The following is a 72,089-nucleotide window of genomic DNA, read 5'->3' on the forward strand; positions in this document are numbered from 1 at the left end:
AAACAATTGTATGTTTTTATTCTTTTTTCAATTAGTACATTTAATAGGATTGTAACCCAAAAGAGTATGGTCAGTAAACCATTTTCCTCCTGTCTAACTTTGCATTTAATGTTCCTTTCATTAAATCTCCTGCTCCAGATTCGGTTGCATTGTAGGGCTTTAAAAAAAAAAATAGATCTTGTAAAATTGTCCGTGATTTCAGCATTAGGATTACCAAGCAGCTACCCCTGCTGCAATGAAACGTACTTTAATCTCTATGCACTACTTTAGTCGCACACTAACAGACAGTGCAGGATTACAAAGGAAATCCTTAATCATTTACCTAGGTCAACAGAACACAAGATACTGTTAACTAGATCATTCTGTTATTAAAGGACACAGCTTACCAGTTCTTCCTAGATCAGATTAATATCGCCACCAACTGCACTAAAGACTTGACGAGATGATCTCGTCCACAGATTATACACTCAAATGAGGTGGTCTAATCAACCACCAACAATGGTTTCACTCTTTTGGATGTGGGGTGAAGGGGGGGGGGGGGGGGGGGAAAGAAGAGAACGAGAATGTGGCTTATTGTTGGACAATATTTTTCACCATTGTACTTCTCTAATCCAGAGCAACCTCTCGTTGGGAGATATTAAATTTGGCTTTTTAAAACTGCAGAAATCCCCCCCCCTACATAGGTCATTAAGATCTAGAGGGTGTCCGGACTGGGAGACCTTTAAATATTGACAGTAGCCCCAGAATTCCACAGCACAGAAGGCAGTTTGGCCCATCGTGCTTGTGCCGGCTCTTTGAAAGAGCTGTCCAATTAGTCCCACTCCCCTGCTCTTTCTCCATAGCCCTGCAAATTTTCCCCGTTCAAGTATTTATCTAATTCCCTTTTGAAAGTTGTTATTGAATCGGTTTTCACCAACCTTTCCAGGCAGTACATTCCAGATCCAGCTGCATAAAAAAAAATTCTCCCCATCTTGCCTCTGGTTCTTTTGCAAGGTACCTTAAATCCGCTTAAAATTGAGGTTATCAACCACCATGTTAATGCTGCTTGCTAATCCTGTGAGGTTTGAGGTGACCTTAATCTACTGGTCAGGTGGGCAGAGCAGTGGCAAATGGAATTCAATTCAGAGAAGTGTGAGGTGATGCACTTTGGGAGGGCTAATAAGGAAAGCGTATACACATTAAACAGTAGGCCATTGAGAAGTGTAGATTAACAAAGGAATCTTGGAGTGTTTGTCCACAGATCCCTGAAAGTAGCAGGCCTGGTGGATAAGGTGGTTCATGCGACATACGGAATGCTTGTGGTCCTATGCCTCAGCCAATAAAGGCAAGAGCAGGGAGGTTATGCTTAAATTGTATAATACTCTGATTAGGCCACAGCTGGAGTACTGCGTTCAGGTCTGGTTGCCGTATTATAGGAAGGATGTGATTGTACTAGAGAGAGTGCAGAGGAGATTTACTAGGATGCTGCTTGGAATGGAGAATCTTAGCTATGAGGACAGATTGGATAGGCTGGGTTTGTTCTCATTGGAACAGAGGAGGTTGAGAGAAGACCTCATTAAGATGTACAACATTTGAGGGGCCTGGATATAATGGATAGCAAGGGCCTATCTCTCCTTGGTGGAGGGGTCAATTATGAGGGGGCATTGTTTTAAGGTGGCTGGTGGAAGGTTCAGAGGGGATTTGAGGAGAGGGTTGTGGGGGTCTGGTACTCACTACCTGGAAGGGTGGTGGATGCAGAAACCCCCACCACATTTAAAAGGTGCTCGGATGTGCACTTGAAGTGCCGTAACCTGCAGGCAGATTTTTTCCCCCCTCCAATTAGCCTGGGTTTTTTAAAAGTCTGTTTTTTGCCTCTCCCAGGAGATCACATGGCTCCGGTTGGGGTGGATGTAGAAATGTTTCGGTGCAAGGGGTGTCACAGTTGTGTGGGGCGGACTGGTTGGGCTGGGTGCTCTTTACCTTTCCGCTATTGTTCATTGGTTTATATATAACCTTCAGGGCTGCTGACTGAGGGCCGTGTGGCTTTTTGTCGATCACGATGGGCCAAAATGGCCTCCTTCTGCCCTGTATGTTTCTATATGGAGCATAAACATAGACCAGTTGGGCCCAATGGCCTGTTTGTGCTGTGAATGCTATGTAATTTGCTTATAACTATGGCACCATCAACACAGTTTAAAAACTTCCCTCAATTCTTCAAACTCATCTTAAACACTCCCATTAAATCACCCTTCAGTTTTCTTTCATTAAAGATAAGTCTCAGAAGAACCAAGGTCTCCTCGCAGGTCTGCCCCGTGGCTCTGTCTTAATCCAATCGTCCTAATTTATACTCCCTCCAATAATTTAATATCCTGCTCATAGTAAGGAGACCAAAATGTTATCAGTTCCCTCACGATTCTCAGCCTGTCTCTCTAGATGTTCATATCCTGTTCTTTCATGAATATTTTAAGATCTTGTCTACTTTCTCCTTACCAATGTCATCGCATCTTTAGCTACTGATGCGGATTGTTCGCTTATTTCACCCAAGGCATCTGAACTACTTATATTCTTAGACAGTAAGCTTTCTTGTCCTCGCTTATTTCACCAAAGGCTTATTTCTAGGCTTCAGAACTACTTACAGATACATTCTTAGACAGCAAGCATTCTTCTCCCAACATGGAGAAAGCACTTTGCACAATATGCATTTAAAAAAAAAAACAACTTTTTAATCCGTTGGCACAGATGGCACATCTTCGCTTTCCAATTTCTCTCCACTTTCCTCAAAAACCTCTTCTGTTCAATTCATCACAAATGAGCCAGGTCAGATATTTGCTGGAAGCAGCAACTGTTAAGTACATTTTTAATTACATTCAGAAGCAAAATAAAGTACAACTTACCTTCAGTGCCAGAGAGAGCAACAAAGCTAAGAAATGAACCTTGGAGAAGCAGTAGTGCCACCTAACATTGGGAGGTCTGAAAGGCAAGTACAAATACCTGTAATATGCAGACATTACCCAGGCTGATAAAAATCGAGGCACAGGAGACACAAAATTGTGATACAGGAAAGGGGTATACAATACAAGACTTATAATATTGTATACATACAAGAAAACGTGAAATCAGTATTAGATCTTACCTATAATACCAGGTCTCCTAGTTCCAAATTAGGCATATCAGCATACAACAGTCACAAACACAGGATGTTTTGTTTCAGAAATCAGTCATGGCTTCTCCACTTTAGCACAAGTAAAAGCTGTCTGTATTTTTGGTAAACACATCAGGTCAAAATGCCTCAACATATCTCACAATAAAACGATCTTGGAGTGCAGAGACCAATGCAGGCAGGTATCAGTACTTACAACATCCAGAGACAGTCGGAATTTTTATTTTATTTTTTTATGAATGCTTCATCAAAAGCTCCAATAAAGCATACTTCATTGGATATTTTCAACTGATTATTAAAGAGGAGTTACCTACCTTATAGGGTCACTCTCGGTCTTCAAATAGAATCATACAGCACGGAAGGTAGCCATTTGGCCCATTGGGCTTGTGTTGGCTCTTTGAAAGAGCTGTCCAATTAGTCCCATTCCACTGCCATAGCCCTGAAATTTTTTATCCGATTCCCTTTTGAAATTGATTAAATCTTCAAAAATGCAAGTCTGTTTTTGCTTCCACCACCCTTTCAGGCAGATCATAAATTCCCATCATCTCCCTTCTGGAGTGTATAAAAGATGAAATCAAAGTCACCAATAGGGATGGTTACATTGTTAACATTCATTGATAACATTTCATGGTATAACTGGCATTGTGCCCATCCTCTTCAGCCACAGAGAGAGGAGGGAAGGAAAATAAACACTTGCATTTATATAGCACTTTTCACATCCTCTGGTTATCCCAAAGTGCTTCACAGTACTTTTGAAGTGTAGGCATTATTGTAGTGTAAGGAAATACGGCAGCTGATTTGCACAGTAAGGTCCCACAGAACAGCAATGAGAGAAGTGGCTAGATCATGTTTTCAGTGGTGTCGGTTGAGGGATAAATATTGGCCCCAGGACACCAGGTGAACTCGGCTCTTCATGATACAGAATCCTTTACGTTCACCCAAGGACAGACATGTTGAACGTATTATCTAAAAGGCAGCACTCCCTCAGTACTGGTGTGGAGAGCCAGTCTGGAGTATGTGCTAAAGAGAATACCTATATAAACTACAACAATCATTTTTAAAAAAAAACTATTTTTCAACAAAAATGGTGGTAGCACTCTCACCTACGAGTCAGAAGATTGTGGGTTCAAATCCCACGAGACTGGAGCGCGCAATCTAGCTTGACACTCCAGTGCAGTACTGAGGGAGTGCTGCACATCAGAAGTGCCGTCTTTGGGATGAGACATTAAACTGAGGCCGGGTCTGCCCCCTCAGGTGAACGTAAAAGATACCATGGCACTATTTCAAAAAGCAGGCGAGTTCTCCTTAGTGTCCTGGCCAATATGTATACCTCAACCAACATCACTAAAACAGATTACCTGGCCATTATCATATCATTTGAGGGACCTTCTGTGTGCAATTTGGCTGCCGCACTTCCTACACTTCAAAAGTGTTTAATTGACTGAAAAGCAGTATGGGAGGTCCTGAGATTGTGAAATGCACTATATCAATGCAAGTTCTTCCCCTCTGTAAAACATGGATTGAGAGAGAGACACCAAAAAGACAGACTTTTTTTAGAAACAGGATGCTGTACAGGCAATAAAAGGCAGCAAAAGACAGGAGTCTGAAGTAAGAGAAGGTTCTTCTTCGTGCTGCAAGACAGAATGCAAAGGAGTTAGCCTGTTTAAGTCAAGCAAGACTACCCACTTACATGTGTTCATTATTTTTATGTTAAGTGTAGATAAACTGCATCAATTGAGCCAAGTGAAACTGATTGAACAGAGCAATAGTTACATTCACATTACTGTGGAACATAGTAACTTAGCAATTTGAACCAAGTCTCACTTCAGCCAAAGGCATTGCAGAGATACACATTTCTGGTCAGATCACAAATTACTACATCCCCCCAGGTTCCACTAAATGTACAAGTAGATATTGGGCAGTGGGAGTCAACTCCCATAAAAGAAAGACATTCAGACCGCATACAGGAGTGACTGACGCCACTAAACTTGAGAAAGTACCTATGCCGGATTGGGTTGCCAACTCTGGTTGGGTGTATTCCTGGAATCTTTATCACATGACCTACCTCAAACTGCCCCACACTTTCACCATTGGTCCATCCTCCATGCACCACCTTCTCACGGCCAATTGGAAAGTGAACAGACTGTTACTCAATAGGGTTAATCATGACTGATGTGAAAGTCTTCTTTTCCCCCCAACCCCTCTCCTCCCCTCCACCCTAGTCATATCCAATATTTTTTATAACTAATACATGAAAGTGTTCAAAGAAAATGTAAAACCCCACAATTTCGTTTAATGCCCCTGATTATTTCTCCTGGGTTGCTTACAGCAGTGTCCTGGAGAATAATTGTCAATTCCTGGGGGCTTTGGCAACTCTAATGCCAGACCTGAATTCATAACTACATTATAATTATCTATGGCATGTTTCCAAAAGATACAGAGTTGGTCTGGTTGACAAGAGTACATGATACATGGAGGATGCTTCCATTTGGAGAACAAAGAAACCGTTACAAGGTAGGTCATCAATTTTTCAGATACTTAATTGTAGTAGCACTTCCAGCAGTGTTTTTTTCTCATTAACCTTCATAGGCAGGTCCAAGATGTTTGCGCAACCAGGTAGAATTAGCCTTTAGTTTTAGCCCTCGAAATGTGCCTCTTTGGTGATTTGGGCTTATGTGGTGGGTGCATGTGAAGGAACGTTTGGGGACGTGGAACATTTCAGCCTGTGGACTGGATTTTCGGTTCGTTTGCGACCGGGTTTGCGTTGTTTTGACCTTCCGCAGCAAAAAAAGGGAGCGGTCAGCTGTTTTTCGCCCGGGCGCGATCCTCAGGTCTGTATTTGCGGCAACGCTGAGCATCACCAGGGAGAGCTGCGCCGGGTGTGCGACACCTGCACAAGTTTAGTCAATCACCCCCCCCCCCCCCCCGATGACCACCAGGGAACACACAGCGGTGCAGCCCTACCAGCAATGGCGACGTGGATAAATCGTAAAAAAAAGTTAAAGTTTTTATTTTTTAAATATTTCTGCAGCGATTTGTGAGGCGAGCTTTTTGCAAGTTTGTGTTAATTTTTTTTAAATTTCCCCCTCTCTTGGACCGCTCCCAGCCCCGCACTAAAGTTGGCGAGGATCCCGTTTATGCGCTGTAAAACTAGTACAACGCCTCCCATTGCACTGCGCCCCCAGCACAAATGACGAAAGTTGCTCCACAAAGCGCAAACGTTAAATTGGGCGGTAAATTTCCTGCCCCACCTTAGTTTTTGCCATGAAAACGGAAAAGCCAAAAATCCAGCCCAAAGTCTTAGTTTAAAAAAAAAGGTGCAAGTATTAAAGAACTATAACAAAGAAATTGGAAATACACAGATCAGTCACGTCTGGAATGCACTGCCTGAAAGGGTGGTGGCTTCAGCTGCCTAGATGCCAAGCTCTGGAATTCCCTTCCTAAAACACTCCACCCCTCTAGCTCACTCTTCTCCTTAAGACACTCTTTAAAACTTACCTGACAAAACTGTCATCTGTCCTAATACCTCATGAGGCTCAGTGTCAAATTTTGTTTGATAATGCTCCTGTGAAACACCGTGGGACATTTTACTACATTAAAAGGTGTTATATAAAATGTTGTGCAAGCAGATTCAATAGCAACTTGACAAATGAAAATGGATGATATACTTGTAAAAGGAAAAATTTGCAAGGCTATGGGGAAAGAGCAGGGGAGTGGGACTAATTGAATAACTTTCATGAGCCGGCACAGGCATGATGGGCCGAATGGCCTCCTTCTATACTATTATAATTCCTGCTGTAAATGATTTTGCAAATACAACATCATTGGGGATTCCCTCTATGATCATGAGACAAGGAATGCTACTTCCTTGCTCCTTCTCAGGCTCACACTCTCAAATCTTACCTTCTTGCTAACTACCTCCCATGCCCTGGCATACTCAATCCCAGCCCCAGGCAGGTCAGGCACTTAATTCACTGATTTGGTCTCCCCTCTAGCTTCTGCACAGTCTGTAAGGGAGGAAGGCAAAAATGGGTTCTGTGAAGGGATGCAAGGTTTGGCAGGGGGTGGGGGGACGGGGGGGAAAGAGGAGCCACCAAATGCAGCAAAATGAGAAATGCTGCTTCTCTGCTCCAAAAGGAGAGATGAGATTTCTAAAGGCAGCCTTCAAGTTCATGTGGTAGGAGGAACAAACAAGAGTGTGGGAGGCATTCAAAAGAAAGACATTGAGTAAAAAGACAATGCTGGAAAGGCACAACAAAACAAAAACAAAAACAAAAACAGAGACAAGGAGATAGGGCAATAGAGGTGACCAAGAGATAAAACATACCAGAGAGAAAAGATAGGAAAGCAGAGAGTTAGAGAGATGGGCTTTTAGAATGAGATACACATGTCAAGAGACACAGATAGACTGGAATAAGAAATTATCCATAAGAGAGGCATACAGAGAAAGAGGAAGAAATAAAGAGAGAGTTGAAGACAAACAAAGGGAGATGAATACTTTCTATTTTTGAATTTGAGAGAAATCCATGGAAAAAAAAAATCAGGTTGATTGGCAGTGCAGGGAGGAAATTAACTGAACTTGGGAAGGCAACACCAAGTTCTTGGAATAACCCAGTCTAAAACCTCCAAAGAATGAAAGATGTTTTATAGATCTGCTGCAGCATTACAGGTCTAGGTCTGCTGCATGGTTATAATGTTCAGCAGCTAACCTGTGGTCTGTGCCATCAAGGCCACTGCTTCTGGGAAAGTGGTCAAAATGGGGGCATCCAAAGGTCAATTGGAGGCTAGTGATTTTTGCTGTTGAGTTTATGATTGGTAGTGGTATGGTTCCTCTTCTTGGAGCACAGCCATTGTCCCAAAGTGTCAGGTGGCACTAGTTTAGTTCCCACTAAACTGCCACCCACTTATCTTCCCTTCCTAGCTCCCATGTTAGCCGATATAAACGGTTCTCATTCCTCAGGTACTGTCCCCTCTCCTTCAAATCTGCCATCACTCCACTCCTCAAAAAGCCTAACTTTGACCCCCTCCATCCCTGCAAACTACTGCGGCATCTCCAACCTCCATTTCCTCACCAAAGTCGTTGAACGTGTTGGTGCCTCCCAAATTTGTACCCATCTTTCCTGGAATGCCAGGTTTGTATCCCTCCAAACAGGTTTCCACCCCTACAACAGCACTGAAAGAGCTCAGTCACAAATGGCATCTTGTGTGACTGTGACAAAGGTAAACTATCCCTCCTCATCCTGCTCAACCCGTTTGCAGCTTTTGACATGGTTGACCACATTATCCCCCTCCAACGCCTCGCTGTCATCCAGCTGGGTGGGACTGTGCACTTACCTGGTTCCATTATTAGTTAATCGTAGTCAGAGAATCACCTGCAATGGCTTCTCTTCCTGCTCCCGCATATTATCTCTGGTGTCCAAGGATCTATCCTTGGCCCCCTATTTCTCATCTACATGCTGCCCCTCAAAAACACAGCATCAGTTTTCACGTGTATACTGATGACACCCAGCTCTAATTCACCACCTCTCTTGACCCCCCTCCACTGTCTAAATTGCCAAACTGCTTGTCTAATCGATATCCAGTATTGGACAAGCAGAAATTTCCTCCAACTAAATCAAGACCAAAGCCATTGTGGCGGGGACCAAAGACAAACTCCATTCCCTAGCCACCGACTCCAACCTGCTCCCTGGCCACTGCCTGAGGCTGAAATAGACAGGTCGCAACCTTGGTGCTGTATTTGAGCATGAGACGCGCTTCCGACCGCATATCCGCTCCATTGGCCAAGACTGCCCATTTCCAGAACATCGCCGGACTCTGCCCCTGCCTCAGCTCATCTGCTGCTGAAACGATCTATGGCTTTGCTACCTCTAGACTCGACAATTCCAATGCACTCCTGGCTGGCCTCCAATCTTTCACCCTCCGTAACCTTGAGGTCTTCCAAACCTCTGCTGCTTGTGTCCTAACTCGCACCAAGTCCCATCACCCCTACATTGGCTCCCGATTAAATAACGGCTCTATTTTAAAAGGCACATCCTTGTTTTCAAATACCTCCATGGCCTCGCCCCTCTCTATCTCAAATCTCCTCCAGCCCACAATCCTCATATTTACACTCCTCCATAGGTGGCAGTGCTTTCAGCTGCCTCAGCCCCAAGCTCTGGAATTTCCTCCCTAAACCTCTCCGCTTCTCTACCTCTTACCTCCTTTAAGATGCTCTTTAAAACCCACCTCTTTAACCAAATTTTTGGTCACATGTCCCACTATCTCATGTGGCTTGGTGTAAAATTTTGTTTAACACTTCTGTGAACCACCTTGGGATGTTTTACTATGTTAAAAAGGTGCGATATAAATGCAACTTCCTGAGGTTTAGAAAGAGCTACTCTGAATAACACTGCCTCATTGTTAGATAAAACTTAAAATCACCAAGTTCTGTTAGCAGCAGCTTGAGATAGATGCAGATTAATGCAGTGTTGATCAATACATTCGACACTATTCACATGCAGCTAATTGGGAATCCAGATGTGAAATTGCATTTTTGATCAACTAAAGATGAGTAATAGCCACTGTCGTTAGGGATGTGATCTCAATACTCATTCACAGTGTATTCATGTGTACTTTACATGGCCTGTATTATGCGCAGGGAATTTTCTAAGCATGTGGCTAGTCAGCAATTTCTATTGGACAACAGTGGATTAGTGGGAACATCATTTAAACTTTGTGGTCAGAGGACCATGGCACACAGACAAAAGCTTGGCCACCCACAAATATAAGATTGCCTTAGATCAAAGGTTAAAATTCTGAACAAGAGGTGCAATATCTAAAGTTCCAAAAAACATAACTGATGGGTGAGATTTTATACATCAATTTTCATTAATAGAAACAAATATTCTATTGATACGGTTTGTTAAAATCAAACTGAAGCATTACTTTAATAAGGTAAATCAGGTTGTGCAAAATACATCAAGTATTTTCTGCACATAAATTCTCAATACCATGTTTAAGCTTCTATGAATGTCACCTTGTCTCAGGCTACATAACAGCTCTGCTGACACAAACACAAATTCAGGAACTGCAGAGACCAAAAAGGTCACAACTCAGCTAGTATTCTAGGATGACCTGATCAGGATATGTATCAATTATGTATGACCACTTCAAAAGCTTGAAAATTCTCCTGCATCATTATACCACATGAACAATGAGAAACAGGAACACAAGCCAGCAAGAATGGCTTAAAACACACTCGTATTGATGTTCATGTTTTTCCAATGCCCCGACCACAGTTGAGTATCCTTGTAGATTTACATCGGAGTTGGGGTGGGCGGGGGATGGGGATAAAGACAGATTGGAAAATTCCGCATGTCACTGCACCTTTTAAGAATGGCGAGGGGGGAAAATCTGGGAATTGTAGACCAGTTAGCCTAAGTTGTTGGGAAAGTGGTAGAGTTTATAATTAAGGATAGGGTGACTGAACACCTCGAAAATTCAGTTGATCAGAAATGTAAAAGGTAGTTCATGCCCGACAAACTTTTAAAAAAAAGTGACTAAAGTAGTGGACAGGGGAATATTATTTATATGTACTTCCAGAAAGCATTTGATAAAGTCCCACATAAGAGACTGTTATCCAAGGTAGAAGCCCACAGAATATTGACCTGGTTAGGAAATTGGCTAAGCGACAGGAGACAGAGAGTAGACATAATGGGTAGTTACTCAAATTGACAGGATGTGACTAGTGGTGCCCTGCAGGGGCCTCAACTATTCACAATATTTATTAACAACTTAGATGATGGCATAGATTGCTGATGACACAAAAATAGCCACCATTGTAGTCAGTGTAGATGAAAGCATAAAATTACAAAGGGATATGGATAAAGATTAAATGAATGGGCAAAAGGATTTCAATGTAAGCAAATGTGAGGTTGTCCATTTTGGACCTAAAAAAAAGGATAGAACAGGGTACTTTCTAAATGGTGAAAAGCTAAAAACAGTGGATGTTCAAAGAGACCTGGGGTGGGGGGGGGGGGGTCAGGTACAGAGATCTTTAAAATGTCACGAACAGGTACAGAAAATAATCAAAAAGGCTAATGAGATGCTGGCCTATATATCTAGAGGACTAGAGTACAAGGGGGCAGCAGTTATACTGCAGCTGTACAAAATTCTGGTCAGACCACACCTGGAGTAGTGCGAGCAGTCCTGGGCACTACACTTTAGGAAGGATATATTGGCCTTGGAGAGAATGCAACATAGGTTTACCAAAATACTCAGACATCAGGGGTTAAATCACAAATTAGGGTTGTATTTCCTAGAATTGAGAAGGTCAAGGGGTGATCTGATCGAAGTTTTCAGGCTATTAAGGGGAACAGATAAGGTAGAGAGAGAGAAACTATTTACATTGGTTGGACAGGGGGCATAGTCTAAAAATTAGAGTCAGACCTTTCAGGAATGAAATTATGAAACAGTTCTACACACAAAGGGTGATAGAAGTTTGGAACTCTTCCGAAAACGACAATTGTTAATTTTATATTGGGAGATTGATAGCTTTTTGTTAACCAAATGTATTAAGGGATTATGGGCCAAAGGCAGATATATGGAGTTAGATCGCAGATCAGCCATGATCTCATTACTGAATGGTCTACTCGTGTTCCTATGTTCCTAGAAGAAATCAGGAAACTCTATTCACCACCATCAGCTATTTATTTCATCTTCTCCCCTCCTCTCCTGGAGGCATGGATGCTGGACAGATACAGGACCAAATAGTCTTTTTACATCTTTCCTCCAACACCTCCCCCCACCAGCATTTTCTTTTTGTAAAAACGATGGAGTTTGTAGAAGGGGCCAAAGACAGTGGCTTTGGTCTTCCCGGTGTTCTTTGGGCCCCACCAGGTACCACACTCTCAGCTTCAACTCCCATTCTCTTTAGCTGCCGCCTCAAGGGAAGTCAGGAGGTACAGACTGTGGCACACTGATCATCCCCAAGCAGAGCTTCCTCCCTCGCATCCATTCGGTTATCCTTTGTTCTTGCTTCTATTCAAGGTTTTTTTTTGCTTGAATGGGAAGCAGTAGCTGGTGTTTTTTTTTAAAAAGTCACTGGAGCATTTTAGTCAACTCGTTTGATTGGCAATTCATTGTTTATTTTAATACTGAGTCAATCAAGAACTTCTTTTGCCATACAAAAACTTGAGTTGAACACCCAACATGGTGTCATATGCACATAAGATTATGTAGATAAGAGTAAAAATGTAGCAGCTTTTCCATCTAAACCATGAACTTACCCAACTGAGTTTTACAATTCCCAATTTCTCCAGGACACCACCTTTTTATTTACAATTGGTCCCAAGTTACACACATCCATTAACCTTCCAGGAATTACTGCTATGCAACATCACAAATGACACCATACTCATGTAAAACATAGGTGCACAAACACTTCAGAAGGCACCCAATGCAAATTGTGTCCCAAGTATTAAAACTGTATCAGTAGCAAGGGGGAATGAAAGTGCAATTAAAATGAAAAAAATGAGTTTTCCAGAAAGTTAGGTTGTCTTTCAGTCTACCTTGTTCCAAAGTAATTAGGCTGGGGGTGGGGGGGGGGTGGAGGGGAAATAAAAAAGAAAACAAAAAGGGGGGGGGGGGGGGGAAAACGCAAAAAACATTGTTTATGCAAAACTTTGCACGTCAATTTTCCACCTCCACACTAAAAGTACCATGGCTTTAGCTACACTTTCATTAAAAAAAAAATACCGTGATAGATTATTTGGGATAAATCATCCCAATAAGGAGGGGGGCTGTGAGGGGAATTTCATTCCTGGAATCAAAAATTCATAGCAATTGCCCCCACCTGATCACTCCATACTGTTCGCGATGCAGAGGCCATGGAGGGGCAGTTACAATCCTCATGAAAAATGTGCAGAACAGAAATTATCACTTCTATAACCCACAATTACAGTTCCACTGAAATTTTATAGCCATTTATCAGATTGGGCAACTCTGCCCCAAAATAGTTCAATGGCACAACAATACTAGGACCAAGCATCCATGGGGGAAATAGGGCTTTCAAAGCCTGTTTTTAAAACTTTCTTCTGGTCGAAGAGACAGACACGAGCCAATTATCCAAACGGGAAGATATGAAGCTTCTGCATTCAAAGAAGGAACATTGCGATCAAGCTTATTCACCACATGCTCACAAGCAAGGTCACAGGATAAGCCTCCAATGCATGATGCTCTTCCATCAAGAATAAAAAGTGCCTTGTATTTGTACAAGGGACACTATGGATATGTGAAATTCAAGTAGCAATACATTTCCCAAAATCTTCATATTTGATCCTCAAGTACATCTGCATGAGCACCATCTGAATCTTTGTTGTGCATATTCAGGACAGATATAATGGAAAATATCAGACATCTGAAGCACACACGGTGTAGTCAAATATAACGAACGTTTGCTCAGTGTCAGAAAATGGGTCTGAGTGGGTAATAGCAACTGGCTACAAAAGATTCTCCTGGCATGGAGTTGCCAAAATTACCTCGCCAGCAGTCAACAGCACGAGGCTAATTCCAGAGCTTCAAGAGTTGGTGGAGTACTACTGTGTCAAGAGAAGAGTTCAATATATTTATCATTCTTGATCATTTCCAAGATCTACTAGGGTACTTTACTCAGGTGGACGCTCTTATTTCACGAGATGATTCATCCTAGTACGCAGAGAATGAGAGTTCAGCAATTCAGGAATGTGAAACAATCACAGTGTGCCCTCTTAAAAAAAAAAAGCCAAATTTTAAATTGAGAAACCAAAATGAAGAGCTAGTGTCCATAGTGTAGACTACAAAGCTTCAAAATATTATGGTTGCTTCTGGTCAGAAAAAGACCAAAGATAAGGCTTCTGCTGTCAAAGTCCATGAAGGGTACAAACAGAATTAGAAACATGGCAAGGGCAAGATAAAATAGTTCCATAGGCAAGACAAAATAGGCCAAAAACAGAAGTTGCAATACAACTACAGTAAAAAATACTTGCATTTATATAGCACCTTTCACGATCACCAAACATCTCAAAGCATTTTACAGCCAATGAAGTATTGTTGTAATGTGGGAAACGCAACGTAGCATACTATAGAACATATTCTGCAAGTACCAAACAGCTTTGCTCAAAGATGATGGAATAACATGGTTAAAAAATCCTTCACAGGACTGCAATTATATTTGCTTTCCTATAAAATCAAAAAAAGGGACATGGAAGGTACCCTAGGGGTTTTGACTTAGGGAGGGATTAAACATCACAGTTAAACTCAATTATGCTCACTGCAAAACACAAACACACTGGGGGTCATTGAACTATGGATCAGGCATAAGAAATCTAACAGGTTTTTCCAGAGACACCAACATCCACCACACCCTTACAAGGCATCAGCTAATTCAGGGATCAGACCAGGGATTGAACCTAGTACTTCCTGATTTACATGCTCCAGCTACTTGTCTTGGCAACTAAGGTGGGGTAAAGAAAGCTCCAAACAGCAATTTTATATGTAAATTTAATTAAGTGCAATTGCTCTAGCACCTAAGAATTTACTTATACCCTGCTCCACCAAATGCACAGAGCTATCGCTTATTTAACAATTTTCAGCTCCTTGTCAGAATAATAAATAGTGTGAAAAATTGTAACAAGGAACTTTACCATCTGGGTTTAGTTCCAATTACACTTTAAGATACTAAATTGGGGGGAAAAAATTACAGCAACTCATTTCTAAAGAGGTGAAAATGGCAAACCCTTATAATTTAAAGTACTTGAAATTAACCCCATGTATTTTTACATCCATCCTCCTGATTTTTTGTATACATAAAAGATAATCCGTGCATTTATTGGATCTCCTCAGAGTCGGTTTCCGATCACGAACAATCGTGGATTTTCTGCATAAACTGACTAAACACAAGCATTGTTTTAGAAAAAGAACGCCCACTAAAACTATACTCAGCCCAAAAAAGTCCCTTAATCAACCTGTACATTTTGATTAGCGAAAGTCACCATTAAATACAGAATTAGGTTTTCATATAATTTTATTTATACTTATTACATTTAGAATAAATTACAATCTTACAAATTTCACAGTAAACTTTACATATAGTTTAATACATTTTCATGTTTTCAGTAGAACGGTAACCCACTTAACAAGGGAGTGCCTTGAATTTTTAAAAAACTAGTTTCCCTACATTTTGTAGCCTAATGTAATATTGTATTACATCACCATCACTTCCATCTTTTCTTTTGTAAATAGCTTCCATTTGACCTGATGGATTCTAGATGTGCAGTGCTCTTAATACAGCAACATGACGACAACAGCAATCAAAAAGGTATTAACCGTGTAGTCAGACACTCTACGAAACACCCTTATTACCTTCATCCTCTCAATCCATTCTAAATTTCATTTTAAAAAAAGGATACAAATATGGGGATTACCCATCTGTATACTTTTTTTTCCCTCCCCCATGTTAAGTTAATTCAATTAGTCAAACAAGTCAAGGCAAAGAAAAGACTCCAATTGAAAATATAGCCAAAGTAAAGCCAATCTACCAAAAATTCACCTTCAAACTGCCTCTTCTCAGTGGACCAAGAAATGTTATTGCTACTTTCTCAGTGTTCAGACAGGTGAAACTTACTTCCAAGTTATTTCCCATTACTAATTCCCTCTTTAAAAAAAACTGAAACATCATCAGGGCAGACATTGGAGTCATTTGTCCAAAAAGGCAGGCATTACTACTGGTTTCTACACCAAAGAATTAGAATGCCATCCTCAATAACCACAGGAAAGCAACATTTAAAGTTTTTCCAAAAGGGGAGGGGGAGAAAGAGAAATTATATCATTTAACAAAAATAAAGTCACTCATCTAAGGGTCATACACAAACTTTAGGCATCACCTTGATGGTTTACATGTTTTGCTGTTAAACAACACCCAATTCCAAATTTACATTTGTTTTAAATAACAGTGTCAGAACACAGCTCAATACAAGATGAAATTTGGTGACTTCTTAATCAGAGTCAGTTATTAACTTACCACCAGTCTGCTCATTGCCAAAGCATGGCTCATGTTGACATACAATGGCAATCAATTGTGGAAAAGTTCATTGCCTGGCATTTCCAACAAAAGGAAGCTGTGGTGAATCAGTTGGCGTCAACAGTTTCCAAAGTAAAATCAATAAATATAGAGGAAGGAGTAAGGTTTGACTGAAAAGTAAACCTTAAGGGCCATCAGAAGCCAGTTAAGAGTAGAGTACCGCTGGAGAATTCATTTAAAACGCATTGTTTGTTTGGTCAAGAGTTTTGTTTTGCAGAGGTTGAGGAGGGGGAGCCTCTTGCGAAAAGGTAATTAATAGATGACCAAGAGATATTGCAGGTATGCTGCATAAGAGAGCATTGTTCATTTATCAGCTAAAGCCCCAGAGAAACGCAACAAATGGCATCCCATACAACTGATTACACCCTTCAGCACCAAATAAAATATTTAACTGCAGTCACACATCCAATAAGTAAATTTGCAAGGCTAAGGGACAAATAGAGGTTCAAAAATTTGTCAACCGGGATCTGGCAAAGTAACAGTAGTGGAGTCAGTTTCGGAGTTAGGATGTGGGTACCAATGAACAGCAGCACTCTGGAACTGTAGGTTAAATTTCGAGATAGCTACTTTTGAATTTCTACTTTGGGAGACAGGGGTGGCAAAAAAAAAGACTTGCCTGCAACTTAAAACTTTGGCAAGCCTGAAAATTGGTCAGAGCCAGCCCTGCATAACATCTCTTATTTTCACACGCACTCTTAGACTTACGCAGTCCGGCTGCACTCTCTGCATGTGATTTTACATATCCTCAGTTCTAGTTCAAAAGCATCAGGCCTGTCCTGTGGATTTGCTGCTAGCATTTCCTTAATTAGCTGCCTCATTCCTGCATTCATAGACTTTTTCTTAACAGGAATGTTAAGCTCCATCTTGGGGTTTTCCAATAGTGCCTCGCCAAGAGGTACAATCATCGTCCCCTGGCGCACGTAGCTTCCCAATAGTTCTTTCTTGGTCTCCGAATCTATGAAAGTGATCCTTTCCAACATGGCCCAAATGATGACTCCCAGTGCAAAGATGTCTGCTTTAGCTGTATAATGACCTTCCCAAACCTCGGGTGCCATATAAAAATCTGACCCACAAGCTGTAGAAAGCCAACATCTGTTCACATTAACTGGTTCCTTTTGGTCTGCTCCCAGTCCTGAGCAGACTTTACTCAGACCAAAGTCCGCCACTTTTAGAACGGGACCTCCTCCTCCAGCTTCCGATCCGGTCTCAGTAATCAATATATTATCTGGCTTCAGGTCCCTGTGCACAATTTGGTTTTTGTGTAAAAAAGCCAAGGCACTGCTGAGCTGCAGCATGAAACTAGTGTTGGTCCGACGGTTGGGTTTTCTCGATAGCAGATATTCATTCATGTCCCCACCATCACAGAAATCCATTACAAGCCAGAGATAGTAGGAGCTTCTAGTATCAAAGCTGAGTTCCCCTTTCAGTGACGTTTCCACCAGCTTTAAAAGTAAATACAAATAAAAGTTTGTTACTGTGAAACTTATATACTTTTAGCAGAAAATACAGCTTTCCAGCTAATGAGCCTCCATTCTTGTTCAGATCTAGACATTACTACCGTGGAATGCTGAAGCATCTGATGGTCAAAATTATATATGTAATTAAATTTATTGAAGTTTGTACTCATCCAAAACAGTAATCAGCTAATTCAAAGACAAAGCTTTTGATAAGGGTTTACATTAATATATTTTTCAGGAGGAAATTAGTAACTATAGGTAGAGTGTCCAAAATCCGGAAACCTTGGGACAGAGGCCGCTCCGGATTTCAGGTATTTCCAGATCTCGGAACGTCTTTCCGACGTCCCGAATCCGGAAACGCCTGGGCTGAGGGAAGGGAGCCTGGTGGCGGAGCGGTTCCGGGTCAGCGACCAGGAAAAACCTGCATTGAAGATTTGCAAAAAAAAAAAAGTTAAGTTAAAGTTTTTATTTTTTAATTCTTTTTCAGCAATTTAGTAGGCAAGGGTTTTGTGAATGTTTAAGTTTTTATTTTGTTTTTTTGAATTTTTTTTCAGTGATTTTTCCCCCTCCCCAGGCCCAACTCGGTTTAAAAAAATACATCCGGATTCCGGAACATTTTCTGGATTCCAGACGACCCTGTCACGGATCGGCCTGATGTCCGGATTCCAGAACATTCCAAATTTCAGAACGCCAGATTTCGGATGCTCAACCTGTAGCAGAAACTTTGTCTGAATGGATACCTGTAAAACACAAAATCATCTTCAAACCCGCACAGAATGTCAGCCTTCAGATTCCCATATTATAACAAGTCAAAGAGAAATTGAAGTCACTGGTACTCATGGGGCACTCTTTGGAGGTTGGGGCTAAACAAACATTATAGAAGCACAAGGAGCTTTATTCTACATCCCATGCTTGACCTGGGACAGCCAATACTGGGTATCCAAATTGATTTTATTACCAGGTCACATTTTCCAGGGGCACAAAACTTTTTTTTTAAAGTTAACAGCAATATTTGGCCTCTCATTCAGGAGGAAGCATGTATGAAAATTGTGCACGGGAAGCTACATTAACTGGGCACCACCTAGCTGCTACCTCAAAAGCAAAGCAGAGTGGAGCAGAATACCTGTACTGTCCAAATCAACAACTACAAAAGAGATTTGGCTCTCAATGATAATCTTACTGCTTATGCATTTCTTTTTCAGTATATAGTGCAATGTTCTGAGCTACACAAAACATTATGGAGAAAGACAGCTTGTAAAGAATGCTTTCGTTCCCACCCCTACATTGGCCCATTAACTGAGTGTTTATTATCGACAGGTTTTCCAAGATTAGTCGAACGCGTGCAGAAAAAAAACTTGCTAACAGGGTTACAAGATACGGTTGCAATCGAGTAATACATCGTATTTTGTATGAATGAAGTGAAGAGTGAAAAAAATCCATCCCAGACCAATGGGACAACAGTCTCATCCAGTTTCAAATGAGCATGAATCCACATCACAAAGCTGCCCATCGCTTGTCTCTGAATAAGCAATCTCTCTTTAGAAGGATAAATGACTGGACTAATAAAAGAAAATATCTATGCCAGTTGAGCTGAAAGTACATTGCTGGCGCTGAATAAAGAGGACATAATCTGCATCTTATACATGGCCTGGAAGTTCTTAATGCTAACACAAGATGCCCAAAATGAAAAAAGTGTTCCATTCTGCAGTATTAACATGCTTCACCATAATAAGTGCCAAATACAAAAATAAGTTGTGGTATCTTGATTTCCTCACAACAGACAATATAGTGATCATTAAACTATATTAATTAGGAATTTAAGGGACCTCCTGCCATTTAACATGGTTTGGTGACCTTATCCTCATTACAGCAATATCATATGCACAATATTATATTTAATAGATCTAAAAAAGACATTTCCCCCTTGCCCATTTACACTCAAAACCTTGCATCTACATTATGGGGGTTTTGCTGTCTTTGAAGTAGAGATACACAATCAGCCATATTCAAAAATTAGCCAAATATGAAAAACTAGGGTTATTATTTCCAACCATTTATTTGACCTTTATTACCCATTCTCGTTCAAGAGGTACTATCAGCAGCCTTTTGGAACAAAAGAGGTTACCTTTAAGTAATGGGAAGAGGATGATCCATGAGTCATCTTTTGCAGCATCCCATCTTTCTGCAGGATGCACTCCTCCAGGTGGATCACATTAGGATGAAGGCTCTTGATACTGCTTAATGCCCAAAACTCTCGCAAGGCCAGTTCCACATTCTCAGGTGCGTGGCACCGAATTTTCTTGACTGCTACCCGTGCTCCAGTCTTTCTTACCATTGCTTCATATACTACACCATAACTGCCACGTCCCAACTCACGCACCAAGTTGTACTTCGGCTCTCTACTACTCGCCATGGACAAAAAATTTTTTTAAACTGGAAAGAAAAAAAAGTAATAAATTCTGCTTCATAGAACACAACAGGAAATATAGCTGTGCTTCAAACACCTGGCAAAAAAAGTAATGCTAATGAAATGTTGGACATTCAAGCCGCGAGTGTTTGAGGCAGCAGTTTTTAAAGACAGTAAATCATTATTTTTATTTAAAACAGAATTTATAGTATTAAGGCTACAGGCTTCAGAATTTCTTCAGAGGCAAAACAACCTTGCATTAGTAATATTGCGTAGACATACAGCAATAAATTACTTATTTTCCCTCAGGATGTTAGTAAATCTCATGCCTTTGTGATTACTCTGCTATCATTAAATGTTAACATTCTAGTATACATTGTCAGCAGTATAGCTGCTCTAACTTACTGGGCTTTGTTGCCGAGCAAAATTAATAATGCTGAGCACTAGCTATCTGCAGCTGGTCAATAGAAATTGAATCAGCATTGTTGCACAAAGTATACAATGAACAGTAATCATATTTAAACCCATTATTATGAATGTATTAAAAAGCTAGTTTGGGAATTTTAAGTTACACAAGAGGCATTATCACAGATATATTTACATTACTTCGGAACAAGTTTTTCAAAAATATAAAGCAGTAGTGAGAAAATAATCAAGATTTTCAAATCAGGCGTACACTATACCTTTTGCTACAATAGGTTTATGGACCAGCTTCAATGTTTATATTGTAAATCACAACTAAAACCCACACTTCACATAAGCTTTAGGATACAATACCATTGTGTATTCTCCCTCTAGCCCGCCCCCCACCACCCCCCATCACTCCACACTCCAAGCCCAAAAAGCACAGTGCCTTTGTCCAAGTAAAAGAACCGTACATATCTGCAGCATAGAAGCCATCGGCTCATCGCATCTGCATGGCTCTTTGCTAGAGCAATCTCAAACTAGTCCAATCGCTCTTTCATTGCTTCAAAATATTTAATAGAACCATAGTTTGTTGGAAGAATAAGTCTGCAAGTAAATTTTCTGTTTCTTTACTTGTGCTTTTACCATCTCTTTTTGCTTTGTACTCATATCTTGTGTTATTTATTCACTCCTGCCATCCACCCAATCACAATTCGTCCCTTTTGTACTTTCCGCTCCTCCCATCTGCTGTCCCTGTGTTTGCTTAAATTCTATTACATCTCTAACTTTTCCCAGTTCTGACGAAAGATCATCGACCTGAAACGTTAACTGTTTCTCTCGCCACAGATGCTGCTTGAATTGCTGAGTATTTCCAACATTTTGTTTTTATTTCAGATTTCCAGCATCCGCAGTATTTTGCTTTTGCTTTGCTGTTTTGTAGGATTTTGCATAGAGATTAAAACTGCAAGTATAGTCACTAGAGATATTCAAAAAGGAATATACTCAATAAATCAAAACAATGGTTCACAAGAATCAGAAGAAATGCCAAGATCACATTCTCAGTTTGAGCCAATAGTGGGATACTACTGACGGATGCTGCAATATTTCCAGGAGAATGTACTAAGGACATTTTTAAATTAGAAAACAGCACTAAAACTAAAAAAGTGAATCCAGAGCATAGTATATTGCACAATATTACCCAACACAATATCCAATTCTGTAGAGTACAGATTTCACAATACTGTCAAAGCAGTGTAAAGTTAATCCATTGTTTTCATGCAAGTAGCAAACACTGCTTACACCTGTTCTGAAGATCTGTCCGCCTCCAGATATGCTGGTTGCAACAATCTGAATTTGCCAATAACACCCTTTATGGGATCCAAATTTGGCCCACCCACTTCCTACGATCCAAACAGCTGCAAAAAGATGTCCCCGGATTCTGGCCCCTCTGCCGACTCTCCTGGGGCTTGGCGTAGCATGGAGAGTCCATTGGGGGACGGAGCTAGGGCCCTGCGCCTAAAAGAATGCAGGCAACTGTCCGCATGCGCAGTAGCTCCTCTCATGATGATGATGCGTGCCTGCAACATGGGACCCAACGCATCCCGCCCCATCCCGGGCAGAGTGGCCTGCCGCACAGGCTGGCCCGCTGCCTTCCCGCGCCGAGGGCTACAAGAAACAGATTGGTGCGGGAAGGCTTTTGATCGGGAGGGGGGGGGGGGAAAGAGGGAGAGGGGCCGGGGGGGGGAAGGAGAGAAAAGAGAGAGGAGTTTTGATTTGGGGGAGGGGTGATAACTGTGTAGCCAGTTTATGAGCTTACTCAAGACTTTCCTTAAGCCTGTTGATGAAAATACTTTTCTACGAGCAGGAGATACTTCTATTTTTAATTTGGATATTTTGAAAAAATTATCTAAATATGTTTTGTCTCTACTTTTATTTTTGTAGTTTAAGCTTCCATGAATGCTTCTGTTGTATAGTAAATTAACTTTGCGAAGTTTGACAGTCCTGTATAGCTGTTTGATCCTATTCACATTCTTTAGTAAAATCATTAAGTACCTACCTGCGCTGATTTCTTAACTCTCTGCAAGGGTTTTCTGTGCGGCCACAAGTGGCCACATACGCTGGCCTACGTTAGTTTGGAGCAACTATTAGCTGTCCAAACTGGCGTAGGTGGCTCGTAATGTCCCTTCTTGAACAAAAACTAAAAAAATCCTAACTAACTCACTTATACTGGGGCAAATTGAATGTGCAAAATGGGGATTTTTTTTTAAAAAGATACTCCAGAAAAATCAAGTTGCTCCAAAAAAAAAACTGAGCAACTCCTGGGCAATTTTGGGCCCAAGTATTGTAAAAACTTGTCACATTTTTGTGCACAGAATCACCTTAACCATAAAGCCCTATAATGCACACATTTCTATAATGGATTTAATGTAGTACAGTAGTCCAGAAATGCAAGGGTTTCAAGGTTTCCGAATTAAAATTGTGAAATTGTCAATGTACAGAACACAAAAACAACAATTTAATGTTTCAACTATTCAGGACACAAACCTACAGCTGTAAAAATGAAAGTAGTATAAACATTCCATATTCAAGGTAGACTCGTGCTATCAGAACTAGAATTGGCCACTAGATCAAAACAAAGTTTAAATATCATGTTGACTAATGGACAAAATAGTTACACAAATCAGGCCTCACTGAAATAATTAAGATTAATTGCAACACCAAGCTTTAGAATCCAAGCTATTACATTTCCTTTACTTGATCCAAACACCTGGTACATGGGGGAATAAAGAAAAAGCCCCTTTTGTATAAAAACTTTGTGGCAATATTTTTAAATTCACATTTGCATAAGCATAATAGCTGTTCAATTTACCACCAGTCTCATCACATTCTAACTTGGATTAGGACTACGGCAGGCGATGAGAGAACAAACACAAGGGAAAAACCTACTTGACCTCGTCCTCACCAATCTACCAGTTGCTGATGCATCTGTCCATGACATGATTGGCAGCTGTGACCACTGCACAGTTCTTGTGGAGACAAAATCCCGTCTTCACACTGAGCACACCCCTCCATCGTGTTGTGTGGCACCATGTCAAATGGGATAGATTCAGAACAGATCCAGCAGCTCAAAACTGGGCATCCATGAGGCGCTCTGGGCCATCAGCAGAATTGTATTCTGCCATTCAATAAGATCATGCCTGATCTGATCTTGGCTGCAACCCCACTTCCTTGCCCACACCCCATAACCCTTAATTCCCTCATTATTCAAAAATCTGTCGCTCTCCACCTTAAATATATTCAATGACCCAGCCTCCACACCTCTCTAGGGCAGAGAATGCCAAAGATTCACGACCCAGTGAGGAGAAATTCCTCATTTCCATTTTAAATGGGCGACCCCTTATTCTGAAACTACGCCCACTAGATCTAGATTCCCCCACTGCATCTACCTTGTCAAGCCCTCTCAGAATCTTATAAATTTCAATAAGATCACCCCTCATTCTTCTCAACTCCATTGATTATAGGCCCAACCTGCTCAATCTTTCCACTAGACAATCCCTTAATCTCAGAAATCAACCTGGTGAACCTTCTCTGAACTGCCTCCAATGAAAGTAGATCCCTCCTTAAATAAGGAGACCAAAATTGTATGCATGGCCCGGCATATCCCTCACTCTACTATCACGCCAGGGGAACAATCCTGGTTCAATGAGGAGTGCAGAAGAGCATTCCAGGAGCAGCACCAGGCATACCTAAAAATGAGGTGCCAACCCAGGGAAGCTGTAACACATGACTACATGCACGCTAAAGAGCAGAAGCAGCATGCTATAGACAGAGCTAAGCAATCCCACAATTAACAGATCAGATCAAAGCTCTGCAGTCCTTCCACATCCAATTGTGAATGGTGGAGGACAATAAAACAACTAACAGGAAAAGGAGGCTCCATGAATATCCCCATCCTCAATGATGACAGAGCCCAGCACATAAGTGCAAAAGACAAGACTGAAGCGTTTGCAACCATCTTCAGCCAGATGTGCTGAGTGGCTGATCCATATCGGCCTCCTTCCGAGGTACCCACCATCACAGAAGCCGGTCTTCAGCCATTTTGATTCACTCCACGTGATAAAGAAATGGCTGAGCACACTGGATACAGCAAAGGCTATGGGCCCCGACAACATCCCGGCTGTCATGCTGAAGACTTGCGCTCCAGAACTAGCTGCACCTCTAGCCAAGTGATTCCAACAACACTGGCATCTACCAGACAATGCAAAACTGCCCAAGGTAGGTCCTGTGCACAAAAAGCAGGACAAATATAATCCAACCAATTACCACTCCATCATTCAACTCTCAATCAGCAGCAAAGGTGATGGAAGATGTCATCAACAGTGCTATCAAGCAGCATTTACTCACCAATGCCCTGTTTGGGTTCTGCCAGGACTGCTCGATTCCAGACCTCATTACAGTCTCGATCCAAACATGGACAAAAGAGCTGAATTCCAGAGGCGAGGAGAGAGTGACTATCCTTGACATCAAGGCAGCATTTAACAGTGTGGCATCAAGGAGCCCTAGTAACATTTAGGTCAATGGGAATCCGGGGAAAAACTCTTCACTGGCTGGAGTCATACCTAGCACAAAGGAAAATGTTTGTAGTTGTTGAAGGCCAATCATCTCAGCCCCAGGAGTTCCCCCATAGCAATGTCCTAGGTACAACCATCTTCAGCTGCTTCATCAATGACCGTCCCTCCATCATAAAAGGTCAGAAGTTTGGATGTTCACTGATGATTAAAACTGAACTCTGTGCAAACACAACTCCTCAGATAATGAAGCAGTCCATGCCCGAATGCAGCAAGACCTGGACAACATTCAGGCTTGGGCTGATAAGTGACAAGTAACATTCATGCCACACAAGTGCCAGGCAATGACTATCACCAACAAGCAAGTCTAACCACTGCCCCATGACATTCAACGGCATTACCATCGCTAAACCCTCCAACATCAACATCCTAGGGGGGTACCATTGACCAGAAACTTAACCAGCCACATAAATACTGTGGCTACACGAGCAGATCAGAGACGGTGTTCTGCGGTGTGTCTCACACCTCCTGACTCCACAAAGCCTTTCTACCATCTACAAGGCACAAGTCAAGAGTGTGATGAGTGCAGCTCCAACAACACTAAGAAGCTGAACACCATCCAGGACAAAGCAGCCTGCTTGATATAGACACCCCATTCACCACCTTAAATATTCACTCCATGCACCACCACCGCGTCATGGCTGCAGTGTGTACCATCTACAAGATGCACTGCAGCAACTCGCCAAGACTTCTTCAGCAGCACCTCCCAAACCTGCGACCTCTACCACCTCGAAGGACAAGGGCAGCATATTCCCCTCCAAGTCACACACATTCTGACTTGGAAAAATATAATGTGCCTTCATAGTCGCTGGGTCTTGAAACTCCCAACCCAACAACACTGTGGGAGTACCTTCACTAATAGGACTGCAGCGGTTCAAGGCAGCGGCTCACCACCACCTTCTCAAGACCAATTAGGCATGGGCAACAAATGCTGGCCTTGCTAGCGACACCCACGTCCCAGGAATGAAGAAAGAAAACAAAATAATTGTTTTGTAAATTGGAACTAATGAATCTACTCATGTCCTAAAATGAGAAAACCATTATATGTTAAGACATGACTGCTGCCAACAAAATATAGTTGCACATGCACAGTTCCAGTGTTTTTTTGGATGTTCTCACCAGACTTCCACAGATTGGAAAGAGAGAAAGGAGGGAAGTGGGTGGAGAAAAGAGATGGCTGCTGCCAAACAGAGCTGAGAGAGAAAGTTAACATGCATGCGCTGCCATACTAAGCCAAAAAGAAAATTAAAATTAAAAGTTGAATTGATGTTTCTATCAGCTTACGAAAGTTAACATTTATGCACAACTTCCGGTTCGTTGGCAGTAGTCACTCCGTTATAAGTTTCTATTCTCCATCTGCAGTCTTAGGATCATCATTGTTCATCCAGAAAGTGACTGCATGCAATCGAAATGGTTGCATGCAATGGTTACACCAAAATATGGCATTGCCACTTAAAAATTATTTACTGGATATTTATAATTAGTTGCATTCACATAGTTCACATTTTTCTAAGGAATAAGATCAGGATTTTCAGTTCAAATTTGGCAGTTGCTGTACACAAATTTTAAATGGCAAATACATGCCTATACTGAAGTACCACTAAAGCAGTACAGTTGTACTGCTTCTGAAATCACCAGAGAACCTCCCGCAACACCAGTTACGTAATTTGTTAGCAAGCTGCTAAAATAGGGAGCTACGCAAATCTGTATCTTCTGGCCCTGCATGGCAATCAGCAGCATCCAAATAAGATCACTTCAGCACCAGATGAAAAATGGCACCATCACCAGAGAGAGAAGCAATAAGCTTAGATTTAGATTCAAGTGGGGAGTATTACTGTACAACAAAACATCTTGCCAAAGGATGGCAAGAGCTTTGATCCTCTACTCTGCTGACTTCACACATTCACTGCAGATTTCCAATGGTTACATATATATTCTCTTTTTAAAAAAAAAGTGATGTTCCACACAAACAAATGCAATGCACTGGAATGATGGGCTATTCCCCACAGTGAATTTCTGATTTTAGCCATGGCTACCATGGTGAGGTACCTAATGGTGTAGTCATCAGAGGATGGCAATATGTTGCATGATAAATTCTCCACAGCAACATTACAGACCTTCATTACTTTTATCGATATCATTGTGAACATCTTCCCCACATCACTTCAATACTATCAACTTTAAATAGTAAAGTTACAATACACAATCATTTCCCTTGAAATAGCATAATAAAACCACAAATCGGAAACACTAGAAAACAGAGGTCAATTACCGCCCCCCCCCCCCCGCCCCCCCCGCCACCCGCCAAAAAAAAAGATCTTGCAGATAGGACCAATAATTTCCAATCTTTCCCTTCTGATGTGATCAATCATTTGTGCATTCCAATTTTGACTGCAGATTTCAAAATGGTTATTTTTCTCATCAAAGAAGTGGTAATGTCAGGTGTTAACCACAAAAGAGAGTTTGGAAACCTTCCCAGCCTAAATATTTAATAGTGTGGAGAATACAGAAGCTGGGCACAGGGGTTGTCCTCATCCATATCATTTGCATCTTATTCTACCTGTAACATATGAATTATCCTACATGTACTCCAATTGCATCAATAAAACAAGTGTTAGAAACATGCAACATTGTGCATAAACTTTACCTTTTAGTATCCACCAAAGTAAAAAGGCAAAATAATGGATTATAGGTTTTACTGCTACAATGGTGTTATATTCTTCTTGACATTGAATTCCTTATAGCAGTCTTTCTTCATCACCTTTAAATAATGTACAGGTTATCACATTACTGCAGCAAAATTTGCAATACCAAAAGTTACCCTGGACAGCCACTGGCTATATTTCAGTCCAGTATGACATCACATCATTATGACCATCAACCTAGCTCAAATTTAGTTAAGCTTATCCAGCAAAATGCTAGTGGATTTTTACCAGTGAATACACTACAACCACTAGTAATATTTCATTGACAATACTAAGATTCTCAGGTTCTACTGGCCCAAAATTCTAGAAGCTTTCAGCCAGATTACTACAGATATCACTAAAATGACTTGCAAGTTAGCACTACATTTTTACAAGTTGTTTTGCCGAATTACTAGTGTTGTGGGGATTTCATCATCCTTTTGTCAAAGCTCCTGTTACTGTCCTCCACACCTTCATTCATCATGCATTCGGACAATCCATGGTTATTCTTGCATTGACTTATGTACTGCTGCATCATAGCTTGTGGATGGTTTTGGCGAATTGAAGGATTAGCCTTTTGGTTGCATTTGCACCATCAAGATTCCCATTACCCTCCTTCAGGCATTCATCTGCCTGAAGCCATTAGCCCATTGAGGTATTTTCAGGATTTCAATAAAGTGCATCTCCGTCCCTCCCTTCCCTCCACACCCCGTAAAAGTCACAGTGTCGAAGCTCCGAGTAGAGCGCTTATTTTGGGAGTCTTGTGTCAGGCATGCAGTCAATGTGGCTCATTCAACGGAGCTGATCAAGTGCAGTCAATGCTTCGATGCTGGGGATGTTGGCCTGAGCGAGAACACAGACATCGGTGCGCCTATCCTGCCAATGGATTTGCAGGATCTTGCGGAAGCAGCACTGATAGCATTTCAAGGTGCCTGCTGTACATAGTCCATGTTTCTGAGCCATATAGGAGGGCGGGTATCACTACTGCTCTGTAGACCATGAGCTTGGTACCAGGTTTGAGGTCCTGATCTTCAAAAACACTCTTCCTCAGGCGACTGAAGGCCGCACTGGCACACTGAAGGGAGTGTTGGACCTCGTTGTCGAATACCCATCCTATGCAACATTGATACCCCCACCATTCCCTCAGTACAACAACCATCACCACAGCCTCAATAATCATGGGCGACTTTAATCTTCATATAGATAGATTGGACAAATCAAATAGGCAAAGGTAGCCTTGAGGACCATAGAAACATAGAAAATAGGTGCAGGAGTAGGCCATTCGGCCCTTCGAGCCTGCACCGCCATTCAATAAGATCATTTCCTCAGTACCCCTTTCCTGCTTTCTTTCCATACCCCTTGATCCCCTTAGCCGTATGAGCCATATCTAACTCCCTCTTGAATATATCCAATGAACTGGCATCAACAACTCTCTGCGGCAGGGAATTCCACAGGTTAACAACTCTGAGTGAAGAAGTTTTTCCTCATCTCAGTCCTAAATGGCCTACCCCTTATCCTAAGGCTATGTCACCTGGTTCTGGACTTCCCCAACAGAGTGTATTCAGGAAAGTTTCTTCAAACAATATGTTGTAGAACCAACCAAGAAACATTTTAGATCTGGTAATGTGTAATAAGGCAAGATTAATTTATGATCCCATCGTTAAGGATCCTCTAGGGAAGAGTGATTATAACCATGATAGAATTTCACATTGAGTTTGAGGGTGAAAAACTTGGGTCTGAAACTAGTATGTTAAACCTAAATAAAGACAAATTACAAAAGGTATGAAGATAGAGTTGGCTAAAGTGAACTGGGAAAATAGATTCAAATGTCAGATGGTAGATAAGCAGCGGCATACATTTAAGGAGATATTTCATAATTCTCAACAAAGATATATTTCCATTGAGAGAGAGTCTACGAGAAGGTGTCAAATTGAAAAAGGCATACAAAGTTGCGAAGATTAGGAAAATTTTTAGAAACCAACAAAGGCGGACTAAAAAGAGAGAAAATAGATTGAGTGTAAACTAACAAAAATTATAAAAAATGACTTGCAGTAAGAGCTTCTACAAGTAGATAAAAAGGAAGAGAGTAGCAAAAGTAAATGTTGGTCCCTTAGGAGGATGAAACTGGGGAATTAATAATGGGAAGCAAGGAAATGGCAGAGACTTTGTACAAGTATTTTGTATCGGTCTTCACGGTAGAAGACACTAAAAGCATCCCAATAATAGTTTAAAATCACAGGGCAAACGGGAGGGAGGAATTTAAAACAATTATCACTAGAGAATGGGACTAAAGGCTGAAAAGCCCCCTGAACATGACAGCCTGCATCCTAGGGCCTTAAAAGAAGTGGCTGTAGAGATAGTGGATGCATTGGTTGTAATCTTCCAAAATTCCCTAGATTCTGGAAAGGTCCCAGCAGACTGGAAAACCGCAAATTTAACGCTCCTATTCAAGAAAGGAGGGAGACAGAAAGCAGGAAACTATAGGCCAGTTAGCCGAACATCTGTCATTGGGAACATGCTGGAATCTAGTATTAAGGTAGTAGTAGCAGGACATTTAAAAGAAAGACTTGAAAGAAAGATTTGCATTTATATAGCATCCTTCACAACCACCGAACATCTCAAAGCCCTTTACAGCCAATGAAGTTCTTTGAGTAGAGTCATTGTTGTAATGTGGGAAACACGGCATCCAAGTTGCACACAGCAAACTCCCACAAACAGCAATATGATAATGACCAGATAATCTGTTTTGTTATGTTGATTGAAGGATGAATATTGGCAAGGACACAGAGGATAACTCCCCTGCTCTTCTTCAAAATAGTGCCGTGGGATCTTTTACATCCACCTGAGAGCAGATGGGACTTTGATTTAACGCATCATCTGAAAGACAGCACCTCCACCAGTACAGCACTCCCTCAGCACTGTGCTGGAGTGTCAGCTTAGATTTATTTATGTGCTCAAGTCTCTGGAGTGGGACTTCAACCCACAAACTTTTGACTCTCAGGCACGTGTGCTGCCCACTGAGCCACAGCTGACACTTTTAGAAAATCATAATAAAACCATGTTGACTCTACTGGATTGTATGAAAGGGAAATAGTGTTTGACAAATGTATTAGATTTCTTTGAGCATGTAATGAGCAGGGTGGATAAGCGAGGAACCAGTAGATTCCCAAAAGACATTCAATAAGGTGCCACATAAAAGGTTACTACACAAGGTCAAAGCTCATGGTGTTGGGGTAATATATTAGCATGGAGAGAGAATTGGCTAACTAACACAAAACAGAGAGTCGGAATAAATGGGTCATTTTCAGGTTGGCAAGCTGTAACTAGTGGGGTGCCACAGGGATCAGTGTTGGGGCCTCAACTATTTACAATCTATATTAATAACTTGGATGAAGGGACTGAGTGTATTGTAGCCAAATTTGCTGACGATACAAAAGATAGGTGGGAAAGAAAGTTGTGAGGAGGACACAGAGTCTGCAAAGGGACATAGACAGGTTAATTACGTAGTCAAAAATTTGGCAGATGGAGCATAGGGTTATACACTTTGGTAGAAAGAATAGAAAAGCAAAATATTATTTAAATGGAGAGACTCTGCAGAATGCTGCGGTACAGAGGGATCTGGGTGTCCTCATACATGAAACAAAATGTTAGCATGCAGGTACAAGTAATTAGGAAGGCAAATGTAATGTTGGCCTTTATTACAAGGGGGATGGAGTATAAAAGTAGGAAAGTCTTGCTACAACTGTTGGTGAGACCACACCTAGAGTACTGGATACAGTTTTGGTCTCATTTAAGGAGGGATATACTCGCATTGGAGGCAGTTCAGAAAAGGTTCACTAGGTTGATTCCTCATGATGTCTTATGAGGAAAGGTTGAACAGATTGGGCCTATACTCATTGGAGTTTAGAAGAATGAGGTGTGATCTTACTGAAACATACAAGATTCTGAGGGGGCTTGAACAGGGTAAATGCTGAGAGGATGTTTTCCCTCATGAGGGAATCTAAAACTAGGGGGCATAGTTTCAGAGTAAGGGGTCGACCATTTAAGATGGAGATGAGGAGGAATGTCTTCCCTCAGAGGGCCTAAATCTTTGGAATTCTCTACCCAAGAGCTGTGGAAGCCGAGTCATTGAATATATTCAAGACTGAGATAGACAGATTTTTGAACTATAGGGGAGTCAAGGGTTATGGGGAACAGGTGGGAAAGTGGAGCTAAGGCCAAGATCAAATCAGCCATGATCTTATTGAATGGCGGAGCAGGCTCATGGGGCTGTTTGGCCTGCTAATCCTATTTCTTAAGTTCTCCTGCCTGCAATGCCTTTGCTCATCTTGAGACAAATTAGAGCTTGCCAAATTTCACTGTCAAAACTACTTTTGCTGCAGATATCAAGAACCGTCAGAAAACTGCACAAATGATTCAAGATAATTTTGACACCATTGAATCCTGCACTCTATGCCCATCTGAACGCTCATATAAAAATAGCACAAAGAGTAGGAGAGAATGCTTTACCTCTGAAATTCCTAGGGCTGATACACTGATCCAGCAGGACCAGGAATCCTATTAAAGATCCCTTCAGATAACTAGTCACCAATAGGTTATAATACTAGGCGATAAAAAAATAAGGGCATAGAATTACACTATTCTGATTTTATATTAGCCATGCAAGTATACATTACATATCATCTTATTGGTCAAATTGTATGTATGCTACATACCTCTTGCAGCATTGCACAGAATATGATAAACGGAAAGCAAATAAAAACAAATGCTTTAAAATATGAAACAAAACAGAAAATGCTGGATACACTCGGATCAGTCTACATCTGTACAGAACAGAGAAGTTAACATTTCAGTGTAAACCCTCGTCACTGACATCTGCTCTCTCTCCACAGACGCTGACTGACCCAAGCATTTCCAGTTTTGCTAAATAAGATACAAAAATCACTAAAGTAGTGATACAGGTTAATAAGGCCATTAAAAAAAAGCAAACAAAGCACTGGCTTCATTTGAGGGATAAAATTGAAATGCAGAAAAGTTATGTTAAACTTGGATAGACCACACTTACTGTGAACAGTTATGGTCTCCATATTATAAAAAAGGACAGAGGCACTGGAGAAGATGCTAGAATGATACCAGAACTGACAGGTTATACTTATCAGGAAAGATTGAACAGGCAGGAGCTCTTTTCTCTCGAAAAAGGAGGAGGCTGAGGAGTGACTAAAGAGGTCTTTAAGATTATGAAAGGGATCAATAGAGTAGAGATGTTTCCACTTGCGGACGAGACCAGAACTAGGGGCCATAAATAAAAGATAGTCACCAATAAATCCAATGGGGAATTCAGAAGGAACTTCTTTACCCAGAGCTTGCTTAAAATTTGGAACTTACTATCACAAAGAGTAGTTGAGACAAATAGCATGGATGCATTTAAGGGGAAGCTAGATAAGTACATGTGGGAGAAAGGAAGCAAAGGTTATTTTGATGGGGTTAGATGATGAAGAAGGGTGAGAGGAGGCTCATGTGGAGCATAAACACCGGCATAGATCTATTGGGCCAAATGGCCTGTTTCTATGCTGTAAATACAATGCAAGATGACATGCTGTTACAAATTTGGGGTCTGAACTAGATATCCTCTTGGGTCTAGTGACACTAGTCCCTTCTATTGGCAGACTAGATACCCCTTACAAAAACAGGAGTTTGCTCTACCGCTTGTTACCAAGTCTCACAAAAGCATGCTGCAAGGGCTGCAACAATGAAAGTCCCTTACAAACTATATGCTGCCATCCTGCATGTGCCCCTAAATATGTTTATCATTTTTTGAAAGGCAGATAGGTGAACACTCATGAGACAAGGCCAATTCTAAGTTATTAAACTTGTTTACTAAATTTTAAATTAATTAGTTTGTAATGCTCCTTGTGACATTGAAAATGAAGTACACCACACTAACCCCCATTAGCAGGCTTTACAGATTGGCAATCTTCCCAAATCTACTCAGCACTAAAGGATACAGCTAGACTCTGAGTCCAACTTTCTTGCATGCTTGCAATGTCTGGGAATTGGCCATATGAGCTACCAATCAAAACACCTGCTGCCCGCCATAGTAAAGCATGGGTTCCTGTCAGCTAACCCTCAGAGCTCACATGAATGCCATCATTTCAACACATCGTGTGTGAAAGTTTACTGGAATAATTTTAACAAACCACCACTGTCTCAAACTGATGTATGTTGGAAACACTATTTGTCAACCAGTTCATCCAGCTTGAATCACTTTTGTGCTAAATTCTAATCTACATACCCAATAGCTGTTGTGTTGTAGACCCACCCTCTGGAGCCAAACTTAACTGAATAACATTGCATTATTGTGACTTCATCCAAAATTCCTCTTAAGACATAGTCAAAAATTCTAAATAAAACTGGCAGTAACACTATACCACATAACATACTGTGAATTATTCAAATCACAATCGTTGTCACATACAGTATAATCAGGCCAAGCGTTTAATACTCGGATCATTGCTCATATCTGCACAGAGCAATAGTCAATCCTCTGCCAAATCTTGATTTCATATTACAATATACTTAGCAATTAGATACATTTACAAAAACTCTTGCATCACATGAACATCCGTATTCCTCAGTGTTACTCCAATGCATCCAATATTCTACATTCCTCCAAGTTTGGCAATTATCTCAATCTTTTCCCATTCTTGAATTTCTCCTAAAAAATAGTTGATAAGGTGGCACCATAGTGGTTCACTAAAGTATGGGGCTTCTTCAGCAATACAAATCTTCTTTACATTCTCATTGCAGTCCCCTTTTATTCACAAAGCAAATGAATAACTGAAAAAATGCAATCTCCAGATCTAAAATAAAAAATGTCAATGTCAAAGAAAAAGTTAACAGAAATTTCCATTATTATTAAATTTAAACTAAACTACTTTAATTGCACCCCCCCCCACCCACCCCACCCCTTCCGTCATGCAGCAGTGTTCAATTTTCCTTCTCAAAAAGCAGTGAAGAAATTTTGCATCAGGAAGGTGAAACTGTCAAAACAACCACAAACCTTTTTTTTTAAAAAAGTGCCATAGCATTTCTGCACTAGAAATTTAACAAGGATTTTTCTCCCTGCCCATACAACCACAGCAAGACATTACATCGTAATATCTAAAGTGGTATATTGGGCTTCAAAAGAAAATCACTTTAAAATGTCACTAGGGTCAAAAATCAAATATAAACTGGGAAGAGAAGGATCAATTCAAACATTCCTCTCAAAATTAACCAATTGCATTTTTCTGAGAGTCAAAGAATATTATCTTAAAACAACCAAAATTTTATATATCCACTGTAGAGCAACATAGCCTTTCCTTTGATATCTGCCTATGAAAGGAAATATTTTTGTTTTCCTTAAAACTTGGGTGTGCAGATGGTGGTGAGAGTTGGAGAAATGTAAAACAGTAAAATAAAATGTTCGCTGTCCATCTTGCACAGCACAACGAGCAGCAAGAACTGGAGCAAAATGGGTCAATTTACAAACCCCCTCCCCATCCCACCAAATGATTGCAAACATACCTAAAGTGCTAAAAGAAAAAAAAGATTTAGCTAATAAATTACCCATGGCCAGTTGATAAATATATATATATTTAAAAGCTGGCAACAGATTTGGGAGGGGGGCTTCAGAAACTCATTTCAGAAAGCCACCTGGAACTTTATCATCATAGGCAGTCCCTTGAAGCGAGGATGATTTGCTTCCACGCCAAAAAGGAATGAATTCACAGGTGTTTCATCTGGACCTAATATTCCAGATCCCGAACGACATCTTGGAGGGTGGAAGATGCCTGTGCTTGGATTTTTTTTTAAAAAACGTGTGGTGGCCATTGCACACCAGCCACCACACGGGCTTGACAGAGCTAGGTCTTGGTCCAGTGGCAAGGATTACCCAAGACAACTGGAGACCAGCTCTGCTGCACGGATGGAGCGTACACACATATCACAGTGTGGGCTCGCCCATGCTGCCCCTGGGCCTCTCCTGGGTCCCGGTCACTTCCTTCTACAAACTCTTGTCGCTCCTTCGCCCCTCCTGCTATGCCTGCCCGCACTGCAATCAGCGACCTGACTTCGCAGCCGTCGCCCTCCTGCAGTGGTATGCCGAGCAGCGTGCAGCGGCCTGGCCCGGACCGGAAATCAGCACGGTCCCGGCCTGCAAAACCATCAGCAGGCCAGGGCCATCAGAGGGGAACTATATACTGTAGTGGCAACTGACATAGCATTGGGAAATATTGACATAGCAACTTACAATGGTAAACAATGGCAAGATCAAAAATCACGACAACAGGGAGTAAGATTTAGAGTCAGGAAGTATATGCCTTCTTTGCACAAGATTTTTAATGTACAGACATAGGTTTTAATAAAAATAGGATTTCGATAGAGTGAATAGGTAACGATTATTTACTCTGGTTGACTAATCAGTGATGAAGAGCCATCAATTTAATAGTCACCAAGAGTGAAGAGAGGGGTTAAGAGAAATTTATTTATGCAGAATTGCCATGAGTGAATAGATACATTCAGATTATTTTGTCCTCCCATATTGCAACAGGATTTCAAAGTTTAAAATAACCTTTAAAACAAGGAATGTATTAAATAATTTTAGCCATTTAATCTACTACATAGCTTGATGTGTTCAAATCGGTATTTACCACTGTTCATTTCTCCATAAATCAGAAAAAAAAACTGTTTAGTGCATAGAATATAGGTTCAGCTGCTTTTTGAGGATACAGTATGTTTCAGGGATCTAATAACACTAATAAATTATATGAGCTTTGTAATTACACCTTGTGATGCTTTTTAACTTATAACAATGTGCTTTGGGATTCTGAGATTGGATAAGGCGTTTTAAAATGCAAGTCTTGCTTCTTCATATTTGCTTCCACAATACTTTCCCCCAGAGGCACATACATGACATACATATATATCAAAGATTCACCAAGTGCTGTGGAAAAATTCTGTCCGTTGAGCCGTTAAAGGTAAAAAAACATGGAAACAATCATGTTTACATGAAAGAATACATAGAGTGATTGCAAAAGTAGTAACTTTGAGATATATTATATTACTCATTTCCGTGGTTTATGATGTAATTCAGCCCAATAAAAAAGTTATTTTCCTTAATGCATTATAATATAATTCACCCGCAGGCATTAGATTACTATTTTGTAATCCCATCTTCATAATCCACTTATGGAATATAACAAATACTCGATGGGAAGCTATTAAGTACAGAACATAATCACTTCATTTGATACCCAAAAAAATCCAAATCCAATACTGGAAAGTCAATTAACCCATATTTTATTTGGAACACTAACAGACATAGTACAGAACTAACATTAAGAAAATCTTAGAGCTAGACTTGCATTAAAAAAGAAAGTGAAACTAATCAACTCCAAACCCATCTAAAACTGAATAGTGGCTGCTGTTGAGCGCAAAATGAATTAAAATCTGATCAAGCATATTTCACTGAAAGCAACACATATTGGATCAGGGACTTCAGTTACGTGGATAGACTGGAGAAGTTGGGGTTGTTCTCCTTAAAGTCGAGAAAATTTGAGAGGAGATTTGATAGAGGTGTTCAATATCACGAGGGGTCTGGACAGAGTACATAGAGAGAAGCTGTTCCCATTGGCAGAAGAGTCAAGAACCAGAGATTTAAAGTGATTGGCAGAAGAACCAAAGGCGACATGAGCAAAAAAAAACATTTTACGCAGCGATGGTCAAGATCTGGAATGCACTGCCTGAAAGGGTGGTAGAGGCAGACTCATTTATGGTTTTTAAGAGGGAGTTGGATAAGTACCTGAAAGAAAACAATTTGCACGACCTTGGGGAAAGGGCGGGGAAGTGGGACTTACTGAGGTGCTCTTGCAGAGAACCGGCACGGGCTTGACGGGCCGAATGGCTTAATTAGTATATTGACAGGAACTGCAGTTCTTGTATTGGACCGTTCAGCCACCTAAGGACTCATTTTAAGAGTGGAAGCAAGTCTTCCTCGAGACTGCCTATGATGATAATGATGATGACGGCGACTATGGCTTTGGGGGGTGGACGGAAGGGTGAAAATCAGATGAATACGTGGCTTGAGCAGTGGTGCAGCAAGGAGGGATTCAAATTCCTGGGGCATTGGAACCGGTTCTGGGGGAGGTGGGACCAGTACAAACCGGACGGTCTGCACCTGGGCAGGACCGGAACCAATGTCCTAGGGGGAGTGTTTGCTAGTGCTGTTGGGGAGGAGTTAAACTAATATGGCAGAGGGATGGGAACCAATGCAAGGAGACAGAGGGAAACAAAATGGAGACAAAAGCAAAAGACAGAAAGGAGATGAGTAAAAGTGGAGGGCAGAGCAACCCAAGGCAAAAAACAAAAAGGGCCACTGTACAGCAAAATTGTAAAGGGTCAAAGTGTAATAAAAAGGCAAGCATGAAAGCTCGGTGCCTCAATGCGAGGAGTATTCGGAACCCAGGAGAGGGTTCTGAGCGAGTTAGAGTGGGTGAGAGCTCAGATGAACAGGACCCCAAGAAAGAATGCAAAAGGCAGGAGGCAACAGAGCAGAGTAGCACTGGGGCAAGTGTAAACCACAAGGTGATAGAAAGGGACAATATGTATGAATATAAAAGGGCTGCAGGAGGGGTCAAAACTAAAAATCATGGTTTAAAAACTAGTATTAAAACACTTTACCTAAACGCATGCAGCATTCGAAATAAAGTAAATGAGTTGACGGCACAAATCATTACAAATGGGTATGACTTGGTGGCCATTACAGAAACGTGGTTGCAGGGGGGCCAAAACTGGGAATTAAACATACAGGGGTATCTGACAATTCGGAAAGATGACAAGGGGGGAAAGGAGGTGGGGTAGCTCTGTTAATAAAGGATGATATCAGGGCAGTTGTGAGAGACGATATTGGCTCTAATGAACAAAATGTTGAATCATTGTGGGTGGAGGTTAGAGATAGTAAGGGGAAAAAGTCACTGGTGGGCATAGTTTATAGGCCCCCAAATAATAACTGCATGGTGGGGCGGACAATAATCAAGGGAATAATGGAGGCATGTGAAAAAGGAACGGCAGTAATCATGGGGGATTTTAACCTACATATCGATTGGTCAAATCAAATCGCACGGGGTAGCCTGGAGGAGTAATCCAAAGAATGCATACGGGATTGTTTCTTAGAACAGTATGTTACAGAACCTGCAAGGGAGCAAGCTATCTTAGATCTGGTCTTGTGTAATGAGACAGGAATAATAAACGATCTCCGAGTAAAAGATCCTCTCGGAATGAGTCATCACCATATGGTTGAATTTGTAATACAGATTGAGGCTGAGGAAGTAGTGTCTCAAACGAGCGTACTATGCTTAAACAAAAGGGGACTACAGTGGGATGAGGGCAGAGTTGGCTAAAGTAGACTGGAAACACAGACTAAACGGTGGCACAATTGAGGAACAGTGGAGGACTTTTAAGGAGCTCTTTCATAGTGCTCAACAAAAATATATTCCAGTGGAAAAAGAAGGGCGGTAAGAGAAGGGATAACCAGCCGTGGATAACCAAGGAAATAAAGGAGTGTATCAAATTAAAAACCAATGCGTATAAGGTGGCCAAGGTTAGTGGGAAACTAGAAGATTGGGAAAATTTTAAATGACAGCAAAGAATGACTAAGAAAGCGATAAAGAAAGGAAAGATTGATTACGAAAGTAAACTTGCGCAAAACATAAAAACAGATAGTAAAAGCTTTTACCGATATATAAAATGGAAAAAGAGTGACTAAAGTAAATGTTGGTCCCTTAGAAGATGAGAAGGGGGATTTAATAATGGGAAATGTGGAAATGGCCGAGACCTTAAACAATTATTTTGCTTCGGTCTTCACAGTGGAAGACACAAAAACCATGCCAAAAATTGCTGGTCACGGGAATGTGGGAAGGGAGGACCTTGAGATAATCACTATCACTAGGGGGGTAGTGCTGGATAGGCTAATGGGACTCAAGGTAGACAAGTCCAATGGTCCGGATGAAATGCATCCCAGGGTATTAAGAGAGATGGCGGAAGTTATAGCAGATGCATTCGTTATAATCTACTAAAATTCTCTGGATTCTTGGAAGGTACCAGCGGATTGGAAAACAGCTAATGTAACGCCTCAGTTTAAAAAAGGGGAGACAAACAAAAGGCAGGTAACTATAGGCCGGTTAGTCTAACATCTGTCGTAGGGAAAATGCTTGAAGCTATCATAAAGGAAGAAATAGCAGGCTATCTAGTTAGGAATAGTGCAATCAAGCAGACGCAACATGGATTCATGAAGGGGAAATCATGTTTAACTAATTTACTGGAATTCTCTGAGGATATAATGAGCATGGTGGATAGAGGTGTACCGATGGATGTGGTGTATTTAGATTTCCAAAAGGCATTCGATAAGGTGCCACACAAAAGGTTACTGCAGAAGATAAAGGTACGCGGAGTCAGAGGAAATGTATTAGCATGGATCGAGAATTGGCTGGCTAACAGAAAGCAGAGAGTCGGGATAAATGGGTCCTTTTCGGGTTGGAAATCGGTGGTTAGTGGTGTGCCACAGGGATCGGTGCTGGGACCACAACTGTTTACAATATACATAGATGACCTGAAAGAGGGGACAGAGTGTAGTGTAACAAAATTTGCAGATGACACAAAGATTAGTGGGAAAGCGGGCTGTGTAGAGGACACACAGAGGCTGCAAAGAGATTTAGTTAGGTTAAGCGAATGGGCTAAGGTTTGGCAGATGGAATACAATGTTGGAAAATGTGACATTTTCATTTCCTTGGGAAAAACGAAACAGTAAAAAGGGAATATTATTTGAATGGGGAGAAATTACAACATGCTGCGGTGCAGAGGGACCTGGGAGTCCTTGTGCATGAATCCCAAAAAGTTAGTTTGCAGGTGCAGCAGGTAATCAGGAAGGCAAATGGAATGTTGGCCTTCATTGCAAGAGGGATGGAGTACAAAAGCAGGGCGGTCCTGCTGCAACTGTATAGGGTATTAGTGAGGCTGCACCTGGAGTACTGCGTGCAGTTTTGGTCACCTTACTTAAGGAAGGATATACTAGCTTTGGAGGGGGTACAGAGACGATTCACTAGGCTGATTCCGGAGATGAGAGGGTTACCTTATGATGATGGATCGAGTAAAGACCCAGTCTACTCACTGGAGTTCAGAAGGATGAGGGGTGATCTTATTAGAAACATTTAAAATAATGAAAAGGATAGACAAGATAGAGGCAGAGAGGTTGTTTCCACTGGTCGGGGAGACTAGGGGCACAGCCTCAAAATACCGGGGAGCCAATTTAAAACCGAGTTGAGAAGGAATTTCTTCTCCCAGAGGGTTGTGAATCTGTGGAATTCTCTGCCCAAGGAAGCAGTTGAGGCTAGCTCATTGAATGTATTCAAATCACAGATAGATAGATTTTTAACCAACAAGGGAATTAAGGGTTACGGGGAGCGGGCGGGTAAGTGGAGCTGAGTCCACGGCCAGATCAGCCATGATCTTGTTGAATGGCGGAGCAGGCTCGAGGGGCTAGATGGCCTACTCCTGTTCCTAATTCTTCTGTACTTGTGTTTATTCTTAAATCTCAGCAAGTCAGGCAGCATCTGTGGAGAGGAAGCAAGATAACGTTTCGGGTCGATGACCCTTCATCAGAATTGGTGTGTGTTCAGAAAGAACAGATTCTTAACAAGCATTGAAAGGGGGAGGGGAAGAAAGAACAAAAGGGAAGGTCTGTGATAGGTTGGAAGACAGGAGAGATTAGAGAGACAAAAGGGATGATATTACCATTTGCATTTGGGCTCTCAGGAGTTAGAAAAACGTTAGTCAAGATAGGGTGTGAATGGCAGGATAATGACCAACTGCTATTAGAGACAAGGAGAAAAAAATAAACAGGCTCTGAGGGGGGAGGGGGGAAATTGAGCCAAAGATTGGCAGTGGTTACGCTCTAAAATTTTTGAACTCTTATGTTGAGTCCAGCAGGCTACAAAGTGCCTAAATGAAAGAAATGGTGCTGTTCCTCGAGCTGAAATTCCACCCTTCATGTTTTGGATCCACCCAGGATTACAGATATCTCCGAGATATTCAGTGTTCCTCCAACCACTGCTCTCGCCGCATCCTGGGATCCAACTCAATGCTATGTGTTGCCACATGCTCACTCTCGACCTCTCTCTTCACCAGCACCGACTCTCCATCTCTAAGCTGTCCTGGTCCGCAGTTCCATTTCATCTTTCGCCTCATCCGGCACTTGAACCAAAAACCCTTTTCCTTCCTTTCAGGGGTTAAGGATCGTAAACTTCAACAACTCTTGGACACCAATGCCCCTCTGGAACCTTCTTCCCCCACACTTCCCCCTGATCCCATCCCTTCTTCCAATCTCAGCCACTGCCGTATTTTCACTATCCCTTCTGACCTTCCCCTCTCTTACCCTGAACGATCAGTCCTCAACAAAGGCCTGAACTTCATCCCCTTATGCCCCCAACTCAATGAATTGCGAGGTCGGTACGATGCTGTGCTCTTTTTCCACCGCCTTCATGCCCACTTCTTCGGCCAAGAGTCTCCCCACTGCACTGCTGACCCTTTCTCACGTTTTCAGAATTCCATCTTTACCTGGACTGCTACCCTCCGGCCTCTTACCCTCTCTAGACCTCTTCATTGCAAACTGTCGATGGGACATCAGCCCTCAATTTCTCTGCTCCCCTAACTCACTCCAACCTATCCCCCGCTGAACTTTCAGCACTCCGCTCGCTCAGATCCAACCCCAACCTTATCAAACCTGCTGACAAGGGTGGCAAACTTCTACCTTACAGAGGCTGATCGCCAACTCTCCGATATCTTCTCGTGGACCATGACCCCACTACTGAACATCAAGCCATAATTTCCCAGACCGTCACTGACCTCATCTCCTCTGGAGATCTTTCCTCCACAGCCACCAACCTCAGAGTTCCCCAACCCCGCACAGCCCACTTCTACCTCCTTCCCGAGATCTACCCCGATCGACCCATTGTTTCAGCCTGTTCTTGCCCCACAGAACGTATTTCTTTCTATCTCGACTAATTTTTCTCCCCGTTTGTCTCTCTTCCCATCTACTCCTGCGACCCCTCTGTCGCCGTCCATCACTATAACAGTTTCCCAACCGTCTCCTTTTCACCATGGACATCCAATCCCTCTACACTTCCAGCCCTCACCAGGATGGCTTGAGGGCACTCCGCTTCTTCCTCGAGCAGAGGCCCAACCAGTCCCCATCTACCACCGCTCTCCTCCACCTGGCTGAACTTGTTCTCACATTGGAGTTAAAGGAGAAGTTGTTCACTCACTTCCTCCAAATTAAAGGTGTTGCTATGGGAACCCACATGGGTCCTAGCTATGCCTGCCTTTTCGTGGGCTATGTGGTACATTCTTTGTTCCAGTCCAACTCGGATCCCCTCTCTCGCCTCTTTTTCCCAGTACATTGATGATTGTATTGGTGCCGTTTTCTGCTCTTGCCCTGAACTTTGTCTCTCTCTCATTCTCCCAGTTTCTCTGTCTCTGTCGCATCTGCTCTGACGACACCACCTTTCACACTAGTGCCTCGGAAATGTCTTCCTTTTTCCTCAACAGAGGATTCCCCTCCACCATGGCTCTCAACCGTGTATGTTCTATTTCCCGCACCTTTGCTCTCATCCCTCCCCCTCCCTCTCAGAACCATGACAGGGTTCCCCTTGTCCTCACCCATCACCCCACCAGCCTCCACATTCAATGGATCATCCTCCGCCATTTCCACCACCAATCACGTCTTCACCTCTCCTCCCAGCATTCCGAAGGGACCGCTCCCACCGCGACACCCTGGTCCATTCCGCAGTCCTTCCTTCCCACTATCCAGGGCCCCAAATACTCCTTCCAGGTGAAACAGCGATTTACTTGTACTTTTTTTCAATTTAGTATAATGTATTCGCTGCTCACGATGTGGTCTCCTCTACATTGGGGAGACCAAGCGTAGATTGGGTGACCACTTTGCGGAGCACCTCCGTTCAGTCCGCAAGTGTGACCCTGAGCTTCCGGTCGCCTATCACTCCATTCCCAGTGTCCTTGGTCTCCTACACTGTTCCAACAAAGCTCAACGCACACTCGTGGAACAGAACCGCATCTTTCGTTTAGGCACTTCATAGCCTTCTGGACTCAACATAAGAGTTCAAAATTTCAGAGCATAACCGCTGCCAATCTTTGGCTCCTTTCTCCCCCTCAGCATGTTTCTTTCTTTCTCTCTCCTTGTCTCTAATAGTAGTTGGTCATTATCCCACCATTCACACTATCTTGACGAATGTTTTTCTAACTCCTGACATTACCATTTGAATTTGGGCCATCATCCCTTTTGTCTTTCTAATCTCTCCTGTCTTCCAACCTATCAGACCTTTCCTTTTGTTCTTTCTTCCCTTCCCCCTTTCAGTGCTTGTTAAGAATCTGTTCTTTCCAAAACACTCCAGTTCTGACAAAGGGTCATCGACCCAAAACGTTAAATCTGCTTCCTCTTCACAGATGCTGCCTAACCTGCTGAGATTTCCAACATTTTCTGTTTTTATTCCAGATTCCAGCATCTGCAATATTTTGCTTTTGTATGTGTTTATTCTTAATTCAGCACCTCAAATTACTATAATTATCACTACATCATCCGGTCATACAGTTCAAATGATCTTTACGAGCACAACCCAGATATTCTGTTTAAATGGTTACAGCAGAATGAAGAAAAAACATGTGGATATCAATAAAGCACAGGAAATCAAGCTCAGCTGTGATACCCTCAGGTTCGTAAAGCCTGCCAACATTCAGAGTTCACTAAAAATAAAATTGGTATTTAGGGGAAGTGCCAAGGGAAACAATACATATCGAGCCACGTCCCAGCAAAAGTCAGCAACTTCTGGAAAGGGGAGAACATTGCAGGGGGTGATCGGTACAGGAAACCCAGTTGACAACTGTGATGGAGGTGTCATCACCCTGACCTCTGAGTCAGAATGTTGTAGGTTCACAAACCCACTCCAGCGACTCGAGCACATAATCCCAGTTGACACCAGCGGAGTACTGAGCGAGTGCCGCACTGTCACGGTGCTGTCAAATGAAACGTTAAATCGAGGACCCACCTGTCTGCTTACATAAAAGATGACATACCACTATTCAAAGAGCAGGGGAGTTGTCCCGGTGTTCTAGCCAATATTTTAAGCGCTCAACCAACATCTAAAATACATTATCTGGTCATTACCACATTGCAGCTTGTGGGACCTTGCTGTGCACAAATTGACAGCTGCATTTTCTACATTGCAACAGCGACAGCACATGTACTTCACCAGCTGGGACACCCAGTGGTGTTGTGAAAGGAGCTATGTAAATGTAGGTTTCTTTTAACAGTGTTAAACAAATCTGCTTGGTGTATTATAAACTGTTCAGGAGAACTGCTGGGGGGGGGGGGGGGAGGAGGGAGAGGGAGAGGGAAGAAATTCCTAGGTAGGAAACAAAAAGCAGATAAATCTTTTAAATGCCACAGAAAAGCACCAAGGGAAAGTGTGGCCTGGCTCCTCCTCCCCACCGTCTCAGACCTCAGCTTCCTCAATGGAGTCGCTCCTTTCAACCGCCTGCAAAATGCAATGCATTATCATCAGCCAGATGCTTGTGAGTCTACCTGGGCCCCGGTTGGGAAAGAGAGGGACGGGGGACTCAAAGCGGATTGCAATAATAAAGAGGGAGAGGACGGGGGCTGCAGGCCGCACCGGGAGCTCAATCGCCCTTCCCCCTTCCACACCATTGGGATTCACCTCAGAGAGTGAGCGGCCTACGAGAAGGGGGCGGGGAGGATGGCCCTCTCCGTCCCTCAGCCTTTCCCTGCCCACCGGCTGCTATTATTATTATTTGTCCGTGTGTGTGCTTATATTATATTTATATATATGTGTGTGCGTGTGTCGTTGTGTTTTTTTTTCTCTCTCTACCTCAGCCTGTTGGTGCTCGCTGCTGTGCCGCTCTCGTCTCGGCCATTGCCTCCGTCCGACTCCCGCGTTCCCGCTCGCTCGCGCCAGCTTCAAATAACTGCCACTCAGGCTCGCGCTCACCGCCCCTTCTCCGCTACGCCACGCCCCCTCGCCGGCTCCTTGTCCAATCCGCAGCTGGGGACTGCTGGTGGCGGTGTCACCGCTCCCTGTCAATCACGTTCTAACCTCTCCTCCCTCAGTCCCAGCCATCGCCGGTCACTTTCAACTGGTTCAACGCCTGATGTTACGCTCCGCCCCCCCCCCCCCATCAATCAGATTCAAGCTCGATCCAGCGACCCGGCTCCCGACCCCGCCCCCTTTTCCTTTTGGCTTGCCGCATAAGCCCCGCCCCTCCTGGCTGCCTGTCACGTTCCGCCTTGCAAGCTAACCCCGCCCCCCTTCGCGGGCCTGGTCGCGCGTGCACTTTACCTCAGCGCGAGCGCAAATTCAACTGAGGTGCGCCAACCGGAGCGCACTAACTCCCTGTCGAGTCTACTATTTAAAGCATTTATGTCATCAATACTTAATTATCAGTATTACAGTAGGGGCACTATGATATGTTTTACAAACCTCACTTTCCCTTGAGATTTCATTAAAAGAGCATAAGTTTCCCCCTAATTCCTCACCGGCATTGGTACAACCTAGCGCCAGGTGTGTAACCACCAGGTGTGTAACCACTAGCACCAGGTGTGTAACCGGCAGGTGTGTAACCGCCACCGCCAGGTGTGTAACCGGCAGGTGTGTAACCACCAGCGCCAGGTGTGTAACCACCAGGTGCGTAACCACTAGCACCAGGTGCGTAACCGCCAGGTGTGTAACCGCCAGCGCCAGGTGTGTAACTGCCAGGTGTGTAACCACCAGGTGCGTAACCACTAGCACCAGGTGCGTAACCGCCAGGTGTGTAACCACCAGCGCCAGATGTGTAACTGCCAGGTGTGTAACCGGCAGGTGTGTAACCACCAGCGCCAGGTGTGTAACCGGCAGGTGTGTAACCGGCCGCGCCAGGTGTGTAACCGCCAGGTGTGTAACCACCAGCGCCAGGTGTGTAACCGCCAGCGCTAGGTGTGTAACCGCCAGGTGTGTAACCGCCAGCGCCAGGTGTGTAACCGCCAGGTGGGTAATTGGCAGCGCCATGAGTGCAACCACCCGCGCCAGGTATGTAACTGTCAGTGCCAGGTATGTAACCATCAGCACCAGGTATGTAACCACCAGTGCCACGAGTGTAACCACCTGTGCCAGGTATGTAACTGCCAGGTGTGTAACCGGCAGGTGTGTAACCACTAGCGCCAGGTGTGTAACCGCCAGGTGTGTAACTGCCAGCGCCAGGTGTGTAACTGCCAGGTGTGTAACCGGCAGGTGTGAAACCACTAGCGCCAGGTGTGTAACCGCCAGGTGTGTAACCGCCACCGCCAGGTGTGTAACCGCCAGGTGTGTAACCGGCCGCGCCAGGTGTGTAACCGCCAGGTGTGTAACCACCAGCGCCAGGTGTGTAACCGCCAGCGCTAGGTGTGTAACCACTAGGTGTGTAACCGCCAGTGCCAGGTGTGTAACCGCCAGGTGGGTAATCGGCAGCGCCATGAGTGCAACCACCTGCGCCAGGTATGTAGCTGCCAGTGCCAGGTATGTAACCATCAGCACCAGGTATGTAACCGCCAGTGCCACGAGTGTAACCACCTGCGCCAGGTGTGTAACTGCCAGCGCCACGAGTGTAACCACCTGCGCCAGGTGTGTAACTGCCAGCGCCACGAGTGTAACCACCTGCGCCAGGTGTGTAACCGCCAGCACCAAGTGTGTAACCGCCAGTGCTAGGTATGCAACCACCAGCACCAGGTGTGTAACTGCCAGTGCCAGGTGTGTAACCGCAGGTGTGTAACCACCAGCACCAGACATGTAACCATCGTAGCCCCCCGACCTGCGAGAGAACACCTCCACAGGTCGAGAAGTATAAGAGCTGTTGCGGCATACCACTATAATTTCCAGCGCGAGCTGTTCCAAGTGTTCGATGACTTCGAAGTGGGCGATTGGGTGATGTCATCAGGACCCAGGTTGCTGTTTGGAGCATCAGCGGGGTCCTGGTAAAGCAGAGGAGTGGGAAGGACGTAGCGGAGGTGCGGCGAGTGATCGAGGCAGAGGAGCGATGAGGGATCATGGCTGAGATTTGGTGGGTGATCGTGGCGGAGGTCCAGCGAATGTTTGGTGCGGAGTTGCGGCGGGAGATCGTGGCGGAGGTGCGCTGAGAGATCGTGATGGAGGTGCGGCGAGAGATTGTGGCGGAGGTGCAGCGAGTGTTTTGTGGTGGAGGAGCGGCGAGAGATCGTGGCAGAGGTGCGGCGAGTGTTTGTGGTGGAGGAGCGGTGAGAGATCGTGGTGAAGGTGCGGCAAATGAGAGTTCAGGGCCCAGAAGAGCCCAGGGGCAGCACGGGACAGCCCACACTGCATATGTGTGCACACTATGTACATGCAGCAGAGCAGGTCTCCAGTCGTCCTGGTTAACCCTTGCCACTGGATAAAGGCCTAGCTCTGTCAAGCCCGTGTGGTGGCTGATGTGCAACGGTGACCACACATTAAAAAAAATCCACGCACAGGCATCTTCCACCCCTTCAATTGGAGTTCAGGACTGGAATATCGGGTCCTTCATTGAAACATCTGTGAACTCGTGGAAGCAAGTCATCCTCGTTCGATGGACCGCCTATGATGATGAACCACCAGGTGTGTGTCAGCCAGCGCCAGGTGTGTAACCACCAGCGCCAAGTATGAAACCACCAGGCGTGTAACCGCAGGTGTGTAACCACAGGTGTGTAACTGCCAGGTATGTAACCACCAGTGCCAGGTGTGTAACGGCCAGGTGTGTAACTGCCAGTTGTATAACCGCCAGATGTGTAACCGCCAGGTGTGTAACTGCCAGGTGTGTAACCACCAGGTGTGTAACTGCCAGCACCAGGTGTGTAACCAAAGGTGTGTAACTGCTAGGTGTGTAACCACCAGGTGTGTAACTGCCAGCACCAGGTGTGTAACCACAGGTGTGTAACTGCTAGGTGTGTAACCGCCAGGTGTGTAACTGCCAGGTGTGTAACCGCCAGCGCCAGGTGTGTAACTGCCAGGTGTGTAACCGCTAGGCATGTAACCATCAGCACCACGTGTGTAACCCCCAGTGCCAGGTGTGTAACCAGCAGCCTAGGTGTAACCACCACGTGTGTAACTGCCAGCGCCAAGTGTGTAACCATCAGCGCCAGGTGTGTAACCGTCAGTGCCAGGTGTGTAACCGCCAGGTGTGTAACCACCAGTGCCAGGTGTGTAACCGCCAGGTGTGTAACCACCAGTGCCAGGTGTGTAACCGCCATGTATGTAACCGCCAGTGCCAGGTGTGTAGCCATCAGTGCCAGGTGTGTAACCATCAGTGCCAGGTGTGTAACTGCCAGGTGTGTAGCCTCCAGTGCCAGGTGTGTAATCTGCAGGTGTGTAACCACCAGTGCCAGATGTGTAACTGCCAGCTGTGTAGCCACCATTGCCAGGTGTGTAACCTGTAGGTGTGTAACCGGCAGGTGATGCATTTTGAGCTACATCGAATATATAGCACAGAAACAGGCCATTCGGCACAACAGGTCTATGCTGGTGTATATGCTCCACATGAGATTCCTTCCACCCTACTTCATTTCACCATATGAATATACCCTTCTATTCCTTAAGAACATTTTGAGGTTGTGGAAGGCGCTATATAAATGCAAGTCTTTCTAGCTTCTCCTTAAATGCAACTATGCTATTCGCCACAACTACTCCCCGTGGTACCGAGAGCCTCATTCTGACCACTCTCTGAGCAAAGAACTTTCTTCTGAATTCCTTATTGCATTTATTAGTGAGTATCTTATGCTTACGGCCCCAGTAAATATATATATATATATATTTTTATAATTTGAGACATGTCGTGGTAAGTTTAGCATGCTTAGAGAAATAGGTGACTTTGGACCAGATCAGTTCAAAGCTCTGCAGATCTGTCACATCCCTACGTGAATAGTGGTGGACAATTAAACAACTAACAGGAGGAGGAGGCTCCATGAAGATCCCCATCCTCAATGATAGCAGAGTCCAAAACGTGAGGAAGGCTGAATGAAGCGTTTGCAACCACCTTCAGCCAAAAGTGCCGAGTGGATGCCGGTCTTCAGCCAATTCGATGCACTCCAAATGATATCGAGAAATGACTGAGTGCACTGGATACAGCAAAGGCTATGGATGCTGAAAACATCCTGGCTGTAGTGCTGAAGACTTGTGCTCAAGAGCTCGCCTGGCCTCTAGCTAAGCTATTCCAATACACTGGCATCTATCGACAAAGTGGAAAACAACCTAGATATGTCCTGTCCACAAAAAGCAGGACAAATCCAATCCAGCCAATTACTGCCCTATTAACCTACTCTCAATCATTAGCAAAGTGATGGAAGTTGTCGTTGACAGTGCTATCAAACAGCACTTACTCATCAATAACCTGCTCACCGATGCTCAGTTTGGGTTCTGTCAGGACCGCTCGGCTCCAGATCTCTTTACAGACTTGAACCAAACATGGACAAAAGAGCGAATTCCAGAGGTGAGGTGAGAGTCACTGCTCTTCATGTCAAGACAGAATTTGATCGAGTGTAGCACCAAGAAGTCCCAGTAAAAATGAAGTCAATGGAAATCAAGGGGAAACTCTCCAATGGCTGGAGTCATACAAAGCACAAAGGAAGATGTTTATGGTTTTGGGAGGCCAATCATTTCAGCCCAAGGACGTCGCTGCAAGAGTTCCTCGAGGCAATGTTCTTGGCATAAACATCTTCATAGAAACATAGAAAATAGGTGCAGGAGCAGGCCATTCGGCTCTTTGAGCCTGCACCACCATTCAATATGATCATGGCTGATCATGCAACTTCAGTATCCCATTCCTGCTTTCTCTCCATACCTCTTGATCTCTTTATCCGTAAGGGCCACATCTAACTCCCTTTTGAATATATCTAACAAATTTTCTGTGGTAGAGAATTCCACAGGTTCATAATACTCTGAGTGAAGAAGTTTCTCCTCATCTCAGTCCTAAATGGCTTACCCTTTATCCTTAGACTGTGACCCCTGGTTCTGGACTTCCCCAACATCGGGAACATTCTTTCTGCATCTAATCTGTCTATATGTTTGTATGAGATCCCCTCTCATTCTTCTAAATTCCAGTGAATATAAGCCTAGTCGATCCAGTCTTTCTTCATATGTCAGTTCTGCCATCTCGGGAATCAGTCTGATGAACCTTCGCTGCACTCCCTCAATAACAAGAATGTCCTTCCTCAGATTAGGAGACCAAAACTGAACATAATATTCAACTGTGGCCTCACCAAGGCCCTGTACAACTGTAGAAAGACCTCCCTGCTCCTTTACTCAAATCCTCTCGCTATGAAGGCCAACATGCCATTTGCCTTCTTCACCGCCTACTGTATCTGCATGCCAACTTTCAATGACTGATGTACCAGAACACCCAGATCTCGTTGCACCTCCCCTTTTCCTAATCTGTCACCATTCAGCTAATATTCTGCCTTCCTGTTTTTGCCACCAAAGTAGATAACCTCACATTTATCTACATTATACTGCATCTGCCATGCATTTGCCCACTCACCTAACCTGTCCAAGTCACCCTGCAGCCTCTTAGCATCCTCCTCACAGCTCACACTGCCACCCAGCTTAGTGTCATCTGCAAACTTGGAGATATTACATTGAATTCCTTTGTTTAAATCATTAATGTATATTGTAAATAACTGGGGTCCCAGCACTGAACCTTGCGGTACCCCACTAGTCACTGCCTGCCATTCTGAAACGGACCCATTTATTCCTATTCTTTGCTTCCTGTCTGCCAACCAGTTCTCTATCCACGTCAATACATTATCCCCAATGCCATGTGCTTTAATTTTGCACACTAATCTCTTGTATGGGACCTTGTCAAAAGCCTTTTGAAAGTCCAAATACACCACATCCACTGGTTCTCCCTTGTCCACTCTACTAGTTACATCCTCAAAAAATTGTAGAAGATTTGTCAAGCATGATTTCCCTTTCATAAATCCATGCTGACTTGGACCGATCCTGTCACTGCTTTCCAAATGTGCTGCTATTACATCTTTAATAATTGATTCCAACATTTTCCCCACTACTGATGTCAGGCTAACCGATCTATATTTCCCTGTTTTCTCTCTCCCTCCTTTTTTAAAAAGTGGGGTTACATTAGCTACCTTCCAATCCAGAGTCTATAGAATGTTGGAAAATGACCACCAATGCATCCACTATTTCTAGGGCAACTTCCTTAAGTACTCTGGGATGAAGACTATCAGGCCCTGGGGATTTATCGGCCTTCAATCCCATCAATTTCCCCAACACAATTTCCTGACTAATAAGGATTTCCTTCAGTTCCTCCTTCTTGCTAGACCCTCGGTCCCCTAGTATTTCCAGAAGGTTATTTGTGTCTTCCTTAGAGCAGATAGAGCCAAAGTATTTGTTCACTTGGTCTGCCATTTCTTTGTTCCCCATTATAAGCTGCTTCATCAATGACCTTCCCTCCCTCATAAGGTCAGAAGTGGGGATGTTCACTAATAATTGCACAGTGCTCATTTCCATTCGCAATTCCTCAAATAATGAAGCAGTCTGTGCCCGCATGCAGCAAGACATGCACAACATCCCCGCTTGGGCTGATAAGTGGCAAGTAACATTCACCTCACGGAAGTGCAAGGCAATGATCATCTCCAACAAGAGAGAGTCTAACCACCTTCTCTTGACATTCAGTGAGATTATCATCATCAAATCTTCCACCATCAAAATCCTGGTGATCACTATTGACCAGAAACTTAATTGGAACAGCCATATAAATATTGTGACTACAAGTGCAAGATAGAAGCTGGGTATTCTGTGGCGAGAAGCTCACTTCCCTTAGAATCATAGAATGGTTACAGCATGGAAGAAATCAGCCTGTCGAGCCCGTGCTGACTCTCAGCTACTCTCCCTTCCAAGCCCTTTCCCCGTAGCCCTGCAACTTTTTTTCCTTCAGATACCTATCTAACTCTCTTTTGAAAGATAAAATTCAATCTGCCTTCACCACCCTTTCAGGCAGTGCATTCCAGATCTTAACCATTCGTTGCGTAAAAATGTTTTTTCTTACGTCGCCTTTGGTTCTTTTGCCAATCACCTTCAATCTGTGTCCTCTGGTTCTCGACCCTTCTGCCAATGGGAACAGTTTCTCTCTATCTACTCTGTCCACTCCCCTCATGATTTTGAACACCTCTATCAAATCGGCTCTCAATCTTCTCTGCTCCAAGGAGAACAACCCCAGCTTCTCCAGTCTATCCACGTAACTGAAGTCCCTTATTCCTGGAATCATTCTCGTAAATCTTTTCTGCACCTTCTCGAAGGCCTTCCCATCCTTCCTAAAGTGTGGTGCCCAGAATGGGACACAATACTCCAGTTGAGGCCAAACCAGAGTTTTATACAGATTCATCATCATTTCCACACCTTTGTACTCTGTGGGCCCTATTTTCACCACCATTCTATACCGTTTATTTGGCGTCCGCTGTTTTTTTTGGAGCAGACCTAATATAGCAAGTTTCACCAAGGTTTCTGCGCCATCCTAAACTACGTATGGCCGATTTCTTGATGTCACTGGGGGTGCTAGCTGCCGGCAGCACCATTTCTGGCCATTTAAGCGAGTTTGGCCAACTAGGATTTTTTCAAAAATGGCGCAGTGCACCGTTCTGAGAAACCTTACCTGCACTTAAGAAAATCGGTACAGAGAAGAGAAAATAGGCGCAGAGAAGAGAAAATAGGCACAGAGAAGAGAAAATAGGCACAGAGAAGACGCCATTGTTTTAGTGGAGCTGAGTTAGGTTTTGGAGGGAGGGAAATCTTTTTGCAGAGGGATAGGAGCGGCACCTGCTCCGGGGGGAGGGGGCTTTCAGCCCGATATATGAGCAGCGGGGGGGATGGGTGGGGGGCCTTTCGGCCCGGGATAGCACCAGCACCGGGGGCGGGGGGCCTTTTGGCCCAGGATAGCAGCGGCACTGGGGCTCTACAAAAAAACGGTAACCTAATGTGTGATTGTGTGTGGAGTGACTTTCATTTTATTAGGCCGGTTTCATCTAAAATTAAAGAACTAAATATTGCAGAGTATGATAGTTTGTCACTACAATCTTCCAATAAACAGAAGTGAAGAGATCTTGGCAATGGCAATATGTATCTGCATCTGTCCTGCTGCATCTTGTATGTTTCACTTTGCAGCCTCAGCCCTTCAGTGTGTCTCTCGTTACCCTGGCAACCTCAGTTTTTCGGCGCAGACCTTAAGCTCCATCCACAGAGCTTAAGGACAATTTGAGCCGCTCCAAAATGAAAATTTATTCTGGCGAAACTTGCAATTTTTTTTTGGACGCAGTTGGCCACTAAAAAATCAGACGTCCCTCTACAACTGTGCCGAAAATCGGCCATGTGGAAAATTGGCCCCTATACATAGAAACATAGAAGGAGGCCATTACAGCCCATCGTGTCCGTGCAGGCCGACAAAGAGCCACACGGCCCTTGGTCAGCAGCCCTAAAGGTTACATATAAACCTATGAACAATGACAGAAAGACAAAGAGAAAGACTACCAATCCGCTTCACCACAACTGCGACACCCCTTATAGTAAAACATTCTACACTCCACACCAACCGGAGCCATGTGATCTCCTGGGAGAGGCAAATAACAGATAAAAACCCAGGCCAATTTAGGGAGAAAAGAATCTGGGAAAATTCCTCTCCAACCCATACAGGCGATCGAAACTAGTTCAGGAAATCAACCTGGCCGTATTCTATTCCCTGCAGTACCTACCATTATATCTGCTCCGTCCAACAAAAGGTCATCCAGTCTAATCCCGATTACCAGCTCTAGGTCCGTAACCCTGCAGGTTGCTACACTTTAAGTGCCCATCCAACCATCTCTTAAAAGTGGTGAGGGTTTCTGGATTCACCACTCTTCCAGGCAGCGAGTTCCAAATCTCCACAACCCTCTGCGTAAAGAAGCCCCCCCCTCAAATCCCCTCTAAACCTTCCACCAACCACCTTAAAACTATGACCCCTTGTAATAGACCCTTCCACCTCTATTTATGAAGTGCAAGATCCAGTAAGCCTTTCTCAACCTGCTTTCTCAACCTGCCCTGCCACCTTCAATGATTTATGCACACATACTCCCAAGTCTCTCTGTTCGTGAACCCACTTTACAATTGGTACCATTTAGTTTATATGTCCTCTCCTCATTCTTTCTACCAAAATGCATCAGTTCACACTTTTCTGCATTAAATTTCATATGCCATGTGTCCGCTCATTTTACCAGCCTGTCTATGTCTTCCTGAAGTCTATCACTATCCTCCTCACTGTTCACTATACTTCCAAGTTTTGTCTCATCTGCAAATTTTGGAATTGTGGCCTGTACACCCACATCCAAGTCATTAATATATACTACGAAAAGCAGTGGTCCTAGAACAAACCCCGGGGAACACCACTGTATACCTTCCTCCAGTCCGAAAAACAACCGTTCACCACTGCTCTCTATTTCCTGTCACTTAGCTAATTTCATAACCAGGCTGTCACTGTCCCTTTTATTCCATGGGCTTCAACTTTGCTGGCAAGCCTATTATGTGGCACTTTGTTGAATGCTTTTTGGAAATCCATGTACAGTACATCAGCCGCATTACCCCCATCAACTCTCTCTGTTACCTCATCAAAAAACTCGATCAAGTTGGTTAAACTTGATTTGCCTTTAACAAATTTGTGCTGGTTTTCCTTGATTAATGCGCATTTGTCTAAGTGATGGTTAATTTTGTCCCTTATTATTGTTTCTCAAAGCTACCCAACTACCGAGGTTAAACTGACTGGCCTGTAGTTGCTGGGTTTCTCCTTATACCCTTTTTTGTACAATGGTGTGACACTTGCAATTCTTCAGTCCTCAGCACCAGCCCCGTATCCAAGGAGGATTGGAAGATTATGGCCATTACCTCTGCAATTTCCATCTTTACTTCCCTCAGCATCTGAGGATGCATCCCATCCGGTCCTGGTGATTTATCTACTTTAAGTACACCCAACCTTTCTAGTACCTCCTCCTTATCAATTTTTATCCCATCTGGTATCTCAACTACCTCCTCTTTCACGATGATTTTGGCATCATCTTCTTCCTTGATAAAGACAGATGCAAAGTAGTCAATTAGTACCTCAGCCATGCCCTCTGCCCCCATGCATAGGTCTCCATTTTGATCCCTAAACAGCCCCACCACTCCTCTTACTACCTGTTTACCATTTATATGCCTATAGAAGGCTTTTGGATTCCCTTTTAGCTGCCAGTCTATTCTCATACTTTCTCTTTGCCCCTCTTATTTCTTTTTTCACATCCCCTCTGAGCTTTCTTAATTCAGCCTGGCTCTCACTTGTATTCTCAACCTGACATCTGTCATATGCTTCTTTTTCTGCTTCATCTTACTCTTTCTCTCGTCATCCAGGGAGCTCTAGCTTTAGTTGCCCTGCATTTCTCCCTCTTGTGAATGTACCTCGACTGTAAAAAAACAAATTTAAAAGCTCTTTGTCTAAATGCACGTAGCATTTGTAACAAAATAGATGAGATTTGATAGGCATTACAGAGATGTGGTTACAAGGTGAACAGGACTGGGAACTAAATATTCAGGGGTATTTGACAATCCAGAATTTGACAGAAAGGAAAAGGAGGTGGTGTAGCTCTGCTAATAAAAGATGGAATAGTGAGAAACGATATTGGCTTAAATGATCAGAATGTTGAAACAGTTTGGGTGGAGATAAGGAATGATAAGGGGAAAAAGTCACTGGTGAGCGTAGTTTATAGGCCCCATAAAGTAGCAACTCTGTTGGTCGGAGTGTAAACCAAGAAATAGCGGGGGCTTGTAAAAAGGGAATAGCAATAATCATGGGTGATTTTAACCTCCATATTGATTGGGCAAATCAAATTGGTCAGGGTAGCCTTGAGGAAGAGTTCATAGAGTGCATAAGAGATGGGTTCCTTGAGCATTATGTAATGGAACCAACCGGGGACAGACTATCTTAGATTTGGTCCTGTGTAATGAGACAGGATTAATAAACAATCTCCTAGTAAACGATCCCCTTGGACTGAGTGATCATAGCATGGTTGAATTTCAAATTCAGATGGAGGGCGAGAAAGTTGGATCTCAAACCAGTGTATTAAGCTTAAATAAAGGAGACTACAAAGATATGAGGGCAGAGTTGGCTAAAGTGGACTGGGAAAATAGATTAAAGTGTAGGACGGTTGATGAACAGTGATGTACATTTAAGGAGATATTTCATAACTCTCAAGAAAAATATATTCCAGTGAGGAGGAAAGGGTGTAAAAGAAAAGATAGCCATCCGTGGCTAATTAAAGAAATAAAGGACAGTATCCAATTAAAAACAAGGGCATACAAAGTGGCCAAAACTAGTGGGAGCACAGAAGATTGGGAATCTTTTAAAAACCAGCAAAGAATGACTAAGAAAATGATTAACAAAGGGAAGATAGATTTTTGAGTAAACTAGCACGAAATATAAAAACAGATAGCAAGAGTTTCTACAGGTATATAAAAAGGAAAAGAGTGGCTAAAGTAAATGTTGGTGCCTTAGAGGACGAGACCTGGGAATTAGTGATGGGGAACATGGAGATGGCAGAAACTCTGAACAAATATTTTGTATCAGTCTTTACGGTAGAGGATACTAAAAATATCCCAACAGTGGATAGTCAAGGGGCTCTGGAGGGGGGGAGGAACTTAATACAATCACAATCACGAAGGAGGTGGTACTCAGTAAGATAATAGGACTAAAGGCAGATAAATCCCCTGGACTTGATGGCTTGCTTCCTCGGGTCTTAAGAGAAGTAGCAGCAGGGATAGTGGATGCATTGGTTGTTATTTACCAAAATTCCCTGGATTCTGGGGAGGTCCCAGCAGATTGGAAAACTGCAAATGTAACGCCCCTATTTAAAAAAAGGCAGACAAAAAGCAGGAAACTATCAACCAGTTAGCCTAACATCTGTGGTTGGAAAAATGTTGGAGTCCATTATTAAAGAAACAGTAGCAGGTCATTTGGAAAAACATAATTCAGTCAGGCAGAGTCAACATGGATTTATGAAGGGGGAATCATGTGTGACAAATTTTCTGGAATTTTTTGAGGATGTAACAAACAGGGTGGATAAAGGGGAACCAGTGTATGTGATGTATTTGGACTTCCAGAAGGCATTTGACAAGGTGCCACATAAAAGGTTACCGCACAAGATAAAAGTTCACAGGGTTGGGGTAATGTATTAACAAGGATAGAGGATTGACTGACAGAGAACAGAGAGTCGGGATAAATGGTTCATTCTCGGGTTGGCAATCAGTAACTAGTGGGGTGCCGCAGGGATCAATGCTGGGACCCCAACTATTTACAATCTATATTAACGACTTGGAAGAGGGGGCTGAGTGTAATGTAGCCAAGTTTGTTGACGATACAAAGATGGGAGGAAAAGCAATGTGTGAGGAGGACACAAAAAACCTGCAGAAGGACATAGACAGGCTAAGTGAGTGGGCAAAAATTTGGCAGATGGAGTATAATGTTGGAAAGTGTGAGGTTATGCACTTTGGCAGAAAAAAAATCAAAGAGCAAGTTATTATTTAAATGGAGAAAAATAGCAAAATGCTGCAATACTGCAGGACCTGGGGGTCCTAGTGCATGAAATACAAAAGGATAGTATGCAGTTACAGCAAGTGATCAGGAAGGCCAATGGAATCTTGGCCTTTATTGCAAAGGGGATGGAGTATAAAAGTAGGGAAGTCTTGCTACAGTTATATAGGGTATTGGTGAGGCCACACCTGGAATACTGCATGTAGTTTTGATTTCCATATTTACAAAAGGATATACTTGCTTTGGAGGCAGTTCAGAGAAGGTTCACTAGGTTGATTCCGGAGATGAGGGGGTTAACTTATGAGGAAGGGTTGAGTAGGTTGGGCCTCTACTCATTGGAATTCAGAAGAATGAGAGGTGATCTTATCGAAAAGTATAAGATTATGAGGGGGCTTGACAAGGTGGATGCAGAGAGGATGTTTCCACTGATGGGGAGAGTAAAACTAGGGGGCATAATCTTAGAATAAGGGGCCACCCATTTAAAACTGAGATGAGGAATTTGCTGCCTCAGAGAGCTGTGGAAGCTGGGTCATTGAATAAATTTAAGGCAGAGATAGACAGATTTTTGAGCAATAAGGGGTTATGGGGAGCGGGCAGGGAAGTGGACCTGAGTCCATGATTGGATCAGCCATGATCGTATTAAATGGTGGAGCAGGCTCGAGGGGCCGTATGGCCTACTCCTGCTCCTATTTCTTATGTTCTTAAGTTACCTGAACTATCTCCTCTTTAAAGACAGCCCATTGTTCAATTACAGTTTAGCCTGCCAATCTTTGATTCCAATTTACCCAGGTCAAATCCATTCTCAACCCACTGAAATTGGCATATGTTTTTTTTGAAATCTTGAAGTCATGCTTAAGAAATATGTTAAAAAACGATTCCCCCCCCTACCCCCCACCGAACCTCTAAATGACATGAAGATATGCTAAGAATAATAAGCCTGTAATTGACAATGGAAAACACATTATGACTGCTAACCTTCTTCTTAAGCCCCTCTCCCCTGACTCCACCACACTCACCTCCAATAACAAGTGCGAGGAGCTCATGGACTTCTTTGTCTCAATGATTGTGAACATCCGATCAGCTGCCTCTGCGAGTTCCCTTCCTTCCCCTAGCTCACCGGGCCAAACTTCCTCTGAGGCTCCCCCCTGCCCCTTTCTCTAGTTTCTCTTTGATCTCCCCTCTTGACCTCTCCAAGCTCATCTTGTCCATGAGACCCACTTCCTGCTCCCTAGACCCTATTCCCACCAAACTGCTGATCACCCAACTTCCTTTTTTGGCTCCCATGTTAGCCGACATTGTTAACGGTTCTCTCTCCTCAGGTACTGTTCCCCTCTCCTTCAAATCTGCGATCATCGCCGCTCTCCTCAAAAACACAACCCTTGACCCCACTGTGCTTGCTAGCTACCGCAATCCCTTCAGTCAGGTTTTTGCCCCTCCCACAGTACTGAAACACTGTCATAAAAGTCACAAATGACATCGTTTGTGACTGTGACAAAAGTAAACTATCCCTCCTTGTCCTCCTGGATCTCTCTGCAGCCTTCTACACAGTTGACCACTCCATCCTCCTCCAATGCCTCGCCACCATCGGCCAATTGGGTAGGCTTGCACTCGCCTGGTTCCATTCCTTTCCATCTAATCGTAGGCAGAAAATCTCTGGCAATGCCTTTTCTTCCCACTCCTGCATCATTACCTCTGGTGTCCCCCAAGGATCTATCCTTGGCCTTCTATTTTTCATCTATATGCTGCCCCTTGGCGACATCATCCGAAAACACTTGAGTCAGTTTCCACATGTATGCTGATGACACCCAGCTCTACCTCTCCACCACTTCTCTCCATGGTCTCTAAATTTTCAGACTGCTTATCCGACATTCAGTACTGGATGAGCAGAAATTTTCTCCAATTAAATATTGGGAAGACCGAAGCCATTGTCTTTGGTCCGCACCACAAACTGCGTTCCCTAGCCACTGACTCAATCCCTCCCTAGCACCTATCTGAGACTAAACCAGACTGTTTGCAACCTCGGTGCCATATTTGACCTTGAAATAAGCTTCCGGCCACATATCCACAGCATAACTAAAACCGCCTATTTCCACCTCCGTGACATTGCCCGCCTCGGCCCCTGCCTCAGCTCTTCTGCTGTTGAAACCTTCATCCATGTCTTTGTTATCTCTAGACTTGACTACTTCAATGCACTCCTGGCTGGGCTCCCATATTCTATACTACATAAACTTGAGATCATCCAAAACTTGGCAGCCCATGTCCGAACTCACACCAAGTCACGATCACCCATCACCCCGGTGCTCGCTGACCTACATTGGCTCCCAGTTAAGCAATGCTTCGATTTCAAAATTCTCATCCTTGTTTACAAATCCCTCCATGGCCTCACACATCCCTATCTTTGGAGTTAATTTATAATTATGGTATATATTATTTAATTTTGTTTAATCTTTATTATACTGATTTTACTGTTGTATACCCCTTATTGTATAATTTACAATGTAATTTGAATTTTCTTTTAGTTTTTTTGCCTGTGTCTATCTGCGTGTGCATTTTGGCTGCCGCTTCAGACCCAAGCCTTTAACCTCTTTTTACACTTCCTTCTCCTGCTTTTCCTCCCTTTCCCTCAATGGTCAATATCTAACATGTTGTAAAATTGTTGTGAAGCGCCGTGGGACGTTTTCTACGTTAAAGGCGCTATATAAATAAAAGTTATTATTATCTCTGTGATCTTTTTCAGCCTCACAACCCTACGAGATGTCTACGCTCCTCAAATTCTGCCCTCTCGAATAGCCCTGATTATAACTGCTCAACCATCTGGAGGCCGTGCCTTCAGCAGCTTGGGGCCTAAGCTCTGGAACTCCCTCCCTAAACCTCTCCACCTCGCTACCTCTCTTTCTTCCTTTAAAATGCTCCTTAAAACCTATCTCTTTAATCAAGCTTTTGGTCACCTGTAATTTCTTCTTCTGTGGCTTGGTGCCAAATTTACCTGTTTTGTCTTATGTGAAGAGCCATGGGATGTTTTGCTACGTTAATGGTGCTATATAAATAAAAGTTGTTTTTGAAGGAATACGCCAAATCAAACACAGATGCACTTTAGCAACACTTTGATACACTGCACTTTAAAGATATAGTGCCTTTCGCAACCTCAGGATGTTCCAAAGCGCTTGATAGCCAATGAAGTACTTCTAGTGTAAGAAACACGGCATCCAATTTGCACAAGATCCCACAAACAGCAATGTAAAAATGACCAGTTAATCTGGTTTCTTTTTGTATGATATTGCTTGAGGGAAAAATATTGGCCAGGACACCGAGGAGAACTCCCCTGCTCTATTTCGAAATAATGCCATGCGATTGTTTACATCCACCTGAGAGGGCAGGCGGAGCCTTGGTTTAACGTTTCATTCAAAAGACTGCACCTCCGACAGTGCGGCGCTCCCTCAGTACGAGAGTGTTACTCGTTGTGCCACGGTTGGCATTACATGGTATTACGTTCGTGTCATAGAAACATAGAAACATAGAAAATAGGTGCAGGAGTAGGCCATTTGGCCCTTCGAGCCTGCACCACCATTCAACATGATCATGGCTGATCATGCAACCTCAGTACCCCACACCTGCCTTCTCTCCATACCCCTTGATCCCTTTAGCCGTAAGGGCCACATCTAACTCCCTTTTGAATACATCAAATGAACTGGACTCAACAACTTTTTGTGGTTGAGAATTCCATAGGTTCACAATTCTCTGGGTGAAAAAGTTTCTCCTCATCTCGGTCCTATATGGCTTACCCCTTATCCTTAGACTGTGACCACTGGTTCTGGACTTTCCCAACATCGGAAACATTCTTCCTGCATCTAACCTATCCAATCCCGTCAGAATTTAAATGCTTCGATGAGATCCCCTCTCATTCTTCTAAATTCCAGTGAATATAAGCCTAGTCGATCCAATCTTTCTTCATATGTCAGTCCTGCCATCCTGGGAATTAGTTTGGTGAACCTTTGCTGCACTCCCTCAATAGCAAGAATGTCCTTCCTCAGATTAGGAGACCAAAACTGCACACAATACTCAAGGTGTAGTCTCACCAAGGCTCTGTACAACTGCAGCAAGACCTCCCTGCTCCTATACTCAAATCCTCTCGCTATGAAGGCCAATTTGTTATAAAAATGCCCATTTAAGTTCAGCAACTTGAAGTATTCTGAAAACCGCAATCATTTTTTGAGAAGTGGGCAATCAGTTTCAGGTCAGGGCCACAACCAACACAAGCACTTTATTTGATTAGAGAGCTTTGAAGTGCTTTTTTGAATCAGTGTTGAGAATGCAGCGGCTTCAAGTGGAGCGGACTGTTGCAACAGAAGCTAGGGGATTAACAGAAGCAGTCGGACTCAGGTGAATTAATAATGGGGAAAAAAGAAATGGCAGGCCAGTTGAACAAATACTTTGGTTCTGTCTTCACGAAGGAAGACACAAATGACCTTCCGGATGTACTAGGGGACCGAGGGTCAAGTGAGAAGGAGGAACTGAAGGATATCCTTATTAGGTGGGAAATTGTGTTGGGGAAATTGATGGGATTGAAGGCCGACAAATCCCCGGGGCCTGATTGTCTGCATCCCAGAATACTTAAGGAGGTGGCCCTAGAAATAGTGGATGCATTGGTGATCATTTTCCAACAGTCTATTGACTGGAGCAGTTCCTATGGCCTGGAGGGTAGCTAATGTAACACCACTTTTTAAAAAAGGAGGGAGAGAGAAAACGGGAAATTATAGACCGGTTAGCCTGACATCAGTAGTGGGGAAAATGTTGGAATCAATTATTAAGGATGAAATAGCAGTGCATTTGGAAAGCAGTGACAGGATCAGTCCAAGTCAGCATGGATTTGTGAAAGGGAAATCATGCTTGACAAATCTTCTGGAATTTTTTGAGGATGTAACTAGTAGAGTGGACAAGGGAGAACCAGTGGATGTGGTGTATTTCGACTTTCAAAAGGCCTTTGACAAGGTCCCACATAAGAGATTGGTGTGCAAAATCAAAGCACATGGTATTAGGGGTAATGTACTGGTGTGGATAGAATTGGTTGGCAGACAGGAAGCAGAGAGTCGGGATAAACGGGTCCTTTTCGGAATGGGAGGCAGTGACTAGTGGAGTGCCGCAGGGCTCAGTGCTGGGACCCCAGCTATTTACAATATACATTAATGATTTGGATGCAGGAATTGAATGTAATATCTCCAAGTTTGCAGATGACACTAAACTGGGTGGCAGTGTGAGCTGTGAGGAGGGTGCTAAGAGGCTGCAGGGTGATTTGGATAGGTTAGGTGAGTGGGAAAATGCATGGCAGATGCAGTATAATGTGGATAAATGTGAGGTTATCCACTTTGGTGGTAAAAACACGAAGGCAGAATATTATCTGAATGGTGGCAGATTAGGAAAAGGGGAGGTGCAGCGGGACCTGGGTGTCATGGCTCACTAGTCATTGAAAGTTGGCATGCAGGTACAGCAGGCGGTGAAGAAGGCAAAAGGCATGTTGGCCTTCATAGCTAGGGGATTTGAGTATAGGAGCAGGGCGGTCTTACTGCAGTTGTACAGGGCCTTGGTGAGGCCTCACCTGGAATATTGTGTTCAGTTTTGGTCTCCTAATCTGAGGAAGGACGTTCTTGCTATTGAGGGAGTGTAGCGAAGGTTCACCAGGCTGATTCCAGGGATGGCTGGACTGACATATGAGGAGAGACTGGATCAACTGGGCCTTTATACACTGGAGTTTAGAAGGATGAGAGGGGATCTCATAGAAATGTATAAGATTCTGACGGGACGGGACAGGTTAGATGCGGGAAGAATGTTTCCGATGTTGGGGAAGTCCAGAACCAAGGGACACAGTCTTAGGATAACGGGTAGGCCATTTAGGACTGAGATGAGGAGAAACTTCTTCACTCAGAAAGTTGTTAACCTGTGGAATTCCCTGCCGCAGAGAGTCGTTGATGCCAGTTCATTGGATATATTCAAGAGGGAGTTAGATATGGCCCTTACGGCTAAAGGGATCAAGGGGTATGGAGAGAAAGCGGGAAAGGGGTACTGAGGTGAATGATCAGCCATGATCATATTGAATGGTGGTGCAGGCTCGAAGGGCCGAATGCCTACTCCTGCATATAATTTCTACGTTTCTATGGGCCCAAGTTTCCACATGATTTGCGCCTGATTTTTAGGAGCAACTGGTGGAGAACGGACTATCTTAGAAATCGCAATTCTCCACATTTTTTTTTCTGCAGTTCTAGTCAGGTAGAACAGTTCTACTTTGGAACAGAATTTTTTCTTCAAAAGGGGGCGTGTCTGGCCACTGACGCCTGATTTCAAAGTTTCCACAGTGAAAACGTACTCCAAACTAAAGTAGAATGGAGCAAATGAAGATTTTTGTAGAACTGAAAAAACCTGTTCTACACATTAAAAAATCAGGCGCAGGTTACAAATTAGGCGTCCAGAACGAGGGGGGGGGGGGGAAGGGAAGTCATTAAATTCTACAATCAATCCTTAATTATACTTCTACAAATATTATACAAATAAATCCAACCTGAATAAACATTTATAAGCAAAGAAAAGATTAAATAAACCATCTTCCTATCTGTGTGAAAGTGCTTCAGCCATCGTTCGTTGCCGCGGGGGGTGGGGAAGGAAACCGCCGTTTGCCGCCGCGGAGGGGAGGGAGGGGAAGGAGACAGCGGTTTGTTGCCACGGAGTGGAGGGAGGGGAAGGAGACAGCAGTTTGTTGCCGCCGCGGAGGGGAGGGAGGGGAAGGAAACAGCGGTTTGTTGCTGCGGAGGGGAGGGAGGGGAAGGAGACAGCGGTTTGTTGCCACGGAGTGGAGGGAGGGGAAGGAGACAGCGGTTTGCCGCCGTGGAGGGGAGTGAGGGGGAGGAAACCGCCGTTTGTTGCCGTGGAGGGTGGGGAGGGGAAGGAGACAGTGAGAAGGCTGCAAGAAGCCTCAGTGCTGATGTGCTGATGGCAATGTGCTTTATTAAAAAATGTTCAAAAATTAAACAGCTACAAAGAACTACAAAAATGGCCAAGTGCCAATGTTTTATTCACACTGAGCATGCGCGAACGCTCCAACGCGCACGCGCAGCGTTGCTGGCAGGAAAAAAACTAATTTAAATAGTACCCGCCCCCTCCCACTTACAAAATCGGCACGAGTGTAGGCTCCGCCCCCCTGGGCGCCACGCCAAACAGACAAGGAGCTGCAAAGCACTCGAGAATAGCGCGTTTTTTTTCTGGCGCCATTTTAGGTGCGAAAAACGGGCGCCCAGCTCGGAGGGGCGCCCGTTTTTTATCCTGTGGAAACTTGGGCCCGATGTTTCTTAAGCCCCTCATATCCCTGTTCGCTGAAAACAAGGGGATAAATACTAATGCCTCAGACGGAATTCAAAGGTGGGCACTCGTGCTATCAGCGTATAACTATACCATCCGCCACAGGCCAGGCACCGAGAACTGTGTGGATGCTATCAGTCGGCTACCATTGCCCACCATGGGGGTGGAAATGGCGCAGCCTGCAAACTTGTTGATGGTGGCGCAGCCCGCAGATTTGTTGATGGTCATGGAAGCGTTTGAAAATGATAAATCACCTGTCACGGCCCGCCAGATTAGGACTTGGACCAACCAAGATCCTCAACTGTCCCTAGTAAAAAATTGTGTACTGCATGGGAGCTAGGCCAGCATCCCCGTTGAAATGCAAGAGTCAATCAAGCTATTCCAGCGGCGAAAGGACGAGCTCTCCATTCAGGCAGACTGCCTGTTGTGGGGTAACCGCGTAGTGCTACCCAAAAAGGGCAAGGAGACGTTCTTCTCGGATCTCCACAGCACACTTCGGGTATAGTAATGATGAAAGCGATAGCCAGATCCCACGTGTGGTGGCCCGGTATCGACTCTGACTTAGAGTCCTGTGTATGGCAATGCAGCGTGTGTGCTCAGTTGAGCAACGCGCCCAGAGAGGCACCACTAAGTTTGTGGTCCTGGCCCTCCAGACCATGGTCGAGGATTCATGTCGACTATGCGGGCCCATTTCTCGGTAAAATGTTCCTGGTGGTGGTGGATGCTTTTTCAAAATGGATTGAATGTGAAATAATGTCGGGAAGCACCACCACCGCCACCATTGAAAGCCTGAGGGCCATGTTTGCCACCCACGGTCTGCTTGACATACTGGTCAGTGACAACGGGCCATGTTTCACCAGTGCCGAATTTAAAGAACTGATGACCCGCAATGGAATCAAACATGTCACCTCGGCCCCGTTTAAACCAGCCTCCAATGGACAAGCAGAGCGGGCAGTACAAACAATCAAACAGAGCCTTAAATGAGTCACAGAAGGCTCACTCCAAACCCGCCTGTCCCGAGTACTGCTCAGCTACTGCACGAGACCCCACTCGCTCACAGGGGTGCCCCCGGCTGAGCTACTCATGAAAAGGACACTTAAAACCAGACTCTCGCTGGTTCATCCCAACCTGCTTGATCAGGTAAAGAGCAGGCGGCAGCAACAAAATGTAAACGATGGACGCGCCACTGTGTCACGGGATATTGATCTGAATGACCCTGTGTATGTGCTAAACTATGGTCCCAAGTGGATCGCGGACATGGTGATAGCTAAAGAAGGGAGTAGGGTGTTTGTAGTCAAATTAGACAATGGACAAATTTGCAGAAAGCACCTGGACCAAACGAGGCTGCGGTTCACAGATTGCCCTGAACAACCCACAGCAGACACCACCTTTTTCGAGCCCACAACACACACCCAAAGGATCAACGACACCACCCCAGACCAGGAAATCAAACCCATCACGCCAACAGCCCAGCAAGGTCAGGCTCACCCAGCAGCCCTGCAGGGCCAACAACCCGCCAGCCCAGCGAGGGCACAGCCAACACACCACATTTGTACTGAGGCGGTCCACTAGGGACAGAAAGGCTCCCGACCGCTTCACCTTGTAAATAGATTTCACTTTGACTTTGGGGGGGAGTGATGTTATGTATCTGTAAAGCATGCACTCCCATGTTCCGCCACCAGGGAGCGCATCCCCTGAAGTCCCAAGGGATCCCAACATCCCTTGGGAGCACTGTATATAAGCCAGCCCCTAAGGCCTGTTACTCACTCTGGAGTGTCTTAATAAAGACTGAGGTCATTGTTACATTAACCTCCCTGTGTGCAGTCTCATCTGTGTTTGGAACTGTGGAAATGTATTTTTTTTTAAGTTGCATTACACTGTTTTTTGTACCCTTTTTGCCATAAAACAAAATGGAATCCAGAACCTGCTAGAAACTTCTGCAACAGACAGTCTGTTTGCATAAACATGCTAACCCTGACTGAAACTGCTGATAGCTGATTAATAGCCACCAGACAACATTAAACTGTCTTGCTGTGAGAAGTACCACCCATTGTGCTCCCCTGTATTATCAATTCACCCCCTAAGAGATACTAAAATTACCAGCCATTATCTCTTGGAAAGGACTCATCCATAATATGCAAGAAGCCAAGTACCCAATCAACCACAATGGAAATCATGGGCCCAAATAATTGGCCGGGAAACTGGACAATCCTAAAACAATGAAAAGCCGGTAATAGCACATTGTCACACCCTAATCGAGTCAGTGCTGTCTGGCCCACCAAAATCACTTACAAAAGAGACATTTGAGAAAAATGTAAAGACAAGGATGTGGAAATCATTAACTCTTTATCTGTTTTCGCTGACTGCAAAGGCAGAACCAATACATAGGATGGAACCATAACTTGTTTTTTACTGTATAAATACTTTGTGAAACTGTATCATTTTGGGAGTCGTCGCTTAGCCTTTGACTGAGTGAGACTCTTCCTTGCTGCAAGTAAAAATTAAAGGGACATCTACTGGAGCTTATTGTGTTCGAGTCATATATTGAGAGTCGAGATTTTGACAGAACACAACAGCCACTATTTAAAATAAGAGCAGGGGAGTTCTCCCTGGTGTCCTGACCAATATTTATCCCTCAATCAACATCACTAAAACAGATTATCTGGTCATTATCACATTGCTGTTTGTGGGAGCTTGCTGTGCACAAATCAGCTGCCATGTTTCCTATGTTACAATGGTGACCACACTTTGAAAGTACTTATTTGGCTGTAAAGCACTTTGGGACATCCTGAGGATGTGAAAAGTGCGATATAATTGTTTTTTTTTATTCATGGGATGTGAGCATTGTTGGCAAGGCCAACATTTATTGCCCATCCCTAATTGCCCTTGAGAAGGTGGTGGTGAGCAGCCTTCTTGAATCGTTGCAGTCCATGATTCTTCTTTGTAGTGGTTTGGTGCAATTGAGTAGCTTGCTAGGCCGTTTCAGAGGGCAGTTAAGAGTCAACTACATTGCTGTGGGTCTGGAATCACATATAGGCCAGACCAGGTAAGGGCGGCAGATTTCCTTCCCTAAAGTACATTAGTGAACCAGATGGGTTTTTACGACAATCCGGATAGTTTGATGGTCACTATTACTGATACTTGCTTTTTATTCCAGATTTATTTAATTAACTGAATTGAAATTCCTCAGCTGCTGTGCTCTGGGTCATTAGACCTCTGGATTACTAGTCCAGTAACATAACCACTATGCCGCCATACCTCTCTGGGCCATGAAAGGCGCTATATAAATACATGTTTTTCTTTAATGGCGCTACAATTGGCCTCAGAGTCACTGGATGAAGCAGGGGATAAATTAGTTACCACTAATCACTATCCAGTGATGTCTGCCGGAAAGTGCATTTGTGTGGCTTTCAGGCTGGGGCTGGCTCAACAACAACAACTTTTATTTATTTAGTGCCTTTAATGTAGTAAAACATCCCAAGATGCTTCACAGCAGTGTTATAAGACAAAACAAATAGATTTGACACCGAGCTACACAAGAAGAAATTACAACAGATGACCAAAAGCTTGGTTAAAGAGGTAGGTTTTAAGGAGCGTCTTAAAGGAGGAAAGAGAGGTAGAGAGGTATAGTGTTTTGTCTGTAATGTACTTATGAATGACTCCATGAGGCAATGTGTTGTACTCAAACTGTAGTGACCTTGGTCCTTTATTCCAAACTCCAGAGTGAGGCAGCCGCATGGTGGTTCCCCTTTTATATAGCCCCTGCCACCAGGGTAGGAAACTCCGCTCTCCACCAGTTGCACCCTCTAGTGGTGCCAGCATAGTATATACACAGTGTAAGCCTTATTGATCGTACATCAGGTAAAGAAAGTCTCCATCTTATGCAACTATGCAGTGACTACACAGGGAATATATCTATAGTCTGCATATATAACACATAGGGAGGGAGGGAGTTCCAGAGCTTAGGACCCAAGCAGCTGAAAGCACAGCTACCGATGGTTGAGCAGTTATAATCAGGGATACTCAAGAGGGCAGAATTTGAGGAGCGCAGACATCTTGTGGGGTTGTGAGACTGAAATAAATCACAGAGCTAGGGAGGACAAGGTCAAGGAGGGATTTGTAATCAAGGATGAGAATTTTGAAATCAACGCATTGTTTAACCAGGAGCCAATGTAGGTCAGTGAGCATAGTGGTGATGGGTGATCGTAACTTGGTGCGAGTTAGGACACGGGCTGCCGAGCTTTGGATGACCGCAAGTTTACGTAGTGTAGAATGTGGGAGGCCAGCCAGGAGTGCATTGGAGTAGTCAAGTCTAGAGATAACAAAGGCATGGATGAGGGTTTCAGCAGCAGAAGAGCTGAGGCAGGGGCGGAGGCGGGCAATGTTACAGAGATGGAAATAAGCGATTTTAGTTATGCCGTGGATACGTGGCCGAAAGCTCATTTCAGCTTTGGTTGTGAACAGTCTGGTTTAGCCTCAGATAAATGCTGGGGAGAGGAATGGAGTCAGTATATAGGGATCGCAGTTTATGGCGGGGATCAAAGACAATGGCTTCAGTCTTCCCAATATTTAATTGGAGAAGATTTCTGCTCATCCAGTACTGGATGTCGGACAAGCAATCTGACAATTTAGAGACCATGGAGGGGTCGAGAGAAATGGTGGTGAGGTAGAGCTGGGTGTTATCAATGTATATGTGGAAACTGACTCCGTGTTTTTGGATGATATCATCAAGGGGAAGCATATAGATGGACAGCATATAGCTGAAAAATATGAGTGGGCCAAGTATAGATCCTTGGGAGACACCAGAGGTAACGATACGGGAGTGGGAAGAGAAGCCATTGCAGGAGATTTTCTGGCTATGATTAGATAGATAAGAATGGAACCAGGTGAGTGCAGTCCCACCCAGCTGGACGATGGTGGAGAGGCTTTGGAGGAGGATGGAATGGTCAACTGTGTCAAAGACCACAGACAGGTCCAGAAGGACGAGGAGGGGTAGTTTACCTTTGTCACAGTTACAAAGAATGTCATTTGTGACTTTGATGAGAGCGTTTCGGTATTGTGGCAGGGGCGAAAACCAGATTGAAGGGATTCAAAGATGGAGTTCTGGGAAAGATGGTCACGGATTTGGGAGGCGACAACACATTCATGGACTTTGGAGAAGAAATGGAGGTTGGAGATGGGGCGGTAGCTGACAAGCACAGTGGGGTCAAGGGTTGTTATTTTGAGGAGAGGGGTGATGACCACAGATTTGAAACAATAACAACATCTTGCATTTATATAGCACCTTTAATGTAGTAAAATGTCCCAAGGCACTTCACAGGAGCGTTATAAAAAATTGACACCGAGCCACATAAGGAGATATTAGGATAGGTGACCAAAAGCTTTGTCAAGCAGGTAGGTTTTAAGGAACGTCTTAAAGGAGGAGCGAGAGATCGAAGTTTACAGAAGGAATTCCAGAACTTAGGGCCAAGGCAGCTGAAAGCACAGCCACCAATGGTGGAGCAAAGGAAATCAGTGATGCGCAAGAGACCAAAATAGGAGTACAAAGATCTCAAAGGATTGTAGGCTGGAGGAGGTTACAGAGATAGGGAGGGGTGAGATCACAGGGGGAATTGAAAACCAGGATGAGAATTTAAAATCGAAGCGTTACCGGACATGGAGGCAATGTAAGTCAATGAGCACAGGGATGATGGGTGAATGGAACTTGGTGCAAGTTAGGATATGGGCAGCTGAGTTTTGGATGTTTGTGGAGGGTGCAAGGTGGGAGGTCGGCCAGGAGAGCATTGGAATTGTCGAGTCTAGCGGTAACAAAGGTTTGGACGAGGGTTTGAGTAGCGGATGTGTTGAGGCAGGGGCGGAGACGGGCTCACGCTCAGCTGAGGTTGTGTACCCAGTCAATTAGCCTGCCAGCATTCAGGATCTAAGCTCACATGGGCAGAGTGGCCTCTTGGACTGGGTACAAGAGGGTTGGCAGTTCCTGTGGAACCAGAATGCCAGCACAAGTCAGCGCTTTCAGGAGAGGGTTGGGGAATGGTGGAAGGGGAATGGTTGAAGAGAAAACAGAAAATAAACCCAAAACACCTTCCTACCTGGAAACTGTGACTTTATATTGTAGAGAAGAGAGTCTTGCCGTTTGGTAGTGAATTAAGCTTAGAGGCAACAGTAAGTACAGTGTGGAGAAAATGCTTCACCAGAACCAGTACAAAGCTGTGTAC

General features: G+C 43.6%; 1 protein-coding gene across 2 annotated transcripts; it reads right to left on the reverse strand.

The window, feature by feature from the left end:
- Window positions 1-15,236: 15,236 nt before the first annotated feature.
- LOC139279307 (serine/threonine-protein kinase PDIK1L-like) lies at window positions 15,237-45,881 on the reverse strand. Of its 2 annotated transcripts, none has more exons than XM_070898434.1 (3): window positions 45,810-45,881; window positions 19,818-20,125; window positions 15,237-17,677 (listed from the first exon to the last, which is right to left on the reverse strand). In XM_070898434.1, exons 2-3 carry the CDS (start codon window positions 20,103-20,105, stop codon window positions 16,937-16,939), a joined length of 1,029 nt encoding a protein of 342 aa, XP_070754535.1. In that variant the 5' UTR covers window positions 20,106-20,125; window positions 45,810-45,881; the 3' UTR covers window positions 15,237-16,936. The 2 variants fall into 2 exon arrangements, with proteins under 2 accessions (XP_070754535.1, XP_070754536.1); XM_070898435.1 differs by lacking the exon at window positions 45,810-45,881 and adding an exon at window positions 24,909-25,081.
- Window positions 45,882-72,089: the final 26,208 nt, after the last annotated feature.

This window comes from Pristiophorus japonicus, chromosome 14 (assembly GCF_044704955.1).
Source record: "Pristiophorus japonicus isolate sPriJap1 chromosome 14, sPriJap1.hap1, whole genome shotgun sequence".
Classification (NCBI taxonomy): domain Eukaryota; kingdom Metazoa; phylum Chordata; class Chondrichthyes; family Pristiophoridae; genus Pristiophorus; species Pristiophorus japonicus.

Bases quoted from the DNA above. Each gene is read 5' to 3' on its own strand.
- LOC139279307 (XM_070898434.1), bottom strand. From the start codon at position 20,105: ATGGCGAGTAGTAGAGAGCCGAAGTACAACTTGGTGCGTGAGTTGGGA. The intron at 17,678-19,817 runs GTAACCTCTTTT...TTACTTTTAAAG, and splicing joins CCTCTTCCCATTACTTAAAG to CTGGTGGAAACGTCACTGAA.